Source organism: Epinephelus fuscoguttatus, linkage group LG24, assembly GCF_011397635.1.
Source record: "Epinephelus fuscoguttatus linkage group LG24, E.fuscoguttatus.final_Chr_v1".
NCBI lineage: Eukaryota > Metazoa > Chordata > Actinopteri > Perciformes > Serranidae > Epinephelus > Epinephelus fuscoguttatus.
The window spans coordinates 13,126,108-13,198,066 of NC_064775.1; the positions used below are offsets into that span (position 1 = coordinate 13,126,108).

The 71,959-nt window shown below is 40.8% G+C and overlaps 3 protein-coding genes across 6 annotated transcripts; 2 read left to right on the top strand and 1 right to left on the bottom strand.

The window, feature by feature from the left end:
* Positions 1 to 11,925: 11,925 nt before the first annotated feature.
* Positions 11,926 to 15,874, top strand: atp5f1b (ATP synthase F1 subunit beta). Its single transcript, XM_049570625.1, has 10 exons — positions 11,926 to 12,084; positions 12,960 to 13,133; positions 13,241 to 13,415; positions 13,617 to 13,738; positions 13,842 to 14,026; positions 14,131 to 14,289; positions 14,500 to 14,622; positions 14,791 to 15,003; positions 15,094 to 15,295; positions 15,399 to 15,874. Exons 1-10 carry the CDS (start codon positions 11,982 to 11,984, stop codon positions 15,494 to 15,496), a joined length of 1,554 nt encoding a protein of 517 aa, XP_049426582.1. The 5' UTR covers positions 11,926 to 11,981; the 3' UTR covers positions 15,497 to 15,874.
* A 3,422-nt stretch (positions 15,875 to 19,296) lies between these two features.
* Positions 19,297 to 23,090, bottom strand: LOC125885144 (retinol dehydrogenase 7-like). Its single transcript, XM_049570629.1, has 5 exons — positions 22,965 to 23,090; positions 21,137 to 21,451; positions 20,022 to 20,280; positions 19,768 to 19,931; positions 19,297 to 19,682 (listed from the first exon to the last, which is right to left on the bottom strand). Exons 2-5 carry the CDS (start codon positions 21,447 to 21,449, stop codon positions 19,459 to 19,461), a joined length of 960 nt encoding a protein of 319 aa, XP_049426586.1. The 5' UTR covers positions 21,450 to 21,451; positions 22,965 to 23,090; the 3' UTR covers positions 19,297 to 19,458.
* A 2,679-nt stretch (positions 23,091 to 25,769) lies between these two features.
* Positions 25,770 to 51,411, top strand: abcb11b (ATP-binding cassette, sub-family B (MDR/TAP), member 11b). 4 transcript variants are annotated; one of them, XM_049570620.1, is made up of 30 exons: positions 25,770 to 26,748; positions 26,829 to 29,148; positions 29,338 to 29,426; positions 29,595 to 29,613; positions 31,111 to 31,140; positions 31,226 to 31,277; positions 31,365 to 31,666; positions 31,819 to 31,906; positions 32,251 to 32,384; positions 32,474 to 32,645; positions 33,744 to 33,868; positions 33,954 to 34,128; positions 34,337 to 34,450; positions 34,569 to 34,679; positions 34,794 to 34,919; positions 36,719 to 36,922; positions 37,025 to 37,195; positions 38,323 to 38,524; positions 38,626 to 38,695; positions 39,106 to 39,226; positions 39,413 to 39,580; positions 40,489 to 40,593; positions 40,919 to 41,080; positions 41,276 to 41,479; positions 42,977 to 43,218; positions 43,552 to 43,708; positions 44,199 to 44,396; positions 46,299 to 46,505; positions 48,744 to 48,890; positions 49,334 to 51,411. In XM_049570620.1, the coding sequence occupies exons 3-30, from the start codon at positions 29,348 to 29,350 to the stop codon at positions 49,532 to 49,534; spliced, it is 4,086 nt and encodes a 1,361-aa protein (XP_049426577.1). In that variant the 5' UTR covers positions 25,770 to 26,748; positions 26,829 to 29,148; positions 29,338 to 29,347; the 3' UTR covers positions 49,535 to 51,411. The 4 variants fall into 4 exon arrangements, with proteins under 4 accessions (XP_049426577.1, XP_049426580.1, XP_049426581.1 ...); XM_049570623.1 differs by lacking the exon at positions 26,829 to 29,148 and having other exon boundaries at positions 25,770 to 26,357; positions 26,668 to 26,748; XM_049570624.1 differs by lacking the exon at positions 26,829 to 29,148 and having other exon boundaries at positions 25,791 to 25,806; positions 26,668 to 26,748.
* The last annotated feature ends 20,548 nt before the right edge of the window (positions 51,412 to 71,959 follow it).

The following is a 71,959-nucleotide window of genomic DNA, read 5'->3' on the forward strand; positions in this document are numbered from 1 at the left end:
TGGGAATAACAGCAATTTGTTTGAGACAGCTGGTTAAAATCAGAAAAGGGCTTTACTGGGTTTTTTTGCCAATGTGTTGTGGGGTAGCTACCACAAGCACATCAAGGTCATGTCCTTGGTAATATTTCTGCAAAGTTAGCAACCTTACATTACACGTTTTTCCTGAGGCTGACTCTAATGTTTCTAACCAAGTCTTCATTGGCAAAAAGCTCAGTAAATTAAAGCAGGATTGTCTTACTTCTGAAAAAGGAAACAACAGAATCATCCTTTTAGAAATGAAGAGTTGAATTCATAAGCCATAAAACACACATGCTCAATTCAGTGCACTCAGCTGCACTTGGCCTGGTATGACAAGTAGCTAATGGTGGCCAATGTCTGTGCATGTTAGCTAACTTTATTGCTTTTGAGTTCATAGTCATCAAAGTTGAACTCTACATGATGCAAAGATGCAAATTTGCTTTTATAAACCCTTTTGTTCTCATCAAATGGAAGTGAACAGAAGATTTAAGTTTGCCCATGTCTGACCATATCCCGATACTGTAATGGTCACTTAGGGCCACAGTGCACTGTTTAGCAAAGGTTACATAGTGTGCATTTATATACCCATACTACCATACCATTTCGTATGCCAGAAAAAGATTTAATGTGTGCCAAATCCATAGGACACAAAATGCCAAAAATACCAGGATGTCCTACTGCAGTGGTTCCCAATTGGTGGGTCGTGGTCCAAAAGTGGATTACGGGTCCATTCTGAATGGACCACAAGTGAAGCGTGAATGTTTTAAGTTTGTAATAACCATACTTTATTTTGAAGCAGAGCATATTCCCAATCAGAGCGACGTTTCCTGCTGTAGAGTGAAGTAAATAATGGACAGCTAATATGAATAGAGACAGCAAACTAGCTTGACAACAACGCCTCTGGAAATATTAAACTGTGAAATGTGGACACCATGGCTGGACCAGTTGGGAACCACTGTCCTACTGCATCTAGTTGCATTTAGCAGCACGCAAGCCAGCAAGCTGTTGATGCCTTGGTAAAAAAAAAAAACAGCTTTTTCATGACACTATCCCAGGTCATCTTATCCTCATACAATGGTATTTATGATGATAATGCATATTCAACACTTCATATGAAATCTAATGAATTAAAGCTCCACGACTGACATTACATACTCGCAAATTTACGCAGATTAGGTTTAGGGAAAGAACGTTTGTGACAATGTACCTTAAAATAAGTTTACTTGATTTCACACAGGACACAAACACCAGTCTGCTGGGGAAAAGCTATGTGTTTTTTGGCCCATCCACCACCTACCTACCCACAACCTATCTTCTTACACTGAGTTTTGGTCCTTTCTTTTTAACTCCTGTCAGCGCATTTGTCATGTGACCACAGCCTTCCAGATTATGTGGGTCATATACAAATTGTGGTGCATAACCTTGTGTAGGTATACCTACCAACAGGTCATGAGAACAGCCTGCCCTGCTCATATATTTCGTCACTTTAAAACATTAATATGATACCTAAAAAAAAATACATAACTATGGTTTGCAGAAAAGTACAATGCCAACATTTACTTCTGGGGACTGGGCTGCACTTCAAGCGACCCCTTTCACATTACACATAATCATATAATCCATTGTTGTTATAAAACAACATTTTTATAGCTGCTTTAAAGTCTGTATTATTCATGTTTGCTTTAATTGTGCCCCCAGAGGCCTGGAAAAGGTGGAAAAGTTTGGATAGGTGATTTATACCTTTAGGCAACACACCTTGCAAGAGCAATGCACCATGATTCATCTGTGACAACACCCAGTGCAGTGATTTGTTAGTCTTTCACTTGGCATGATTTAGTGTAAACACACTTTTCCAGGAGTCAGAAAGAAGTACATCTGTACGAAGGGTAGAGCCATTGTAGCATTTACAGCTAAATACGTATTTCATTCTTTTCTGACAGGACAGGTGTTTGTCTTTTTGTCTACAATCAGATCTTGTTCAGATGTCATCAAAATGGTCTGAGATCTACCCTTTATATACAACTCAAGTCTACATTCAAAGTCAGATTCTAGCACACGAACAAGTCTCTTTTCTGGCAGAGGTGTCTTCAAAGCCGGACGTGAAAGGTTATAATAGCGCACTTCCTCCTCAGAATCAGTCCAGTTTTTATTGAAACCTGGTGCGTGTCCTTTTCAGCACCAAAGAAAAGTCTCATAACTCCCTAATCTTATTATAATTCCTATGTAGTCCTAGATCAGAGGAGCCTTAACATCCCATGAGACTGTCTGCAGCCATAAAAGCTGGAACTGGAATCACATAACTCTGCAACAGGGATGACGTTGACGTGTGTTTTTATTGCCTACTGTATTACTGAAAGCAAGGAAAGGTGAGCTGTCACTCAAGAATGTTCCCGCTGAAAGATGGACCTCCTTAAATCTGGTGTTCAGCTCCTTTTGCTGCATGTGGAGAGCTGATGAAGCAAAGCAAAGCAAAGGGTTTATGGGAATTATTTCTGTCATCCTAATATTGTGTCTGCTTGGGACTAGTTTGCAGTGAGAAATAGGAAGACGCTGTCTGACCTTAGAGTTTTAAAATGCACTGCTTTGGCTACTTCACAGATATGAATAAAACTTTCATTGCTTCGACACTTGTTTTGTTGCATAATACACAATATATGGCAAATCTAGGACACAGCACAGCCCTGAATTTCAATATGACATGTCTTATACAAATGGAAAACCACAGACTATGAAGTGATGGTATGCTGAAATAGGGCAGCTGGAAATCCACGCGCCTGTTTTGACAATCTTTTTAAAAAGCATTTGGCTTCATAGTTAACTTCTCAGTTTCTTGATTTCGTTCACAGCAGGGATTCGGAAATAATGAGCCCACATGTTCACTATGCTGCATCTAAAGTGTGCCTTCTAAAAGCAGACCCCACAGTGTCTCTAAATCCAGCAATTAGGTGACATTCATTCAAGGAATATACAGGAATAGATGAATAAAGATGGTCCTATCTAAATGAGCACAGATGCAGACACCAATAAAGGGCATCAATAAGAAGCAGGACATGGCTTTTTTTAATTCAGTGCCACGCAGTTTAATTTGAAAGAGCAAATAGTTTCCTCAGAAAAGGTGTGTGGTATAAAAAGAGGAGGAAACACAAGACAAGAGTTTCTTTTATGATGCTGCTGAAGCCACCATTTAGCTCTTTGTTAGTCTATGCCCCTCGAGGTATCTTTCCTGTGACATTTAGTTTAACCACTGTTTTTACAAGATAATGCATGTTCCCTCAACGTATAGTTACAGCAACAAGGAAAATGACTTGTTGATTGTCAGCGGGTGAACGGCAAACTAAATGTAAGAGTACAGAGCTATGAAACTGATATGTATGTCCCAACAAGTTTTCATACCAGTCTTATGTAAAGTGGAGCTGACAGCTGCACCACAGACCCAGGTATAACTAAAAAGAGTCCTTATTGTGTAACTGTCATGGCGCACCAGGGGAATGTGTTTTGGGTTGCTGTACCACAAACATTCAGTTAGAGTTGTGTAAGTTGTCAAACACAGTTAAAATGCTTATATGAGTTTTTATCATGTTTTGTCTTGTACCTAACAGTCATTGTCTTTGTCACTGTCTCTTTAGTGCTTAAAGGGAATGTTTGCCACCTTTTATGTGTATGTCTGATAAGTGTTGATGGTAACTGTAGTCAGCTGAAGCAAAAACAATTCTCAGAGAGTCCTATATTGATCGAGAACGCGGAGTTTGCAGCTGCAAAATCTGTAGTTTTTCCTGCATCCCACGTCATCATTTGACACCTCACTTCACTTTATTGCAAGCTAGCTATGTTTCCAACACAATATATGTGTGCAGAGTGTTTTGGCTGACTCGGATACTCAGCTGTATATATACAGTACCAGTCAAAAGTTTGGACACACTTTTCCATTCAAGTAAATGGGAAATCGTGTCCAAACTTTTGACTGGTACTGTATGTCAAGCCAGAGCACACCTATTCATTGTTAGAAAATGTTGGTGTTATACATTTCTGCATACCAAAGATACATTACAGATTTATATTTCATACATATCATATCAGAACTTCTAAATTGTCACTACATACCCAGCGTCTTGTCAGACGCCAAATGTGGGTGTTTTTCATCACTTTTTTTCCCCACTGTGGATAGTGGCACGAAAAGCAGTTGTTTCCAACCAAGATTCTGCCACCAGCACAGGGTATTTTAAACAACAACATAATCTTTTCCAAACAATAATAAAGAGTTTTTTGTACCTAAACCTAAATACAGCATTGTTGAAACAAAAAGAAATGTATGTATGCTATATGATAATATACACATGTAATGCATCCCTGGTTTGCAGAAATGTACAATACCAAAATTTATAGTGGTGATTTGGTTGGTTTACGACCAAAGACATGCAGCGGAGAGAGGACATGTCCAGAGGGATCCTCCAGATCCCAAGATGCTGAGAAAAAAAACTGACTGGTGGTGCCTTTGCTTAAATTGCCCTCTGATGCTGACAGAAATGGAATGATTCTGCTGCAATTAATTTCCATGTTTTTGTTGGATGCTGTCAACCCTGAGAGAGCCTGTATGTGCAAAAAGGGCCGTCTACACCAATAACAATTAAAATAAATGTATTGTTTTAAAAATCATTCCAACTCAAATGGATGATGTATTCTACACAACTATAACACAAGAACCGCGGTGAACGATATGTAAGAGATCAATTTTAGAGTGATTTGATGAACGATAGAAACACTGACAGCCAATCAAAATCCATCCAAATTCACAGGCTGACACAGCACGTGCTTGGCGCCGCAGTTTCCAGAATATTACCGTTCATCAGTGTGGATGCTTACATCATTATCATTACAGTTGTCACTCTTGGTGTGGACGGCCCTATAGACAGATGGAAGTTTTCTCTATCGGTTCGACAGAGGTGTGCTGAGGACCCTCTTCAAGATCCTGAAGATAAACTGGAAAAAACAACCAAGACCAGCAGGGCCAAGAGGGCAGATGATCAACGAGCAATGCATCCTGGTACATACAGGCACAGCGGACACGGCTCCACAAGCAGGAGAACTCCGCCTTCTTGGTCAATATAGCACACACTGAGTAATTTATTGCTTCAACTGACGACATTTACCATCAACACTGTCAAAGGATCATGAATTCATAGGGATTCATCCACTGGGGACCATGAATGTCTGAACACAATTTCACAGCAATCCATCCAATAGTTGCTGAGATATTTCAGACTGGACCAAAGTGCTGGAATACTGCCTAGAGCCATGCCATGAGCAAGGCAGGGTAAAAAAAAGCATTTACGGCACATCACAGCACCGTGAGCTACCATCTGTTTCAATCTGCTATTATCATCACCTTTAAGGTCTTCAATCAAAAATCCTGAAAAGCAGAAAACTGTTTCCTCACCAGTGTTACATGGAACATGTCTGTGGAAGGTCAAAGGTCGCCTGCTGTCAAACAGTTCCAGGTAATGATGAAGGGGGCTTTGCAAAACCTGATTGAGACAATACAAAAGTGCAACATTTGTATTGGATGGGAAACGTTTGCAAGGATTTGAATGAAGGTTATTGTTGTGGGTTTAAATACAGATATTAGCTTCATATTATCAGTCATTATCAGACTTCCCTACCCGTTTAAAACGGTAACCTCACTGGCCTCTGCTGCATTGGCTCATGTAGAGGAACATGTCCATTCTTGCATCTCTCGCTGCTGTGAACTCATTCAGCCTGATCACTGTAGCTACAGTAACTGCAACACAATCACAATCTTTCAAAACACTGAGCAGTAATATATGGAAACCTTTTGGGAATGACTGCAGAGTGATCTCAACACTGCTCCCTTGACTATGTGCCAAACTTGTTGCACAAGAAATTTTTAAAATAGATTTTTGACTTTAAGTGACATTCAGAGAGTTCGCCTGCATGTACCTGCAATAATCCAACAACACAGACCGCAAAAGCCTAGCAACAAAAGTATTCTCAGCCGTCACTCATCAGACTTCACTTTGGGGCATGCACTGGATGCTTAATTCAAGTATGTGCTGTGTTTTCACAGACAAATACAGACTAGCAGAGATGCATCTGTGCCTGCAGATAGGAAGATAGTCATATGTGGAAAGGAGGAGCGATGCCAAGTCTTGTTTAGTCATTTACAGTAATATGCAAAACATCAGTAGGTGTGTTTGAAAAACACATTTATAGGGAGTCCAAAGGAACCCCCACGGCTGTATCTGGTATGTTGCAAATATTTAACTTGATATCATCTGACTGAACGTACTTACCATTTGTATAATACATTGTGACTCTGTTTATAGGAAGCCATTAAACATTTAAACAGCAGCCCTGACTACTTGCAATTAAGTTTTCACTTGTGGAAATGACGTTTAAACATGTCAAAATGCCATTTTGACATGTAAAATGTTAATGTGAGATATGTATAAAACAATTTTGACATGTTGACAGATGTGTCTTCGCATGTAGAAATTGCATTTCACTAATCAAAACTGATTCACAGATATATTCAACTTAATTACAGATATCAGTAAGTCCGTTTGCACTGGTAAGAATAACAATTACAGATATCTATAATTGAATTTTCACTTGTTGAAAAAGGATTGTTACCAGTGGAAATGTAATTACCCATTTCAGACATCAACAATTGCTTTTCAAATATGTCCAACATATCAACAAACCATTTCGGATATATGGGTGTCATATCATAAAAGAACCACAAAGCCTCTGGTTGACTGTTAAATTATCATATTCATTCAGTATATGTCGCCCAAATGACCACATTCATGTTGGATATGTCCCTTAAGTCACTGAAGGTATCTATAGTGATATTTGACAGGTGGAAATTTCTTCTTTATATCTAAAATTCCATTTTGACTAGTTTTTAAAAATCATAGACAGCTGTAATTGTGTTTGAATGGTAAAAGTTGACAAGTTAAAATTAAGATACGGATATCAAGAATGGAAATTTCCAGTGGTAAGAAATTAATTGTTGATGTCAAAAATCAACATTTTAACTTGTGAGAAATTAACCACATCTTTAGTAAGAACTACAACTAGTCAAAATTACATTATAGATACACCGACTTGGAATTAGAACAAGTCAAAATTTAATAGTAGACATCTGTAATTAAGTTTGAATAGAGATCAATGGTAAAAGTTGATGAGTTGTAATGAAGTTACAGATATCTACAATGAACATTTCCACTAGTAAGAAATTTAATTATTGATATCAAGGATTTATATTTTGACTAGTGAGAATTAAATCGGAGATATCTTTAATTAAAATTGCTACTCATTAAAATAACATTAAGGATGTGCTGGCTTAGAATCCAAACTAGTCAACAAGCGACTGCTGATATCCACAGTAGCTCCCACCGCTGCTGGTTCAGTGTTAAAATGGATTGCCACACTCTGCTCAACATACATTTCTACATGACTTCTCTGGCATTGTTAGATCAGAATCTTAATTTTACATTAAGCTTTAAACTAAGGGTAAGACAACTAGAAGATTTCAACCTTCTACAATAACTTGCGTCAATTACACACAATCAAACACAGACTCATGCATACACTTGCACAAAACCAACTGCTACACATTCTGTCTCTTGTAGTACTTTAGCACCCTCTAGTGTCAAAATGGTGGACTCTTTTCTGGGCTTACAATGCCCCCATGCTGTTAGTAAAATTACAAATTGCATACTGTTATTGCACACAGTATGCGCTAGATAAGGATTTCCATGGTATATATATATATTTTTTTCTAGTTAAAACACAAGAAATAAATTAACTTCAGAGTTTGTTATGGCAGGAAAAGATTATGTGACAGCACACTCCCTGTATGCATACTGACTTTTTTTAAATTTACCTCACTTACACTACAGACTCTGCTTAGAATTAGTATGTATGGTATGGATGTAGGACATAGCTTTGGACATTTCTCCATACTAAATATATTGTCCCACAGCTCAGCAAGATGAACAAAGCAGAGACTGAGTAAGGCCAACTCCTCACTCAAAATTATTTGTAGCCTGAGGCCTGAGAGGTGAAACCCAAGGTAAAATGAAGAACGCAGAGCAATCGTATTGCACATTTTACCACTTTATACTTCTTCTCCACTATAATTTATGAGCAAATAATGTGCTTTTCACTCCACTGCATATATTTCACAACCTTAGTTACAAGTTACTCTGCAAATTCAGGTTGAATAATATAATCAAAAAAAATTAGGCTTGGTAAAATCTTTTGAAGTGAGGTTGTATGAGGTACTTACCCATAGTCAGTGCATTACATAAGCTAGATGTCGGTTGGCACAAGCCCAGTTTGGAGAAGCAGGCTGGAGTCCAACACAGAAGCTCAGCAATGTACTGCTGTGGAGGGGTCAGCAAAAACAAATGTCATCAATTTCAATTTGACGTGTATGCTTTATTTAAAATATCTTCACTGCTTTACATTTCTGTCAGAGAGCAATTTCTGTGGGGAACTGAAGTTGTTATATGGCTATATTAAGTACATTTTTGACTGCAGAACTTTTATTTGTAAGAGAGTATCTCTACACTGTGGTTATACTACCTTTACTGCAGTAAAAGATATGAGTACTTTGCTCATCTCTGCAGGCTGTCCTACCTTATTGATGAATACTGTTGAGTATGCATGCAGCCTTAAAGGAAAGACTGCAGACACTACTTTGAAAAAAGGTACTGCCCAACATGTTCTTTGGGTTCAAAATGATTTCATGTGTAATTTTGTTTCACTTCTCCTACAAAATGAGATGTTGCCCTACCCTCCACTCAAACCATGCTGAAGAATGAAATCATGCAGCCTCACACAAACAGTGGTGGAATATTTACTCATATTTTTGAGTTACCTGTAGTTTACTTGAGTATTTCCATTTTTTGTTACTTAACACTTCTTTATTTCAGGAAATACTTTTTTACTCCATTACATAAATGTGAGAGCTAAACTACTGTTCTTACTTTGCAGGTTAAAATCTTACCATCTTAACATATATTTAATATGTTTTATAAAAATATAATTGCTATAAATTGAACTACCCAGTAATAATAACCCAAAAATATAATATTTTGAGGGAGCTATTCCGCAAAATTAATACTTACTTTTAACACTTTAGGTACATCTTACTAATAATATTTCTGTACGTCTTAGGTAAAAGTGATTTGAAGACTTTTACTTACAATAGAGTATATTTATAGCTTAGTATTCCTACTTTGTCTTTGTCTTCTAACAGTAATTAATATACATTTTTACTGTATACTCCGTCATTAGCCTAAATTACACTTTTAATAAATGCAGCCCACAGTTGATAATAGTTGCAAGTGTACTTGCATGTTCACACATCCTTCTTTTATTAAGAAAGCCTTAATGATTCATGACTGTGATAAAGTAGTCAGACCATGATATCAACATATTCTGATACAAGCAGGAATAGGAGTGAAAGTACAGAAGTAGATTATCAGTAAAGTTTACTTCTAAAAATATCAAAAGTAAGCAGAAATGGCCTTTGTGTGTTATGTCACTGTATATACAGTATTGTTGGATTAGTGTTATTGATACCTTAACAATGAAGCATCATATTAACATTGTAGCTGACCAAGGTGAAGTGAACTTGACTTTATATTGCAGTTGATTAGTTTAAATATTAACAATACATCATGTAATATCCTAATCTGCAAAGTAACTGCTGTCCAATAAATGAAGTGGAGTGAAAACTACAATATTTCCCTCTGAAGTACAGTGAAGTGGAGGCTTTAGTAACATACAATGAAAACACTCAAGTTGAGAACTAGATTGTATTTAAAGGGACAGTTCAACCCAAAATCAAAACTACATATTTTTCCTCTACCTGTAGTGCTAATTATCAATCCAAATAGTTTTGGTGTGAGTTGCTGAGTGTTGGAGATATCAGCTACAGAGATGTCTGACGTCACTCCAATATAATGGAACTAGATGGCACTCAGCTTGTGGTGCTCAAAGCACCAAAAAATACATTTGAAAAACTCAACATCAATGTCTCTTTCCAGAAATCATGACCTGGTTACTCAAGATAATCCACAGACCTTGTTGTGAGCAGTTTGATGTAGGAACTATTTTCTTTCTACTGAACTACACCTGCCGACCATATCACTGCACAAAAGGAAGCGCACATCTACTGCTAACACACCTAGCACCACTAAGCTAGCTAATGTTATAGCTCAGCTGAGGAGGACACCGTTGATGTTTACATCTGGCGCTGTCACAAGCACAAGTCTCTCATTCATGAGTAGATGCACGCTTCCTCCTGCACAGTTGGCAGGTGAGGTTCAGTAGAAAGCAGAGGTAGGCATTTTAAGTACCTTCCATATTTTAGTATTTGTATTAAGTCATTACAGAGTACTCACATGCTTCCAATTTCTTTTTTTTGCAAGAATAGGGATGTAAATTGGTCAACAACGAAAAACAAGTGCAATTTGAAATTCATTCATTGAACAACCACGTTTTAATCAGCCTATCAAACCAGAACCCAGAACGCTAACATGAGAAAAGTCGTCCATCTTTCTGTAGCTGCCATACATTTTAGACGCAGCACTGAAGGACTGTCTCTGAGCCGCTCTCCCCAGTGTTACACGAGCTAACACAGCAGCAGCTGCTAACGTCCGACACTGAAGAATTTAACACTCCCAACAAACTTGCACCAACACCAACACTGCTCAACTTTACTGTAAAACCTGTTAATAACCTTTAGGTAACATTAGCTAACAGTTAGCCCCGTTGCTGTGTATTTTAGTGCAGGCGGACTCTCACCAATAGTTGCCTGGTGCTGAGGTCACACTCCCACAGCAGTAGTCTTATGATAAACAGAAAAGCTGTGTTGACCAATACACTGCATGCAGCTATGCACTGAAATAAGATTTTACCCATTTTCAATAGTAATAAAAATATCATGTTCACAAAAGGACTGATGTCGAAACGAATACTCCAGTACTCATGCCCATACGCAGTAGAAAGAAAACAGTTTCTACACAAAACCACTCACATCAAGGTCGGTCTGTTATCTTTAGTATCCAGGTCATGATTTCTGGAGATAGAACATTACATTTTTCAAATGTATTTTTTTGCCGCTTTGAGCTCCACAGGGCAAGCGCCATCCAATTCTGTTATCTTTGAGAGAAGGCAGACATCTCTACTGCCAGTATCTCCAATGCTCTGCAGCTCACACCAACAAAATCTAGACTGATAAATAGCACTACAAGTGAGAGGTAAAATATGTATTTTTGTATTTGGGGGTGAACTGTCCCTTTATGTCACTGTCCACCATCACCAGCCAAGGTGGTACAGTGAGTGTTTTAACTCTATGCAATTGACATTGTTAGGTTAACTGACAAATTATGTTGAGGTAAAAAAGTAAAGATAGTGATGTCTTATAATTCATTTCAAGTTCTGCAGGATCCTCTAATTTTCAGAACGTGCTACTAACTGTGGACATTTTTGCAATTTTTCTGGCTTAGGTAATGAGAGCACTGTTAATGTCCTAAGCAAAAGAGGAACTCCAGACATAAACAGCAAAAGTTAGGGGTGCAGCTGAAAACTTCACTCCCAGTGAAATGGGACATTGTGTACAAATGTACAGCGACATCACTGGGATACCTAAACCACTCGTTCCCATGTCGATCTGCATTCATTGCTCACTTAATTTAAATAACAACCTAAATTACATGTAACCTTTAGTCTGGACGGTCATTCAGCAGTCACATTTACTGTCAGAAAGTCCAGCTCTGGAGGGCAGAATGTCAGCAGGATGCACTCAACCTCTACGCATGCTCAGTTTAGCCGTTCTTACGTTGCGCGCTTGCGCAGTTCGCCTCAGCGGCCATTCATTATAAAGCCGCAAGTTCCTCCGTCTCTTTCCACCTTCAGCCATTTTGACAATGTTGGGAGCTGTGGGACGCTGCTGCACCGGGGCATTACAGGCTCTCAAGCCTGGGGCCCAGCCCCTGAAGGCTCTCGTCGGATCCCCAGCCGTCCTTTCACGTGAGTCCTGCATGCTTGGTGCTTTTGAACGAAGTCGTAATAAGAAAAATAGTTATTAACGCGCCCGTCAGAGAAGGGCAGGGGCAATGCTAACATGCTAACTAGCAACACGCTGGCTGCCGTGCCGGCTGCGTAGCAGGCCTTGACATGAAAATGACATATTTGAAAAGTGTTTGAGTTATTCTCGAGGTTTCTACTGGTACACGCTTGCAGATATGCTCCTACTGACAGATGTCATGCATCAGGAAATGAGCAGACTGTGTTATTCTTGTGCTGGCTGCAATGACCTTTATGTAATGACATGAGGCGGCGTGAGACTGTGCAGAGCCTGCTACGTTAGCATTACAAGTTGCGTTTTAGCAAGGTCTAGCAACTGGATTAGCACTGACGTACAGTCCTCAACGACAATCCACAGACCCAGCATTAAATTAATCGATTAACATGACGAGTATGAAACTTCAAACTACACTTGCCATTGAATGCCCTGCGTTTGTCATTAGCAGTAGCAGCATTAGCAACGTTAGCTCCAAGTACATTTCATTCATCTACCTGTCTTTCCACGGAGACGTTATTGCGCCGGGAAAATGGCTTGCTCGTGTTTGTACACATTAAGACATACTCATATTTCCCACAAATATACATATTGATTAGTTAGGGGACGTCGCTCAATTATTGTAGTTGTGTCTTAAGGCTCAAAGTTTGACCGACAAGAATCCCTTGACATTGAGGCGGAGCAGACACGCAGTTGTCCGGTACTTTTCAGTGGAGACGGTGGCATGTTGGAGACTAATGCGTACCAGTGGCAATACAAGGTCATGACTGTAGCACACATGTACAACACACTAAATGCACACATTGTCTGCATGACTTTACAGGTAGAGACTATGTCGCACCTGCCGCTGCTGCCAGCGCCGCCGCTGGTAAGATTGTGGCTGTCATCGGTGCCGTCGTCGACGTCCAGTTCGATGAGGGCCTTCCTCCCATTCTCAACGCCCTGGAAGTCGCCGGCCGTGACTCCAGGCTAGTCCTGGAGGTGGCTCAGCATCTTGGTGAGCAACAACAGCAGTATGACCTTCCTTCAGTCCTGCAGGAGCAGACAGAAAATGCTTAATGTTTACAGTTGACAATAACTGAGAAATTTCCACCATGTGTTTAGGGGAGAACACAGTGCGTACCATTGCTATGGATGGTACTGAGGGTTTGGTCCGTGGACAGAAAGTTCTGGACACCGGTGCCCCCATCAGAATTCCAGTGGGTCCCGAGACTCTGGGCAGGATTATGAATGTCATTGGCGAGCCCATCGACGAGAGGGGTCCCATCTCCACCAAGCAGTGAGTTTACTTAGAAAAATAACACCATTATATTTGTGAAATGATAATAACATAATGTCTTGCAGAATAATGATATCAGAGTGAGGTTAGTAAAGCTAGCCACACCTAGCATGACATTGTTGTTTACATATGATGAGCTTTTAAAGGTCTATTGGCCTGCAAAAACTCAGTAGATTACTGAACTGTTTTTCCTCTCCACAGGACTGCACCTATTCACGCTGAGGCCCCTGAGTTCACTGACATGAGTGTGGAGCAGGAGATTCTGGTGACTGGCATTAAGGTGGTGGACCTGCTGGCTCCCTACGCCAAGGGAGGAAAGATTGGTATGTGCTCATAGGCAGTGTACATATTATGATGGCTAGCATACTGCAATTTTTGAAACCACTTGCTGATATCGTCAAACTAATCCCACACTTATGATCATAGGTCTGTTCGGTGGTGCTGGTGTGGGCAAGACTGTATTGATCATGGAGCTGATCAACAACGTGGCCAAGGCCCATGGTGGTTACTCTGTGTTTGCCGGTGTGGGAGAGCGTACCCGTGAGGGAAATGACTTGTACCATGAAATGATTGAGTCTGGTGTCATCAACCTGAAGGACACCACCTCCAAGGTAAGGATGTTGTCAAGCCTCTACCATTTAAACTTGAAGTTGTGGCGCATTTTGGAAATTATTTCCAGGAGCAAAGCACTTACCTTTAGTGTTGTCCTTTCTAGGTGGCACTGGTGTACGGACAGATGAATGAGCCCCCAGGTGCCCGTGCCAGAGTGGCTCTGACTGGACTGACTGTAGCAGAGTACTTCCGTGACCAGGAGGGTCAGGATGTGCTGCTCTTCATTGACAACATCTTCCGCTTCACACAGGCTGGCTCTGAGGTCTGTAAAGCTTCCATCATGTCTCCATCAAGTTGCAGTGGCAGGAAACATTTACCTAAAAATAAAATTAACAGGATTGTTGTAAGGTTGTAACTTAAATTTGTTATGCAGTCACAATTTACTGCTGTACAGCCACAGCCAGACTCCTGAGTGTGACTAAAAATGTAGAATGACATATTTGATACTGACAAAAGTTATCATCCTCCTCAGGTGTCTGCCCTGCTGGGTCGTATCCCCTCTGCTGTGGGTTACCAGCCCACTCTGGCCACTGACATGGGTACCATGCAGGAGAGAATCACCACCACCAAGAAGGGTTCAATCACATCTGTGCAGGTAAACATGACCACTGAGGATAGCTTAGTGGAGCTGCATGTTCACTCACTGTATTGCTAATATAAGCTTTTAAAAATATGTTGGTTATGGGGTCACTTGATTTCATGGTAACTAAAAGGGAAAACTGCAACTACTCAAGATTGACTGAGTTTTAATTTTCTCCACCAGGCCATCTATGTGCCCGCTGATGATTTGACTGACCCTGCCCCCGCCACCACCTTCGCTCACTTGGACGCCACCACTGTGTTGTCTCGCGCTATTGCTGAGCTGGGTATCTACCCCGCTGTCGACCCCCTGGATTCAACCTCCCGTATCATGGACCCCAACATCGTTGGCTCTGAGCACTATGAAATCGCCCGTGGTGTGCAGAAAATCCTTCAGGTTTGGGACATAATTGCAATATATTTAAATCTTTTTTTCTAAATTAACCAAACATTGATCAGGCTAAGAAGTTCACTTTCCCTCCTATAGGACTACAAATCCCTGCAGGATATCATTGCCATTCTGGGTATGGATGAGTTGTCTGAGGAGGACAAACTGACTGTGGCCCGTGCCCGCAAGATCCAGCGTTTCCTGTCCCAGCCCTTCCAGGTGGCCGAGGTCTTCACTGGCCATTTGGGCAAACTGGTGCCCCTCAAGGAAACCATCAAGGGCTTCCAGAGCATCCTTGCTGGTATGTATATTAGGGTCAAACAACATTTTTTGCTTGCATCCTTAAACTTATTCAAATCTATTTGTGGTACTAATTTTTTTCTGTTGTACCTGTTTCCCTGTAGGTGAGTATGATAATCTGCCCGAGCAGGCCTTCTACATGGTCGGCCCCATCGAGGAAGTGGTTCAGAAGGCAGAGAAGCTGGCTGAGGAGCACTCATAAACATCTAAACAAGCTAGCTGTTGTGGGGATAAGCGGAGAAAAACAAAGGAGAGGGGTTCTGTGGTTAGGAGCACTTGGTTTGTAAAACATGTCAAAAATGCAAATGTACCTGTCTCGTCATCCTGAAAGAAAAGTTCTATTTAATGTTTCCAGTGAAAGATGGAATAAAACACTGTCTTTACAAAAAAACAACTTGTCAACTGTATATTTCCTAGATGCTTTCATAGTTGTTGTGGAGAATCTTGTTCCCAATGAAGAATTTCCATGAAATGGCTGTCATCCACTCTGACCACAAGAAGGCAGTCACGAGCCATGTTAAGCTTTCTGAACTGTGTTGCAGCTTGTCAAGCGCTTAAATAAAACAGTGGACAAACAATGGATCAGTGTTTGTTTCAACTTTTAAGAGTGACAAACTTATGAGCTAATTTGTACTGCCATTTAGCTTTAATAATCAAAACGGTTGAGACTGCAAATATGTATTAGTTGAATTGCAGTGTGCATCAGAATGGTTGCTGATGGGACACAAAATATGGCAAACTGGTAGGGACATTAAGGACTTCATTTCACTTTATAAATCATATTTTTGTCAGTGCTTCCCAGCAGTATAAAACAATACGTCCTAATTATAAAATTAATTAAATGACTGTGACCTGGACCCTGCTAAGTGGCAAAAATGGATGATACAGGAAACTGTTTAAAAAAACTGACGGTTGGTCATTATGAGAAGATGAGCCTCCTAACTAGAGCAGACAAAACCGACAGTATTACAGGTCCCCTGGTGCTAAACAAAGCGCCACGAAGGACTGAATAGCCTCCTGCAGCACAGTTTACAGTGAAGCCTCTTTCAACACACGCCACACTTGAATTTTAGTGGCGCATATCAACGTCTCCCAGCCGGCAGCCCACAATCACGTAACCTCACAACACTAGGGTTAGCCTGTTAAAGTGTTAGGGACTTGTTTGAAAGCTTTAGCAGGATCAGAAATGGAATATAATGTTACTATCTATATTTTCATTGCTGTGTTATCACTTAAAACTGCGGACAATCATGTTTTTATTACCTTAAATTGAGTCGTTTGTGTCTAACCTTACATAAGAAGCCGGCCTTTTTCGTAGTCCGCCATGTTGTTTCTGCGGCAGCTCAGAACACAAAGTTTACAATGGAGTTGTGTCCAAAATTCCACACTATCATGCTATTTAGTAGGCTAAAATATTATGTGGGATTTTTTTTTGCATGTCCGACACCTTAATATAAATGAATTGTACACTATTTCCGGTAAAATATGACAGTATGCGAACCATAGACATATATACATATATATATATGTCTATGATGCAAACACTAGACAGTATGCTGGCGAAAATATCCCACAATGCAACGCGGTAGACAACGACCAACGGCTGTGTAATATAAATAACAATTTAATTTGGGTTCAAGTTTGTAAAAAGTGTAAGATTGCACTTTGCAAGGCATAATACAGTTTTCAAAATATTTTTAAATTACCATTAGAGCTAAGGTTGGCGGTGATTTATGGTTGACTTACCTGTATCCAACCAAACACGAGGCAGTCAGTATGTGACATGGTTAGTATGGCTCAGTGCGCCCATAAAGATACACACTACTGTTTATTTACACAAATGTATGTTGAATGATAGTACACATATTGGGTATGTAGTGCCTGATAGCAAGTGCCATTCGCGTTTTTGTGTCGGCCACCGTAGTTCTCACACACCAAATAAAAAATGCGCAAATTATATAAAAACTAACAGAGTAAGTAAATAAATAAATAAATAACAAATAAAAAAATAAATAAATGAATAAAAATAGATAGCAGGAGTAATATATTATCTGGCAGTATGGTCTACAATATCTTTCAGTAGGCTGGATGTCTTGAAAGCTTTTTTGTTTTTAGGTACTTTACATACAGAATCATCAAAAGTTTTAAGTTCAACATGAAACAAAATTTCATTTGGGATAAACCGAAGAAATCTGGCTTTATTAATATGATATTTATCCAACAGACACAGCAATTTTATCACATGATCAATTTTCTTATTGTTAGATTCGACACTCAAAAATAAGACCATACTTTCTGTAATGGTGACCAAGACCTTCAGAGACTCCCAAATTAATAAAGATATTTGAGTCCAAAAATTAGAAGAATGTGGACATACATAAAATAAATGAGAAAAAGACTCCACCTCTTCTTTGCAGAAGGAACATAAAGGTGACACATCAGGTCTAAACTTGTTAATGAATTCATTGCAAGGATATTATCTATGCAAGAGTTTAATATGAACTTCTTTAACTTTACTGAGGACAAGAAATTTGTTAAATTCAGTCCAGACATTCCTACTGATGTTAGGAGACATCACTCTCCACCGATGAAAGGAGCTGGGATATTGACTATGAAGAGAAGTAAAAACACTCCTAATATGAGCATTATTACAAGAAAGTTCCTCAAAAGTCCTTCCACCAAGCCACAGTACAGGAATCACTCCTGGGCATGGTTTATACAGACAAGATGCTTTAATTGGAGATAGCAAGTTAGTAGGTATACTTTTAAGTACTTTGGAATGCAAAGAGCGAGAAATTTCTAATCCTCTTTGTTGGGTGAATTCTTCATAGGTAGCTAGGTCCCCAGTATCATTTAGAATTTCAAAAGTAAACATAATACCTTGGTCATACCAGTCTTTCAAAAAATATGGTCTTATTTTTGTATACAACATGTTGATTATTCTATAATATAGGCTACATGTGTGTGGGGAGAAGTTGTGTTTAAAAGGGATTTTCCATGTGTCCAGGGCTTGTTTATGGAAATTGGCAAGCTTGACTGGCAGTTTACTTGAGATAAAATTACATGAAAGCAAAAACTTTAAACCACCACATTTATCAAACAGAAAGTTGGGGATAAAAAAAACAAGGAGCATTACATTTACCTTTATACCATCTACTAACAGTATGTCAGAATCATATAATCAGCCAGTGGCTTGTTGTTCAAAATGTTTTCTGTTCACCTCAAGATGGCAGGACTATCATACAGTTGGTAGACGTGCCACAAATAGGAACTATACAGGTGGACAGTTACCTAACAGACATGGACACAGCAAAGAAGTGTAACATCATCAGTGAGGGGAAGTTCAATACCTTTTCACTGAAATAGTTGTGTTTCTCTCATTTGTATGTTATTTTTAAATAAATAAATAAATATATATATATATATATATATACACATATATATCGCTTGAACAAGTGGCAACCTCTGAGGCCAACACAGAAGTGCCAAAAACACACTGATCTTTAAACAGTCGCTTGAGGTTGGCTCCAAAAGCCTGTCAGTCCACATCAAGCCCATGTTAAAATGTCCAACAACTAGGCGTCTGTGGTTTAGTGGTAGAGCAGGCGCCCCATGTACAAGGCTGTTGCGGCACTCCCTCGCTTCAAAGCCAGAGTCCACAAACCAATGGGTGACATCGTGGTCGCTACGTCCATTATTTTTAGTCCTTACACTTGTCACACAGAAGTTTCAATTGTATTTGACCTTTGTCTTCTTAATACAAAGCAAAATCACAGTCCTGTCTCTCAACATGGTCCTACTCCTTTCATACTTCAACACGTATGAATCAGGCTGCTACTCATCCCTAACCTTTGACACAGTCACCATTATCACAGCCAAGCATATTCGTGTGAACAAACTCCTATCTGCCTGAAGATAAAGTGACCTTGACTATGTACATAATCTAACTGCTTGTAATAAAAACAAGTTTATGGACAATAATCAGAGATGGGACACAATGTATTGCATTAAATTGTGTTGTTTATACCACCTGCCAAATGTTGGAAACACAAACGTAGATAGGAAGGAGACTTTAATCAGGAATGACAAAGACATCAGTGGACTGGTAGATTTATATTGTTAAATTGCGTAAAAAGTCCAGATGTGGATACAATAAAGCACGGTTTATTGCACTTGCTTGGCAATAGGAATGGCTTCTTTGTTCAGGATGTAATCAGAGACACAGGTTGGCATGTATGACAGTGGCAGCCAGAAAAACTTGGCGTCCCAGCCCGGAGAGTAGCGGGTGCGGGGCCGGACAGCAGATATGGCGTGCTCCATACAGCTGACCACCTTCATCAGATCTCCATCACTTATCTTGGCAACTCTGTCTGAAACTAACGCAAGTCCTAGGAGGGAAAAAAAAGTGGAATAGAAAAATAGATTAATTAAAAACAAAGACATAAATGAAGAAAAACAATGATCCAAACTTACCTTTTTGTAAATAATCAGGCCCATAGTCATCTCTGACGTCCTGGGGGAGTTTGTCCCACAGCACCTTCAGGTTATTGCTCAGGATAGCAGTGTCAGTCACGTTTGTTTTGAAGAAGCCTGGCTCGATGCAGAGGACTTTGACACCAAAAGGTGTCATATTTAACCTAGGCCGAACATTTTTATTTGATCAGTGCTTGCATATGTGTTGAACTGACATACTGACAAACCATTGACTGTGTGAGTTAATGTTTCACCTGAGGCTGTCATTGAACGCTTCCACACCGTACTTAGAGATAGTGTACGGGCCTCCTGTGGGACTGATCCTCCCGAACACACTGGCTACATTGACCACCCTTCCCCTGGCCTTCTTGATTAGCGGCAGGACGCTAATGGTCACTGCGATCACCCCATTCAGGTTGATGTCCAGCATGTACTTGAAGTCATCAATGGTCAGCCAGTCATTCGGGGCACTGGGGACGGACACGCCTGCGTTGTTCACCACAGCCCATAAGCCTAGGAGGATCATGCAGAGGATAGCAAGTCAATGAAATTTGTTGCTGCAAGATTTCTTCAAAACTAGCAGAGCTGCAACAGTAATCTTAAAGGAACAGTGTTTAAGACTGAGACTCAGTGGCATCTAGCAGTGACAACTGCAGGTTGCAACCAGCTCAAACTTCAACCAGTTAAGGCTCATTCATACTTCCTTTACATTTTGAAGCTTTAAATGGAGCGTCAAACAGTGGTGGTCTGTGCAGCCATTTAATACATGCTGACATGTGGACGGAGAGTTCTTTTCACTATAGTCAAACATTTTCAGGTAATTATACACTAAAACACTCTTATTATATTCCATTTCTGCCAATATTTCTCCCTAAATCTTTCACACTGAGAGCAGAAAAAAATCCAAGCATGTTAATACAAGCTCAGCACATTTCACATGGAGTCAGGTTTTGACTGGCATCGGTATGTGCCAGTTAAATGACTGTGCTTTAGGCAGTGTGAGCATCTAACAACAACATTTTACTGACCACTATGCAGAACACTGAGACACAATAAAAGCTTTGTGGAGGTGTAACCAGTACTGGACAAATTTAAATTTCTACCCGATGATGGCACTAGATGGAAACTCAGAGGACCACCAAAGTTGCTACAATTCATCCTGAGAGGAACGTGAACGTCTGAACCAAATTCATGGCAATCCATCCAGTAATTGCTAAGAAATGTTCCTTAAAACCACAGATGTCAACCTCATGTTGGCGCTAGAGGACAAGTCAGGGGTCCGTCATTGCCTGTACAAAATTTCACGGCAATCAAACCAACAGTTGTGGAGATATTACAGTCAGAGAGAGAGATAACACTCCACACTCACCTCGCTCCCCCACTTTGTCCTTGATCATTGCTGCAACTTTGGCGACGCTGTCCTTCGACCTAACATCCAGGTGTGTTGCGATCAGGTTGCTGGAGCAGGACTTCTTCAGATCCTCTTCTCCCTTCTCAGTGAAACACCCAGCAATCACTCTGAACCCCTTCTTGTCCAGATGGCGGGCCAGGAGGTTGCCAAAGCCAGAGTCGCAGCCTGTGATGTACACATACTTGTTGCCCTTATCAGGGACTCTGGGTAACTCCCTGATCCAGCGGTACAGGTAGTAGAACACCACCAGGCCCAGGAGATACAGGTACATGACTGTGAGAACACAGAGGGAAGACTGTTCAGTGCTGCATAATCATAATGACAGACTATTTAAATACAACTACAATAAAAAACAAAAAGATTATCATATCATTTTGTCCATCTGTCTGCTCATGCCAGGCTCTCTGCCTTGTTGACCAAAACTTCACGTCCCTGTCAGTACTCTGTGGATTGCTAAGATAAAAAACTGGAATTTGGGCTAAATGTTATCTTACAACCACAGAACGCAAGCAAGCCTGAACTGAACTATGTATTGTGTGCAATAGTCCACCCTCCACCTTCTCTCTCTCAAAGACACACCTTTGAGAGCGCCAAGTCCTGGTGTCTGTCGCTGTTCTAAGTTTCACTTATAAGCGGGAGATGCTGACATGAAACTGTGACTGGGTACATTCATTTTAATATCATTTTAATAATACTAATAATAATAATAATTAATAATTAATAATAATAATTAGTACAACTAATAATCAATTAATAGCCTACATTAATGGGAAAATGAGCCCACTCTTCATTCAACAGTAAAATGCTATGTAAACATAAATGCATTCATATTGACAATCCAGTAATATCAGTGAAAGGGTAGATTTTATTAGTACTGACATACTTTTAATCAACCACTGCCACACATGTCCAAATCAGAGCTCAAATGTTTCTGTTCCTTTGAACACTGAAGCTGGTAGTTGGCTCAGGCCAAAAGTTCATTTTTCAAAAATAACTGGAGGAAGCTATCTTTCTGACATCTTGCTTTTTAGGATGAACTTTAACATGGCAAATGAAATTACTCATAATTTAAATTCACTTGGTCATTCACTAGCTTCACAAACTTGGGTGATGCCACAATACTAGTGGTGGAATGTAACAAAGTCAGTTTACTCAATTACTGTACTTGAATACAAACTAGAGTTACATCGACTCTACTTGAGTACTTTAATATAATGCCACTTGCTGCTTCAAAGGATATGTTGTACTTTTTACTCCACTATAATATTTAATACCTTTAGTTACTAGAGACATCATAAATTAAGATTTTTGCATTCAAGTGGAGTTGAAACGATCTGATAATCGTCGGTCATTACTCATGCATGATTTCATTCTTTTAATACTTAAATACATTTTCTTGATTTTAGTTACATATTTTACCAGTAACAGTATTTGTGCAGTGTGATAGTATTACTTTTACCGAAGTACAGACTTGTGATTTCTCCTCTTCCACTGCTCATCGCACAACTTCACAGTGAGAACAAACAGAGAGATTAGGAAAGGTACGGACTTCAAAGTTCAAAGTTGACCCGTGACTTCTGTTGGACTAAAAAAGCGACTAAACATAGGCTAAATGATCATAAATGAATCTGATTCACAGGTCTCCTCTGTCTCACTTCGGCCCTAGCTACACTACTGTTGCGTAATACCACCGCAGTTAACATCTAATTATATCGTATAGTTTCCTCCTCATTTATGAGTTACCTCGCTATTCGTGTTAACAAGAGACAAAGACAAAGTTGCATACCTGCTGTGTAGAGGTCCTCCTGTACTGAGAGCTGCTGTTACTACAGCTATATAGCAGGAAAACAAGCTGGTCCACCAATGGCAGAGCTGCAGCACCGAGCCTCTCTGAACGAGGCAACAAGCGACACCTACCGGCGGGGGACGGTAACTGCTGCTGCACTGGGTGACCCAATGGAGTCTGTCTGCAGCCGCGCAGGAGGCTTTGCGCCTGGCTGCTTCCGCAATCTGACCCGTCTCAGGACGAGGAAAGTAAATGCATATATAAATAAACGATTAATGTATAATCTATCACTGTTAATAAGACCTGATCATCTGTGCTGTGACCCTTGTATGCAAGAGAGGCTCTAAATATCTTGGAGTGTTAAGTTTAACTAGGATGTGTGTGACAATGTCAGGGAGTCATGCCATCACTCACTGGTGTAGAAAAAAGTGAAAGAAGCAGGACTGTTATTTTGACACAAACAATAAAGATATTTACACGCGGGGTGTCAAATACACAGCCCAGGAGGTGCCAGGTTTCAGTTTAACAATGCCAACTTCATGTAAAATTCTGCTTCAGAGGCTTTTCAACCCTGACCTGAATACAGTTCTCTGATATAACAATGAATATTTACTGTGAACATGTTTAAAGACACTGAATATTGTGCAAAAGAATCTGTATCAGGAAATGTGTGGCTAAATGCACATGTAATGACTGTAAAAATGTGAAAAAAAAATTGAGATATACTCTTGAAACTACACTTGTTTTTCTTAAGACTGTTCATGTGTTTTGTAAAAATATGAATGTCTGTAGAATGTAGTTGCAATTCTTTACACAAAAAAAGGGGAAATATTGGAGCTGATGGTATGGGTTATTGTGTTATGGATTTAATGGTCCGGCCCATCTGAGATCAAACTGGGCTGTATGTTTGACACCCCTGATTTACACCATAAACTAGTGCAGAAAAGGCAAAATTCGATGCAAAGAAAATCACCAGAATGCAGGTAATTAAGTGTTTGATGCTCAAAGTTGTCTGGCAGAGGACTCCCAGCCCCACAGTTTCATATTCCATATGTGCACAGGGACATAGCATCAAATTCCAGACCCTATGCATAAGCAGTCTCTGTGAGCCGCCTGTCTTTCCTCTCTTGACCCATGTCCACTGTTTCCCACAGAATTAGAGTGTATGTGTTGCTGATAACGACCCATATCTACAGGTTTTTGTGGGAATGTGAATGCAGCGCAGGCGGAGCTCTCCATGAGGTCTGTTTTTTGCAGTGTCTCAGAGAGTGGATAACATCCGTTCAGAGGTGATCATATCAGGGAGGAGCAGCAGCTGCAGAGGCAAACTTTTGAACCCAGCACAATGGGCGGTGAAGTTCACTTTCAATGCACCTGACTTTCTGCTGCAGCGTCTCTGCCCGGAGTGCATTTTGTGCTCTGACAATGTGAGCCGATAAATAACCTTTTAAATTTTCTTTACCTTTCCTTTCTTTCTTTTCATTTTTGAAACCCTGATTTCCTTTTCTTGGGGAAAGACATGACAGTGTACATCGGTGCTTCAGCAACATTATCAGTCACTCACTCAGCTCTGTTTAGAGATGAATCCTAGTGCAGGGGTGGACTAAACCATTTTGCTCCTTTATGGGGTGAGAGGGGCCTCAGAGAGCTTACACTATTTTTTCTATACAAAGTTCAGTATTTCAACCGATTTATTTTGACAATCTAATTTAGTTATAGTGCTCAATTCCTGGCTTTTCAAGGGCCACCCTCCCATTGAGGCCCTGGGTAATCAGCCCCACCACACAAAACAAAACCTACGCTGCTGTGTGGGGTCTCTCTCCCTGTGCCATTTGCAATTAAACATTTATATGGACAATGGAGACTAACAGATGGTATTTTATTAATCACTCATTATTTCCATATTTATGTATCTGCTTCCTTATTTCTTTCTTTCCCCATTTATTGAATTATCCTGTATGACAATGATGGATGGTTGGAGTGGTTGGAGTTTATTGTTCCATAAATGATCTCCCCTGAGTTACTGTTATCTTATCTGGTTCATTGTTTGCATATGCTCATTCTGAGTGATTAGTCACTTACGCCTTGATTGGTTAGCAAATAGTGATGAGTGAACATGCAGCTGGAGTCAGCTGTCCTCACTGAAGTCATGCTTACCTGCACAGGTATGACTGAACCCTTCTTGGTGGTGGACTTGCACACTGAGGTGAATTTAGGTTGTTTTACTCTAACATTGACATAAACTGGGGCAACCTTGAGCTCACCTGGTAGAGTGTGCAGCCCATATAGGCTTGGTCCTTTTACGTTCAACTCTGACCCCGATCTTTTGCTGCATGTCGTCCCCCTTCTCTCTCCCACCATTCCTGTCAGTCGAGGCCGTCCTGTCAATAAAGGCAGGTCATCAAAGCACAGAAAGCTCCAGTTTATCACAGTGTGTTACAAATACAGAGGTGGGCACCTAATGAACGTTCTTCTCTGGAGTGCAGCTCTGGCACTAGTTACCACTTTGTATTAAATCACCCTCTTATATTGACAATAGGGTGGTAATACAGAACAAATAAACAGCCTAGACCTTTCATTGAGCTCCTTCATCCACAACATCCAGACAATAGAAGTCTCGCCCATCTTTTCCAGTTGACACAAGCGGTTTTCAGCAAACATTTGCAGTAATCATGTTATATCGACATGCCACCTTTCACTAAAGTTTCAATGTTCAAGCAATCTGACATACAATGCTATCAAGTTAATGGCCAACAAGGAGTTAGCTAACAACTGACTACTTACATAGCAGACAGGGCACAGCAACTGGGTCATGATGGAGTGTTTCTGGCCGCCTGATGAAGTTAAGTACAATATTCAATGACCTTGTAGCTTTTATTTGGTTTCCACTGAATTTGAAAAGATTATAGGTGTTTAGCTTGTTAGCTGCTGGACTTTCTGCTAGTGAAGCCAAATTAGCATTAAACAGCAGCAGTGCTAATTAGCAGAGGGAAAACCAGCTGCTTCTTATTTAATCTCGTTAGCTGACAGACATTGTTGAGGTCTTAATTCTTTGTTTGGTGACTGCTGTGTTTCCTGTTTTGTTAAATAGATTTATATAATAATACTTTTGCAATGTTGGTTTGTTTGTGAAATTTCATATCTCCACCACCACTAATGAAGGTTGCTGTGCCTTGTTTCCTTGTACATGTGAAATAAGTGCACTATACAACAGAAACACAGGTATTTATTTATTTACAGCCAACAACACTGAGTCCATGTTCAACTGAGTGTGCCGAAGGTCATCTGAAGCTTTTAACATTTCACCACCGGGTGGCAGCAGTGTTGCTTTGTAATTCATTTCCTGTTGAACTGTTGCTGCTGCCTTCAAGTGCTCCTATCTCCAATAATAAGGTTGCATTTACAAATTCCTGCACATGTAAATGCTTCAGTGCTGTGTTTGATATTGTGACAAAAAACAGATAATAGAAATATCCAATATGCTTGTTATTTTCACAGTGCTGCTGAAGGAAATCAATTTATAGTAAATTGTTAATGTGGCTTTCCAACCTCAACAGTAAAAAATGCAGCCTTTGATGTTGTGTTTAACATTATTTTGGCTTGTGTGCATTCAGATTATAGTTTCAATATTTCTGATGCTAATTAACTAATTAACAGGTGTGTTTTTTAATGATATTACAGTGTGTATTTTTTTCTCTTGCAGTTGCCCTGAATACAGTTATTATTCACCTCATCCTGGACTTTTCTGATGATGACGAACACTCAGCTGAAGGATACAACCAGGGTCCTACACAACATCACATATTAAATATTATCATCTTCCTTTGAAACTTTGCATACTTACAATCTTCCTCTTCCTGACAGCCCTTGAAGGCAGCAGTGAGTGACCGATAGTGTATTGCCCCCAGTGAGCAATCAGTTGTTTTCATGTTTAAGCGTGCAGCCCCAATCAGCCATTTTTCTGACAATATAAAGGACAAATATTATCACTTCCACAGTATCCCGCATGTCTAAAGAGCCTCATTGATGATGAAAATTAAGAATTTTGTGTGAGCTTCAAATGATTAAAATCTGAAATATGGGCCGTGTGGTTTTTTTTATTCTTATTTTAATGATGGAAACAAACCTTCAGCAGCACCTGAAAATGTTAATACAGCATAAATACTAGATTTAGCCTTCAACTGACAATTATCTGCATTCTCATCATTGTTGCATTCAGGCTGAAAAAAAGATGACAGACGTATGTGCAGCATGAAGCTGGCCAGGAATTTGAGCTGGAAGAGGGCAATAACCTAAATGTCACCCTGCAGCATCTATGCACAACTCATGCTCACATGTATGTTGTGGCTTTAACAGTGACAAGCATGGGGTATTGTTAAATGCGGAAACATAATGTAACAGTAGCAAAATATCTAAAAAATTACTAGCATTAACTTATATTAACCAACATAAGCTACTGGTCATACCTCACCAAGTGAGGCTGTAGCAGGAGACCCCTGAGTGAACTAAACTGAGCTTAAGTTTCTTTGCTTAAGAATTCAGCTTTTCATTTATAAGAAAAAGGATGTGTTATTTTTTCTTTCAAAAATAACATAGTCTCGCTTTGAGAGACGGTTAAAGGAAATGTAATTAGCTAATGAATTAACATAAAGGGCTAAAAGAGAAGATTAACCTGATTTGCAAATCCCTGTTATGACTTTTTTTTTTTTTTTAAATGGATTTATATTATTTGTTTAAAGACAGAGACTGCATCTACAACTTTTAATTAAGGGAGACAAAAACCCAAACCACACACTAACTACTACAACACCGGCAGAACACATATGGTTAACACACAAAGAGGGGTTGATTCTTTGTTTTAGACCTGACTAGACAGATACTCATAAAGATTTACTGAATATTGACAACTGGTGCCCAATTTGCCTGTTAAATAATACATAGGTGTAGATTTTGGGAGGACACAGGGACATGTCCCCCTCAGTATTAACAAGATGTGCATTTGTTCCCCCAAATCATAAGATTAAAGTAGCAGATTACTTTGATTTTTGACAAAACAATGACATTTCTTGCTTTCTGATGACCAATTTGTGCTTTTTCTGCATTAATTTAAGTGTTTGATAGTCCATATTTTCAGGTGGAGGACCCCCAAACACCCCAATGACTCGAAACCAACACCTTTGGAATAATAATTATAAAGTTTGGCTCTGATACTGGCAAGAAGAATCAAAACAGTGCAGAGTCGGAGAAGCTAAACCAGGGTTCATGTCTTAGACATGTCTATTACAGTGTTGGCTTTGGAGATTTCTTTTGTAACACAATTAAAACACTAAAGTAATCTCAACTGTAAGTGAGTGTATTGTGTCAATTGACCAGCTAAGTGACTCCATTGTTATTAGTCCACTGAAGCTGCCACAGCCTTGTTTGTAAAGGACATCACACCAGCTTTCAAAGTAATTGAGTAATTGTTCACTAAAGCCTCTGGTCCTCACTTAAATCCTGTTAATCCCTGCACTAATCAGCATCTTATGAAGTCTTGGAGAAATTATTTCCACAGACCAAACACCACTTAAGCTAATTGTCAGAGTGTTGAAACAGTTTGGTTTATGCCACTTCCAGTTTATTAGTATTATCTGCCTGGCTGACAGGGAAGCTGGCGTAATAATCCAGCGGACGGTTTCAGAGGAACAATTTTTCCTTTTTTTGTGGAAGCACATCAACATGTGATTCATTAACTAAATAATTAAAGAATATTGAATCTCCTCTTTGTTCAAAGGCTTACATAATTCTCATATAAATCCATCACCTGTGTGTACAGTACACATCAGTCACGTTCAGAAGATGCAGAAAAAGTGCAGGGCCTCCGCAGGTAAAATATTTGCCCGGTGGGTCACTGGCCTTCTTAACAGCAAAAATCAATAGGCCACTTCACCCCCTCCCAAAAAAACCCACACTCTGTCCCTGTGTGGCAGAGCACTGTTCAATAAGAGCATGTCAATCACTGCCATGACACACAGTCTGTCATGACGAGCTGCTACTACGAGCTAGGCATAACAACTCAGTGTCTGGGTATTAGAAGCATAGGAGTGCGGCTGCTGGTGTAATTTGACTCCTTTTGTTAGAACTTATGATAAGCTTCAGTCAAGGATAAGACAGAAAACTTTATCTTAAAAAAGGGAGTGTGTAGGTAAGTCTCATTTCCATGTGGATTCCTAATAATCTCATAATCAAAGGATTTTTTATTTTCCTCAAAAGACTGCCGATAAAACAAACAAAAAAGTACTCTCAAGTGGGGTTTACATTTTGACATGACTGTCACATACTAATTACTGTTGTTTTAGACATCTGAAATGTGCGTTCTTTTTCCCTTTTCTAGATGAGTCAACATGCCGACTGGATCAGTGAAACTGCAAAGCATTAAAAAACTGGGACAGGAAAACCACAGCTATGAGTTTTCAGATGAAGGTAATGCGCAATGACAGTGAAGACACTTTCTTAAACAGAAATGCTTTAAAAATGATCAAATAACAAGAAGATCTGTTATTTTATTTGAATAAAACATTATGGAAAGCGTTATAGCTACAGATGTAAATTGTAAAAAAGCTGAAAGCCTTGTCTGTTCTCGTGTTGCAGATCCAGCTGGCTCCAATATGTAAGTATTCTGGAATATTTTGTGTGTTTTGGAAATCTTGGATATTGAATTAAGATTTATAAATTACCGTTTTCAAAAGTATACTCATTATGTGTGATGTTCTCGTGAAGTCATCCTCTTCACAAGAAAAGTGGTAACTAGAAAGAGATATTATCTCGCCGGAGGTCAATGACCACACGTGCCTGCCTTCCTGTCGGCGGGTGCGTGTGTAGACAGGAGCTTATACGCTTTTGGTGATACTGAGTCAGGTGAGACCGGAGATAACATCTCTAGTTGTAGTGTGTCTTCAACAGCACTGCTACATCAGATAATAGGTAACACTTAATGATAAGAAACACATTGTTAAGTCATGCATACCTATGCACGAAACATGATATATTGCATGATAGGGCTGCAACTACTGATTATTTTCGTCATTAATTAATCAGGTGATTATTCTTTAGATTAATCATTTTGTGAAATATGCCAACCACAGTTTCTTAGAGCCTAAGGTGATGTCTTTACAAGTCTTATTCTGTCCAACAGACAGTCAAACAGGAAAGGATATTCAGTTTACAATGTTATAAAACAGTGGATGGAAGCAAACTCTCACACTGGAGAAGATGGAAACATCATGTTTTTGTCATTTTTGCTTAGAAAATGTCTTAAAAAATTATCATAATAGTTGATTAATTCTCTGTCAATCAACAAATTGATTAATCAAATAATCATTGTATCATGAATTATTAAGAATGATCAGGTTACTGCGTGAGTTAATGCCTAATTATGGCCCCGAAGGTTTATCACACTGAACCTTAAAGGAGCTCTATACGACATTCAGAGTATTAATAAAACAGTAAACAACTATTTGATATGTTAAAAGATATAGTGGAGTAATGGCGTCCTGAGCAGGGAATTATAGCTTATCGTAGAATTATAAATTTATAGAAATAAACATGAAAGTTCATTAAAGTTTTGTGTAGAAGTGTATCCGTTTGGTCGCCTAAAGAAGTCTTCAGTATATTATGTATATTTTGTTTTATTTTGATTAAAAGGCTGTTTTTCTATAGCAAAAATTAGCATTAGCATTATCACAGTTAACCATAGCTGTAAACTATGATGACTTGTAAACTCGACGGCATTAAAAATGAGGGTAACATCAATGTCTCTCGAGAATAAATAAAGGTTATATAAACGCATCTTGCTAATCAAGCTAACAGGTAGCATTAGGGTTATCTCCGCTCTCTTGTCCAGCTTGGTGTCTTCTGGCTCCAAAATTCCAAGATGGTAACAGCAAAAAATGTAGTCCACCATCCAATGGGTGACATCATCCCCACAAAATCTTTCTGTCTCTTATTATTTCTAAATATAGCACTTGAAGTAGATCTGCATGTTTGATGAGGTTGATGTCCTTGCTTGATTCTTGCTCTTTTGGGGTTGTACCCACGTGCACTTATTAAGTGTTACCCAGAGGATATGTTCAGCAGCTCACTGTATGTTCTGTCTGTTTCCATGCAGGAGCGCAACAACTTCCAAAGATGATGGGAAGTGAGTAAAAGAAAGCAACAGAGGCCCTGTATATTTTCACACATTCATCTTATACAAAAACTGATTGGTCTTCTATTCCAAACAGAGACAAGGGCAATGCAGAGCAACCAGCGATAAGGGTTGGCTTCTTTCAGCTGGTAAAATACTCTTTACTATGTCACTCTCTTCATCTCTGTTGAGATTCGTCCACCTAATGCAACTATTGTGCTTCTATGGCTGTCCAGTTCCGTTTTGCCACGTGCAACGAGATACTGATGATGGTGATAGGAGCTGTGTGCGCAGTGCTGCACGGCTCGGCTGCGCCCCTCATGCTGCTGGTGTTCGGCCTGCTCACCGACACCTTCATCGAATACGACATCGAGCTCAACGAGCTGCGCGATGACAGGAAAGAGTGTGTGAACAACACTATCCAGTGGAAGAGGAACTACACCGCAGGCCTGAACACATCGCTGAACCAGTCAGACTGGAGCGTCATGAACAATTCAACATGGGAGATGCTCATACCACTGAAGAACAGGTCGTGTGGGTAAGTAGGCTGTAAGAAATGCATGAGGTGGCTTTTTTCAACATCACATATATTGTAAGTCGGGATTTTAAAAGTTTTAGACTGTGTTTAAGTGTATGTGGTTTCGCTGTCTTCATATATAATTCATTTACTGTAGTTGTGCTCTGGTTTAGGATTCTCGACATTGAATATGAAATGACCAAATTTGCCCTCTATTATGTTGGAATTGGAGCAGCTGTCTTCGTGCTAGGATACTTTCAGGTTGGTCTTCAAATGTCACTGTTTTCATACAAAGCAACTTACTGTTTCTCCGCTTGCTTATATATCAAACAATTTACAAATCTGGGAATAACAACTCTTCTGGGGCGTTGGTAGCTTAGTGGATAGTGCTGGGGCTCCATGTATAGAGGTGATGCCTCGCTGCACCGGTCGTGAATTTGATTCCGGCTTGCAACCCTTTGCTGCATGTTGCCCCCCCCACTCTCTCTGTCTCCCCATTTCACACTGTCCTGTATATTAAAGGCAAAAAGCCCCCCAAAAAATCTTTAAAAAAAAAAAAAAATAAATAAATAAATAAAAAATAACAAGTCGTCTACAATCGATAGATTTCGCTGTGGGTGACGTCCGCTGCCAGGCAGATTCGGCTCATCAGGAAATTGTACTTTGGCAGAGTAATGAGGATGGAGATCGGCTGGTTCGACTGCACCTCTGTAGGGGAGCTCAACACCCGCATGTCAGAGTGAGTGGGATGCTGATGACGTGATTTCTGTCTCGAGTATTTTGGAGAATAGGTGCCTGCATGTTACAGTGATTATATCTGTATTACAGCGATATCAACAAGGTCAACGACGCCATTGCGGATCAAGTTTCCATTTTCCTCCAGCGCTTCACCACCTTTGTGTGTGGTTTCTGCGTTGGCTTTGTGAAAGGATGGAAGTTAACGCTTGTCATTCTCTCAGCAAGTCCGCTGATAGGTGCTGCAACGGGTCTTATGGCTATGGTGAGATCTGACTTCATTTGATTTGATTTAACTTGTGTTGACTTGATTTGTTGACTCGACTTACCTCTACTTGCTGATTATCTTCTTTTCACTTGTTTGTTGACCCCTTGACTTTCTGACGTGACTTCTCTTGACTCTTTGAATAGATTTCAACTTGTTGATTGACCTCTCTTGACCTGACTTGTTGACTTCTCTTGACTTGTTGACTTAATTTCTTTTGACTTGTTGACTGACTTCTCTTCTCTTGACTTGACTTGTTGATTGACATTTCTTCACTTGTTTGTTGACCCCCTTGAATTGTTGATTGACTTCTCTTGACATGTTGATTTGACTTCTCTTGACTTGTTGACTAGATTTTGACTTGATTGACCTCTCTTGACCTGACTTGACTTCTCTTGACTTGTTGACCTCATTTATTTTGACTTGTTGACTGACTTCTCGTCTCTTGACTTGCTGACTTGACTTCTCTTGACCTGTCTTCTCTTGACTTATTGACTTCTCTTCACTTGTTTATTGACCCTCTTGACTTTTTGACTTGACTTCTCTTGACTTTGACTTGACTTTTCTTGACTTGTTGACTAGATTTCAACTTGTTGATTGACCTCTCTTGACCTGACTTATTGGCTTCTCTTGATTTGTTGACTTCATTTCGTTTGACTTGCTGACCTCTCTGCTAGAACTCTCTTGACATGACTTGTTGATTGACTTCTCTTGACTTGTTTATTGACCCTCTTGACATTTTGACTTGACTTCCCTTGACTTTGTCTTGACTTCTCAACCTGTTGATCTAAATTCTCTTGACTTCTCTTGACTGGATTTACCAACTTATTGATTGACCTCTCTTGACCTGACTTGTTGACTTGACTTCTGTTGACTTGAAATTTTGACTTGACTTCTCTTGACCTGTTAACTTAATTTCTGTTGACTTGTTGACTGACTTCTCTTTTCTTGACCTTTCTTGACATGACTTGTTGAAATATTATTGACTTCTCTTCCCTTGACTTGTTATTGACTTTGACTTGTTGATGAGATGTCTCTTGACGTTGTGATTTCTTATCTCGCCTTCATCACCTTTGCTTCACTGTGTTTCTCCTCTAGTTTGTGGCTAAGCTCACAGGGTTGGAGCTGCGGGCATACGCCAAAGCTGGAGCTGTAGCTGACGAGGTCCTTTCCTCCATCAGGACTGTGGCTGCTTTTGGTGGTGAGAGAAAAGAAGTGCAAAGGTACAATTTACCAGAGGAAAGATTTACTTTTTACTCATATATATACACATATGCAGCTGAGGTGAGCTCCTCTCCTCCTCTACAGGTACGACAGAAACTTGGTCTCAGCACAGCGCTGGGGCATCAGGAAGGGTCTGATCATGGGCTTTTTCACCGGATATTTGTGGATGATCATCTTTCTGTGCTATGGTTTGGCCTTCTGGTATGGCTCAGGCCTGGTATTGGACACTGAGGAGTACTCACCAGGAACACTACTGCAGGTATCACACTCACTGGACTCACTGACTGGAAGTTTTTACAAGCCCTTTTTCTTTAATCAGTTTTCATCAGATTAAATGAACAAAGTGCATGACAAAAACAAAACAGAAAAAAAAAAAACCTAGAGAAAAACACACATATGGATTTTCACCATCACTGTGTAGCCAAGAGAGTCTTTGGAGCTTTAATATACTGACCTCTTCATTCCAGGTGTTCTTTGGTGTTTTGATAGCGGCCATGAATTTGGGGCAGGCCTCTCCATGTCTAGAGGCGTTTGCTGCAGGCCGTGGAGCTGCTACCACCATCTTTGAGACTATTGAGAGAGTAAGATTGCATCATGTTGTAATTCTGCAAGACATTAATCCTTACAAGGTACTGCATTTTCACAGGAAACCACTGCCTCTTGTTGACAAAACTAATTTTTGAAATATGTCACCATCAGGAGCCGGAGATTGATTGTCTATCTGAGGCTGGATATAAGCTCGACAGGGTCAAAGGAGATATTGAGTTTCACAATGTGACCTTCCACTATCCCTCCAGACCTGAAGTCAAGGTACTTGCATGCTTCGGCTTTCGCTATCATGTAAAACTGAAGGTAGAGTTTGATTTTTGGAAAGAAAAATTTTCAGTGTGACTTTCACCATGGTGTCACATGACCTTTGTTTAGATTTTGGACCAGCTCAGTGTTGCAGTGAAGTCAGGGGAGACCACAGCCTTTGTTGGTCCGAGTGGAGCCGGGAAGAGTACTGCTGTTCAGCTCATCCAGCGCTTCTATGACCCTAAGGAGGGCATGGTAGGTTTGACAGCTGAGACATATGCTCTTATGTGACACTTATGTCAAACTCATATGAATTGACATAATTCACATGCTCTCACGCCAGATGTCCATTTAATCATGCAAGTAAAATTTATAGCCCTAACTCTGCGGTGTGAAAAGAGGACACACACAGTGCACAGACAGATGAGACAGAGCAGCACAGTGCAACAGTAAAACACTGCTCTCAAGTAAGCTGTCCTTTGAAAACCCCGTCAAGCCAGTTGCTGCTTGTACGTCGATGCATGTCTATTAGTACTGGTACTCAGACACATTAAGAGGTAAAAGTGTCCTCATTTTTTAACCCCCCTAAATTAAATAAGTAAATGCTCTCCTTCAGAGGTTTGCTGAAATTTTCAGTGTGTCCTGTTCAGGGTAAAGTTGAGTTGAGTACACGTCTCGGAGCTGCAGACCTTCTTATTAATTTTGTAAGCTGAAACCATTTCCCTCAGTGGAAATGGGGCTTTAATTTTATTTCACAGATAAGAAACAATAAATTGTACTCATGTATCCTAGCTTCATATGAGTAGAGGAAAAGTCTGCTAGCCACTAGGCTAATTTATGCAATGTAAAATGTCATAGGCTTTTGTTAATAATGTTAGCATGTTGTTTTTGTATTGAAAACATGCCTAGCATTGCTTTGTCTGTGAACCTTGTGAATTTTCTGGAGCCAATTTTTTCTAACGCTACATTTGTTAAATGTTGCTTTGGTTCCTGGCTTCATATGAGAGCAGGAAAATTCTGCTAGTTGCTAGGCTAATTTATGCAATGAGAAATGTCATAGGCTTATGCTAATAATGTTAGCATGTTGTATTATTGAGGAAAACATGTCTAGCAAAAGAAAATTGTTCTGTCAGTGAATGTTCTGAGTTAAAAAAGAGCTGAATTTTGTGCTTTTGTTTAATATTGTTTCCATTAAGTCAAGTTTTATGTGTGTTTTTGGCATGTTGAAGCAATTAAACTATATTGCAGTTCATAGAAAATCAACATATCGGCACAGAAACTTCACCACCAACTAGAACTCTGGAGGTTTAATAGCAGAGCGACACAAACTCAGCACTTAGCTCAGCAAAGTACGGTACGAATGATCAAAAGGTGTCGGCCACCTGTGTAGTCCATGTAGGCTACATTTATAAATGAGCCTCAACCCTGGCTATGACCATGTAAAACCTGAAGTTATTTCACTGTACAGTCATAAAGAAAATTAGAGCAGGAAGTCACCTCACAATGCAATTTCCTTCAAAGATGTGCCGAAAGAATGACCCTGACTGTGGCTAAGATGTAAAACCTGAAGTCATTATTACCATCACACTCCAAACTACATTTAAAAGTTGGCAGCCCTCCTCATGCAATACACTGTGATTCTTCTATCTGTGGTCCCTTTTGTCAACTCCTGCCATTGAAGATTCCCTCGACACACTGTAGCTGCAGACTCCCTCCTTTTAAGCTTTATTCTAGTCGATTCAAAAATAACCATCCCCTGAGGCTGATAGAAGTACATGATAATCTGTTTCATTATTCAGCCAATGGGTCCTAACAGCCTCATTTTTCACTTTTACTGGAATTAGAGGTCTTTGCACACCTTACTCTCTTATTCCTTTCAGCTCCTAGAGAAGGGAATAGCCTGTTACAGCACAATGAAGGTTATGCACAAGACTAACAGCCTTACCATTTCAAACTAGCATTGTTGCAAAAAACACATTATAGCAGCAAAGTACTTTAATAGCATCATCCATCATTTTTAGTAAACCAGCTGCTCTCTGTGCCCTCCACCTCAGGTGACCCTGGACGGTCACGACATCAGAGGACTGAACATCCAATGGCTGCGCTCGCTTATTGGCATCGTGGAGCAGGAGCCTGTGCTGTTTGCCACCACCATTGCTGAGAATATACGCTATGGTCGAGCCGGCGTCTCCATGGAAGACATCATCAGCGCTGCAAAGCAAGCCAACGCCTACAGCTTCATCATGGACCTGCCGCAGGTGAAGTTTCAGTTTTAGGATTTATCAGTAAAAGCACAAATTCAAAGTGGCTTAACCACCAATAGTCCTGACGACTTTCCCTGTCATCTTTACATCTGACAGAAATTCGACACCTTGGTGGGGGAGGGTGGAGGTCAGATGAGCGGCGGTCAGAAGCAGCGTATTGCTATTGCTCGAGCGCTGGTCAGGAATCCTCGCATCCTGCTGCTGGACATGGCAACCTCTGCCCTCGACAACGAGAGCGAGGCTATAGTTCAGGAAGCTCTGGACAGTGTAAGTCTGACTGATCTATGTGCTCAATTAAATTCTGTTTTCATCTCAGGTTTGGATAATTTATGGTTTCATTGTTTAGCCTGGTGGTAAGACAATGAAAATGCCTCTGTGAGGGCAACGTTTTATAGTTATTTCAGTTTCTTTTTTATTATAGAGGAGAGGGTGAGCATGTACGTTCTGACAAGAGACATATATCATGAAAACAATACCTCTCAGGGTTCCAAAAATATTAAAATGCCCCAATAACCCAGCTTAACTCCAGTGATTCAACACTGCACTGCTGCCACATTGTCAGACTCACAATAAACAGCCATTTAAAAAAGTTGATGCAAGTAAGCGGAGCTATCGAACTGAGTACATACTATATGTAAGCTTTGATTAAATTGCTGTGAGGCAGGGGTGGATATAAAGACTGCATTGACGTGGGTTTTTGTCTGGGGCTTGGAGTGAGTGATTTCAACACCTTTTAAACTGGGTGTTTTTGTATGTTGCACTTGCATGACTGATCTGAAATTTGCAGTTTCAGAGACGCTGGTAGCTGCAGGCAATCAGGAGACACTCGTAAGCTCACGGAATATTTGGATTTAGTCAGGTTTAATCCATCCCTCACACAATCAAACACGAGTTTCTATTACTAAACAAAACATGCTGCGACAAAACAACCTGCCACTCTCCATCTGTGGTTGTTCTGGGGCCGGGAGGAAATGGAGCTGCTGTTTGCTGCAGGGACGGTTAGCAGCATCTGCGTGAAATTGGTGTGTTACAAAACCCTGGGTACTCTCACAGCTCCTGGCACCACACTGTGGCAAGGCTGCTCTTTTTTACAGGGATAAAATCTGTTCTTGACCTTCTGTCTGTCCCACATCTCCCTCCCGCTGTCACAACTTCTCACTTACAGTGTTAATTAGCTTACCTGCTACCTTGCTGTGTGCCCGCTGTCATCTCTCATTTAAATTTCTGAACGGCCACAACTTTTTATGTATATATAATTAGCCCAAAACTGGGGTGGCAAGGCATTTTTTAGGGGTGGGTATGGGCAGCTGCCACCCTATGCCATTCGGGTAGATCTGCCCCTGTTAGCATGAGAAAATCCTGCCACATTAAAACCAGACATGATTTCATCACAGGTACGCATGGGTCGCACCACCATCTCCATCGCTCACCGCCTGTCCACCATAAAGAACGCAGATGTGATTGTTGGCTTTGAGCACGGCCGAGCTGTGGAGAGGGGCAAACACAATGAGCTGCTGGAGAGGAAGGGAGTCTACTTCACTCTGGTCACCCTGCAGAGCCAAGGAGACAAGGCTCTGAACGAGAAGGCTCGGCAAAGTAGGTCCAACTATTGGTGGTTAATGTCTCAGAAATATATTTATCCACAGAGAAACTATGAGGATCCACTGATTGCGATCATCACCTTTCTCTTTCATTAGTGTCTAACAATGAAGAAGAGCCGGAGAGGCTGAATCTATCCAGAGCAGGCAGCTACCGTGCCAGTTTGAGGTATTACACAATCCCAATCGCCCCCTGCCCTTCATTGCTCGCTCATTTGCTTACTTGTGCATAATATTCATTCCGTGGCCCTGACTGTGCATCTAAATAGGGTTATTACAGTAGTCATTTTGTGGCTGAAACTGAGGCGTGCCATGGCAGAAACTGGCACCTTCATTTACTTAATTACCCTCTTACATTTACTTCGACATTTGGAGCATTTAGCTGACACTATCACCCAGAGCCACTTACAAGTGCAACAGCAGAGGAGGCTTGAGGTCCTCTATCACCGCCATTACAAGCACCTGGTAATGACTTCAAAAAGAACAACGGCAGCACCAATATATTCCTGTGTCCTCTGACTATTAATGTGCATGAAGTGATGCTGATATAAAAGAAGCTCTTTCTTTTTGACTTTGCAGAGCCTCTATCCGCCAGCGGTCCCGCTCTCAGCTGTCCAATCTGATCCCAGAGTCTTCTGTTCCCATCACCGGAGAGCTCGGCCCGAGAGCCTACTCTGTGTCACAGGCAGACAAATCCAAGGTGTGTGTGTGTGTGTGTGTGTTCAATTTTATACGTGGGTGTTTGAAGCAGGTCAACAATAATTACATAAAGTTGGCTTGTAATACCACTTTCTTTGTGATGTTTTTTCTATATTGATCCTCAGATATTACACAGTTAATATCTCTGACTGCCTGCTGATGCGTATTTGTCTGTGTGAATGCTCAGAATGCTTTCCCAGAGGACGAGGAGGAACCTGTGGAGCCCGCTCCAGTTACCAGGATCCTCAAGTACAACATACCTGAGTGGCCTTACATGATTTTCGGATCCCTCGGAGCTGCCATAAATGGAGGGGTCAACCCTGTCTACTCTCTACTGTTCAGTCAAATCCTGGCGGTGAGGTTCAAGTTGGAGTCTGAATTTCTGAAACACACAAACTGAGCTCATTTCAAAAGCCTTAAAGCCATGATGTGTAGAATATGAGCATTTCAATAACAGCCTACTGTTACAAATATAAATTACAAGACAGGACGACTGGAAGCTTGTTCATATTCTGCATGAAAAGGTCATCAGATATAAATAACTGGGCTTAGTGGTGCATTCAAAATAACTCGACTTGCTGGTGATGCAGCTTTCCAACGTGGAGACATGAGAAATGGAGCCTGTACAGAGGCCTCTTCCCTAAAGTGCCAGCAGACATTTTAATTCAGCATCTGTCCACGGACTGTTGTCTTCCATGTTTTCCTCCATGGCCCTCTGCTAGTAGCAACATGGATTCTGCTCAGCTCTTTCGTCACTCTGGATCTGAAGTGTCATAGTGATGCAAAAGCCACTTTGAAATCCAATTTGAGCAGCCAGGGCGTCCGGACTGAGATGCATCTGTAGATATCTGATTGGTATGTGATTGGTTATGATCTGATTTTTGCTGTCCACACGTTCTAAAAATCAATCTGGACACAATTTGGATATGCAAACAGACAGATTTGGGGTTGCAGGCTGAACAAAGCCTAAGTTCACTCAGTTTATTCATTATGTACCACTGACGTCTGTCTCATAACTGACCACAGTTGTGTTTTTTGGGAGCAGATTATAGTCCTGCAGATGAGGTTAAATAAAAGTGGATGGTATGACACAGCTAATAAGTTATTTGTGTGTTGAGGTCCGTGCTGAATAAACCAAAGAGCACTCTTGATCTCTAAGAATGCTCAATAATACATTTATACATATGCACATTATGTATGTACGTATATTAACATGCGTTTATCCTTGCACATATGTCTTTGTGTGTGTGTGTGTGTGTGTAGACATTCTCAGTAACAGATCCTGTGGCTCAGAGGAAGGAGATTGATAGTATCTGCCTGTTCTTTGTCATGGTCGGCGTGGTCTCTTTCTTCACCCAGATGCTGCAGGTAGAGTAGCAGTCTGCTTCAGTGAGACTGATTGCTTTAGTGCGTCTCTACTGCCTTCACCCCCTGCTCATCTTCAAGGTTGGAGGAAAGTCACTAGAGATCTTCTTTATTCTGCCAAATTAATACCTCCTTTGGATGAAAAAAGATCTTCCAACATCCTGCAGAGGTGCTGTTCAGTGATTGATCCATGAGTTCTGACACCAGCGGAGTGGAGGGATGGCAAAGACACTATTTTCTCAGATTAGTTATATATTACATTATGTTGAAGATCTCTGTGGTATTTGGGATTTAATAAAAAAAACACTCCCTGTGTGTGTGTCTCCAGGGTTACGCTTTCTCCAAGTCTGGAGAGCTGCTGACCCGCAGGTTGCGGCGGCTCGGCTTCCACGCCATGCTGGGCCAAGAGATCGGCTGGTTTGATGATCACAGGAACAGCCCCGGAGCTCTGACCACGCGTCTGGCGACTGATGCCTCGCAAGTTCAAGGAGTGAGTTACAGCCTCAGTGTGAAAAGATTTTGAAAGTCATGGAGTGTCATATTCAGAAATAAAATTGTAGTTTTAGATAATGTGACTTAACCAAGTTATTCTCACTTGATAAATTCTGCTTGGAGTTAAATCCATGAAGAGAATCAGCACAGTGCAACAGCAGCATGATCCCTCTTTTCCTCGTCTTCTTTCAAGGCCACTGGCTCACAGATCGGCATGATAGTCAACTCGCTGACCAACATCGGCGTGGCCATCTTGATGTCCTTCTACTTCAGCTGGAAGCTCACGATGCTCATCCTGTGCTTCCTGCCATTCCTCGCCATGTCAGGAGGCTTCCAGGCTAAGATGCTAACAGGGTTCGCGAAGCAGGACAAGCAGGCGATGGAGGCCGCCGGACGGGTCAGACATTGTTGTTTACACTGTACAACTTCACCACAATTCTATTTAGGTAGAGAGTTACATCCAGTGACTTATCTGACAGTAGATAAGAGAGAGCTTAACAACAGTGTCTATTTTAGGCTTGGAGACCCAGTTGTTCTAAGGTAATCTGATCGGATTTGGGTTTTTAGATTGGATTTAAAAAAAAAGGACTCTAAAATCTGATTTAGATCATGTTGTCCAGTTTAGTATTGATCTGGATCAAACCTTCACTATGTGTTGTTTAAAACTTGACCTTTGATCCAACCAATTGTTAACATGTCGTTAGGTTTGGACACAAACTATTTGGTTATAATAAGGAAAAGATCATGTTTTGGCTTATATTACCCAGTTTTCTTGGCACTATCCTGCCTGGAAACACAGTGATGTCTCCTTAAAAAACAACCAGTCAGGGCGTTGGTAGCGTAGTGGATAGAAAGGGCAGTGTCTTTATGTGCCAATATAGCTACCCCCCCAGCTTTTCGTGGCATTATCGCCAGTGGAAACACAGCAACACGTCGTGAAGAAACACCCATGTATGATGACTAAAAATCTGCTGTAAACACAGCAATGACTAAAAAGCAGCTTGGCAGGCATCTTGCCTAGGCAACATGCCATTCACCTTTCTGCCACTTTAGACATGTTGATGTGATACGTATGATATGTGCAAATGTAACATATCCATGGTTTGCAGAAAGTTTCTTTTGGTGATTAGGCTGTCTTCACATAACTAGTAGCCTACATTGTGATGTGTTGTCTTATTTAGAGCACTGGTTATCTTGATTTTGTTGTCCTGAAAAGTCTGCACCAGGATCAGAGTGATCCAATCCAATGTTGCTCTAAAAAACCGGCTCTAAAGTCAATGAGTTAGTTGATAAGCAAAACATGGGATTTCCAAATCCAGATCATTCTGATCCAAAATAAATATTTTGAACAACTGGGTCTAGGTTTAAAATTTTTCTCAAGCTCTGCAGCTGATTCAGATCTTGGTACAATGACATTTTATTAGCTGCTCCTCTAATTGAGCGGTAAGTTATGCATGGAGCTAACACCGTCAGGCTCCGTTCCTACGGGGGCCACCCAGGCTTTGAATGCTGTCATGGTACAGACAACACACAGTGGATAAAACCTCAGGACAATACACTGAGAGCCAGAAAGTTCATAATCAAAGAAAAGTTAATTTACTATGAACTTCCTTTCCACTATCTCAATTATCTCAATGCAGTAAACCCCACCCATCCCAATGAAGTGGATTAGATGAAAGTTTAATGATCCCTGTGGGTGAAAATGGCTTACTGCAGCAGCATAAAATAGGATATAGATAAGAACAGAGAAAATGCTTTATCTATACTGTATTCTCCTTAAAAGCACATACGAATAAGGATTAACTTCTAGTCAGCTATCTCCCTTTTTTGCCTGTTTTTTTACTGTGCCATTTAATCTGGTTTTTGAATTATAACCTGAGTCCTTTATGTGCAGATTGCTGGCGAGGCGCTTAACAACATCCGCACCATTGCAGGCCTGGGGAAAGAGAGGGTGTTTGTGGAGATGTTTGAGGCCCAGCTTGATGCTCCGTACCAAGCAGCCCTGAAGAAGGCAAAAGTGTATGGAGCCTGTTACGGTTTCACTCAGTGCATCGTCTTCTTAACCAACTCCGCCTCCTACAGGTTTGGAGGTTACTTGGTGCGACAGGAGGGGCTCCATTTCAGTTTGGTGTTCAGGTGAGAGGAGACGGCTTTCAAGTCTGATGCCATTCTGTTAACACGCACAATTAATATCAGGCTACATCGCCTTCTATCAGTCTTATTTGTTGGCTGTTGTTTTTTAATGGCGGACCCCGCCACTACCAATGAAAACTACTGTATATAGAGATATATTTACAGAATCATAACCATAAATAGTGTCAAGCTGGGTTTGATTTCACAAATATGATAAAATACATTTAGAAAAAAACATTGTTCCACGAGACGGAGAAAGGATCCAACCCTGTGGTGAGCCAGTGGATGTAAAAAAGGTTGACTAATGACTTACACTGGTGTTGGTTTCTCCGGTAGAGTCATCTCAGCCATCATCACCAGTGGCACAGCCCTTGGCAAAGCCTCCTCTTACACACCAGACTACGCCAAGGCCAAGATTTCAGCTGCACGTTTCTTCCAGCTGCTGGACCGTGTGCCTCAGATCAGCGTCTACAGCGATAAGGGAGACAAATGGGTATGAGGGCATATGTTATGCTACGTTTTATGTGCTATTCTGCCACACTGCATGCCGAGTGTGTAATAAAATGAGCACTGCTTGCTTTTTCTGTGATACATTCAGAGAGGAATCCAGATGAAAAGGCTAATTTATGAGTCCTTTATTGCTTTGCTTATTAATTTTAAATAAGTCATGAAAGAGAGATGTGTAAATGGAGAGAGGAGACAAGGAAGGATTGTTAGCCCTTTTATCACATATTGAACATACAAAAGAAAAAAAATCCTGAGAATACAAGTACAAAGAGCCCTTTAAAAGATGTGAGGCAATTTGAATTAAAAAAAAAAAAACCTTCATAAGACAATTAAATGTGATGAAACTTTTACTTCCTGTGTAACTGAAGCTGCCGTTTGTGGACAGAAGGTGGCAGCCTAACATACCAAGAAGCCCACACTAACCTTTGTTCTCTTTCATTTTTTGTTCCCTCCCCCTCCCTCTGCTGTGTTTTTAGGATAACTTCCAAGGGAACATTGAGTTCATTGACTGTAAGTTCACCTACCCCACCAGGCCTGACATCCAGGTCCTGAATGGGCTGAATGTATCGGTGAAGCCCGGCCAAACGCTGGCCTTTGTGGGCAGCAGCGGCTGTGGGAAGAGCACCAGCGTGCAGCTGCTGGAGAGGTTTTATGATCCTGACCACGGCAGAGTGGTGAGAACACACAGCGAAATACTGCACACAGACACTGGATGGAAATGTACTAGTGTCATAGTCTATTCTGTAAATGGTTCAATTTTGACATACTTGTTCTTGAGAATTTCAGTTTTCTGCTACTTAATAATCCTACTTCACAGCATTTAGAGGGAAATATTATACTTTATACTCCACTACATGTATTTGACAGCTTATAATTACTTGTTACTTGACTTTCACATGCTGAGACATTTCTCAGTCAAACAAAGTTAGCAGTTAGCTGGTGAACACCAGCTGAACATACAGATATTTTTCTCAGTAAGAGCCAGTGGTGCTGCAAAGAGGTGGGCAAGGGGGGCCATGGCCATGCTGATACAGTCACTGCCAGCTCCCTCCCCTCGTGAAAATAATTGGAGGCCGCTGTGAGCCGTTTTTAAACTTGAGAAGGCTTGTTCCCAGTCGCTGTTTGGTTCTTTACAATTAATGCACTCCTTCAAATTAAAACTTTAAATGTCTTTATAAGAAAAAGGACAACCAGCCTATTTGAAGAACAATGAATCACCTAACGTTTACAGACACATAACACAAGATATTAACTGTATTGTTTTTGTCTATGCACATCAGACAATTAGTAATATTAACAGCAAAAAAAGAAATTAAAGTATATCAGTATGTGATTCCTTAACTTCCCACACTGACCTAGTTTTCAGTGAGTCCATATTTTACAACAACATAAAAGAAACCCTGTTAGATGTGTAAATCCTGGACTCTACATAAAAACAGACGTGTCTCCCATCCTCCATCTGTACAGAAATGAAGTCGGTGCTGCCATCTTGCACTAATAGCATCATTTAGAGGCAGAGTTTGTGCATTAGCGATTGTGAGGTGGAGCTGCGATATTCAGTTCCTGCCCATACACCTGTCTGAGCACACTGATTGCCACAAACAGCCGTCAGTCATGAAGTCACACCCCCTTTTTACGGCATCAAATAACTAATTAAAACGAAACTTATCAGAAAAATGAACACTTGAACGTACATCAGCGTGATAAGAACTACCTGAAATGAAATGAAATGTCCCATCTGCTCACAGGAGTGGGTAACTTGTACTGCAGCCAGCCAACAGGGGGTGATCAACATGTTTTGGCTTCACATTTGCAGAGCCGTCATGCCTTCCATCTCTGTGTTCGGCCATTTGTGTAAACAGGCAACAGTTTGCTCACATGTTAGGCATATTAACTTTAAAAGGTGTCTGTTACATTCATAGTTTGTTCAGTTATTGCAGATATAAGTCAACGATATGAACATTTCACCAGTGATTTTGTTACATATATATGGTGTAGAAAAATATGAGCCCGCATAAGAAGTGTCTGGTGAATTCCTTCAGCAAGGATACCCGCAAATAAGAGGTCTGAGCATTATATTGTTACAGCAGATGCTGACCTTTATCAAAATGTCAGATATCTCATTGTGAAATGAATAAGTCGTACAGTATGTATCGTCTGCCTACAACATACACTCATATGAGGCATGTAAAAGTCAAAGAATAAGTGCCAGACATCAAGAGATTTAAGTATTTCTGACTCTCATATCACCTCAATTCATTCATCAATCAGACATTTATGCTGATTGTGTGCTTTAGCTTAAAAAGGGGGGCACCACCCAGGATGGAGGTTTGCCTTTGTGCCAGTAAGGGATCCCTGCCAAGATTCAAATGGCCTTAATTGAGTTGGAAGTGGTTTGGAAACGTGTCGTCCTGATTCTCTGTTTGAGATTGTGAAAGGACAGTATCACCTCTGCATAGTTAGGACAGAAATCATAGTGGAGATGGTGTTATGATAGCTCATCAAGTGGATTGTATTTCCAGTCTTTAGTTATTATATTGCTTTGTCCTAATGGTTAAATCAATTGCCTCTTGCAGCTGATTGATGGCCGCGAGTCGACTCGTGTCAACGTGCCCTTCCTGCGCTCCAAGATTGGCATCGTGTCCCAGGAGCCCATCTTGTTTGACTGCAGCATCGGAGAGAACATCAAGTACGGCGACAACTTGCGGGAAATCACCATGAATGAGGTCATCTCCGCCGCCAAGAAAGCGCAGCTCCACGACTTTGTCATGTCACTTCCTGAGGTACTGGGGACATTTTGTGTGCAATGTTTGTGGCAGGGGCTCAAAAGCTGAACAGGTTGAAATTACTTTGTTCATGTTCAGAAAACTGGCTGGCAACAGTCAGGGAAAGCAAAGCAAAAAGGGAGCAGGAAAACACAGACAGAGATTATGAAGAGAACAAAGACACAACAAATGATACGACAAATGGCAGTGGGAGAGAGGCTGGTATATATACACACCAGGGTTGACGAGGGACAGGTCTGGCTCGATATCTGAATGAGGAGTAGGTGTGCATATGTATGTGTGTCCTTTTATACCACTAGGTGCCACTAAATGTTCCAGCCAATAATTCCCTCTAAAGATTTTCACAAAGTTCCTGAGAGCAACTTTTACTGAAAATGCAGCAATGGTGGCTTGTTTACTTCTGCTTACAATCCAGATTTGTCTATACGCTACAGGATCTACAAAGCAGTGTTAATGTTGGCAGCTATTTCTTATTTAGCCTTAGTTTTAGTCATTTTATACATCATAGTTTTAGATGATGAATAGTCATTACATTTTAGTTAAATGTCATTCCTCTTTAAAGTAATTCAGCTAGGCTAATACAGATATTGGAAATCGAAATGAAGGTGACAGATGTTTAAATTTAATTCAAGCACATTTTTTCTACAACTACAAATAATTTCTACCCACTCACAAACTTTCATTTCTCCAGTAAAGGTTTTGACAGGTCTAAAGAATGATTTGCTAATTCTAACACTTGCTAATGATCATTTGAAAAGCTCAAAATCTCAAACTCTTTTTAAAATCTGCAGCATGTCAGTCTGGAGGTTTAATCTCATGTCCTCTCACAAAGACAGTAATTAAAACTGGACTTTGGCTGACGGCCTGCAGCTGCCGCTCTGTTGTAGCACGCCGAAAACAAGCAAAGCTAGCTGCTTGAAGCCACCGCTAAATCCATTGCACAGCTCAGCCATTAACAGTCAGACACACAGCTGCTTATTTACTTCCTAAATACAGCCCACAACTCGCATTAAAAGCTGACGCTGCTGTGGCGTAACTATTTTGCAGGCTAGCAGTGCATTCTGGCACTGACTATTCACTGGTGTTTAAGTCGTTGGCGCCCCAAGCTCATATTGGTAAAAAATAATAATAATAATAATAATAATAAGCACGGCCATTCTGGACTTCCTAGTTTAAAAAAAATCTCCACTAACATTTTAGTCCTGTCCCTTCTTCTCAACGAATATAAAACATACATTTCATCATAGTTTTCATTAACAAAATGAACACTGCTACAAACACTTGTTGCACTGAAATTCTTATGTAGTTGGCACACACATGCAAACTTGTGTCACATCTACAGCATAAACTACAAAGAGTAGTCTGGAAAATTCACCGCAGGCAGGTGAGAAAAGGTTTGCTTCACAAATTCAATGCAACATGAGCTAAGTAATTGATATACAAATGGTCATCTGGGGAGTTCCAATAATGAGTTAAGCAAACATTGATTTCAAGTGCAATACTTACTTTTACTTATCCACGTTGATCCGTGCTGATCATTTGGCAGCTCCATTGCAATAGCGTTATTTCAATTTGCTGTTAAAGTGACTGCATTCCTACTAACGCCAATGCAATCACAGCAACTGATCAAAAGCCTGTTTATAGTTTATAATTGTGTTTTCCCAGAATGCTGATGCAACGTACGAGGCTCATTACCATCAGCAGCTGACTGATTGTTAGCACTTCAGAGGAGAAGTCGACTGATACTGGATTTTCAAGGCCGATATACATTAACACATAAACAATTTTGATAGCAATCCCTTAATGTTTTTTTTAAGATACACCTTCAGTGGGTCATTTTACAATGTAAAACCCAACTTATCAGTGCTCTCTTGTGGACAAACTCCTTTTTTTTTTTAGGAGTTTTTCTTAACTCAGCCTGTTAGGAGCTCCGTTTAGCCTTAGGATGTTTTGTGCATACTGTTCCTGATGATGGTGAAAGGTGAGAAAGGGGAAGGGAAAGTTCCATTAATACAGAGCCTAGAGGGAGAGAAAAGTCTGACGCTGAGAGACAGAGTGTGTCCTCATGAGATTTTGTTATTGCTGCTCATTGTTTCTACAAAGCACGCTGAATCCAGGAAAAAGTCACCTTCATCTGTTTTTATGACCTGGCATAGATCTTTTAGCTTCAAGACAATAAAGATGTGAATGTCCAAATGGGGATATGACTCACCATAATGTTCCTTCCTGCCTCAGAAATACGACACAAACGTCGGTGCCCAGGGGTCCCAGTTGTCTCGTGGTCAGAAGCAGCGCATCGCTATCGCCAGGGCGATCATCCGTGACCCCAAGATCCTGCTCCTGGACGAGGCCACCTCCGCCCTGGACACTGAGAGTGAGAAGGTATGCTTCAATAAATCGAGCAGCGCCGTCATCATATGATGAATTCACAGACGTCGCATCACAGCACAGTGCAGCTGCTTGATTTTCTTCGGGCACAGAGAGCAAGGAAGACCAGCAGTTAATTATTATTACCATTAACATCATTATCATTCATCATCTCTATTATTATCACCAGCAGCAGCTCACAGTTCGTACCAGCCTTCCAGTAGAGTCTCTTTAAGATGTGGGGCTATGCTGCAGCTTTTCCAGCTCAATGGCTGAACCACGCTGGGGAGCAAAGAGGCCTCTGCAGCGCACTGATACACTGGAACATTCTAATGATAGTAATCAACGCGTGATTGTGAAATTACTATAATTGTGAGGCTTGTGTGTGTGCCGTGTGGGAGAACTGATGATGGTTTCTGTGGCAGCTTCATGTGTGTTTGTTGTTATGCCCGTGACAGACCGTGCAAGCCGCCCTGGACAAAGCCAGAGAGGGTCGGACCTGCATCGTCATCGCCCATCGCCTGTCTACCATTCAGAACTCTGACATTATCGCCGTCATGTCCAGAGGCTATTTGATAGAGAAAGGAACGCACGACCAGCTCATGGGCCTGAAGGGAGCGTACTACAAGCTGGTTACCACGGGAGCACCAATCAGCTAACTGCTCGGGGAAACAGTAGCCAATTAGCAAGGCAGCCAACAGAAACGAATGTAAAGAGCAGTGTTATTGCTGTACATCGAGAGAGACCACGATTAAAAGTATGCCATAACATGAAGACAGGAAGATACACCTATTCGCTCTTACAGTATTTATTATGGGTTAGGATCCTCTTATGAAGAGAAGGGTCCTGCGATTCGCACGCCCTATTTTGGGGTATTTTAAGGTAGTTGTCTGTCTGTCTGTCCTTTACCTACAGAAATGTATCCCACAATTCACCATAGTCTGCTGCACCAAAGTGCCCATAAGCTGGCTTTACAACCAACAATAATCAGCAGACATGAAGCTGAACTTCACAGTTATGGCAGAACCTCAACAGATGTTTTTTTTTTATTGTACTCTTACTGTAATATAAAAAAATGATTCTTGTTGGTGAGAATTATCAGAATATATTGTATTTATAGTTAATGTCATATAATTTTATCAATGGTTTTGACAAAATACAGGAGTTCAACATTGCCAAAAATGTCCCTATTTGATTTCTTGCCAAGAGTTAGATGGAACGACTGCTACCACTCTCATGTCTGCATGCTAACGCAGCAATTAGCTTAGCTCTGCTTATTGACTGAAAGCAGGTTGAAACAACGAGCCTGGCTCCGTCAAGAGATGAAGTTGCCCACCAGACCCTCTACAGCACATTTCAGTATAGCCACGTTGTCTTTACAGGATTTTTTTTAGGTGTTAACTTTGGAGGGGCCAAACTAGCTTGCAAGTCTTTTGGCTAAGCTAATCTAGGATAAGCTAAGCTAATCACCTGCTGGCTCTAGCCTTGAAATATGCCTTCAAATTGAGTTGTGTTTCAGTGTTCATGAACAGAGTCCATATGAATGCCGCCCTCAAGGTATTTACAACCTCACAAGTGGAAATTTTTGACAAGCTCTGAGTTCATGAGTTGTTTTTGCTGACATTTTCAGAAAAGGCAGAGGTCATGGAAGTTCTTTATTTTGGTTGATGGTGAATTAACAAGCCCCAAGGAAGAGTGCCAGGCATTGAAGCCCATTGTACATAGTGGGCAAAAGTGGAACTACACTATCTGGGTCCATCAGATGCTGCCAGGGGGTCTAAAAAGCCTTTCCCCATAGATTTACATTGGGAAAGAGCATCACAGCCCCCCCCCCCCAAAAAACCGACTCCTTTCACAAGACTTGATCTATTTGGTTTGATAACATTTTGAAAGTCTAGAAGAGCTGTGCAGTATTTCATCATTATTCAAGTTACAATTGGCCCCGCTTGGTATGCTGTGTATATATGCCGTGTGTGTATATATATATATTGTACATATATACATATACATATACATTGTAATGTCAGCCAGTTTCATTCAGAAATTGTTGATATTCACAATGGCCTCATCTTTTTCCTCTTTCCTCTTGCTAAATTGTTAGCTATGGTGGCTTCTAGACGCTGACAATGGCCTCCATGTTGCCGTTGCCTGGCAGCGGTGTTCTCACAACTTAACCACTTGAAAGTGAAGGATATTGTGTATACAAAGGCAGCACTATTTATTGTGCAGAAGTGAGGGTTGTATCTTCCAATCTAGCTCCCAGCAAGAAAGTCAACAAGTATATTTCCTCAAATGTCAGATGAGCCTTTTAAACATTTTATAAGACAGAAACCATTCAAATCAATACCTTGGTATGTATCTTATGTAGTTTGAGCTTCTAGATAATTCAGTTTAATTGCTTCCTCAGATGTTTTTCCCATCCGTGTTCCTGAATGTGCTTTTGTTTTACACAGTCATCTGATGTAACTTAATTCTGTGTGGATGGTCCTATTTTTTTATGCTTTATGTGGAAATTAAATAAAACCATCAAAGTGTCTAAACTTGACTGAGCTGTTTACAGTATTTGTGTGAAGATGAGGAATGGCCTCATTAATCAAACATGCCCCAGTGAGCTCTGATAAACTTGCAGTCTTAACAAGCACCTGGCCACTGTTGGCAGCTACAGATACACAAGTGGGCACTGCTAGTCCAACAGGAGCTGTGTATTTCACCTTCCTTGCAGTAAAGCTGTTTTGAAACATTTAATTATGTCATGGAGTGATTTAACACCTAATAAACAGTATAAAGTGAGATCAAATATCAACAGTAACGTTTACAGCTTTCATGTTGTGGTCATGTCAGTCAAATATCAGAGGATTGCACTACAAAGGGGGATTATTGGATTAGCGAGGTATCCTGAGTCTTAAGACAGAGTCTGTTCAGAAGGTAGCTCTGTTTTCACCTGGCTACATCGCCATGGTAACTTCTGGACCAGTTTCTGTCCAGAGTTTCAGACTGAAATAGTGTTAAAGTTGCCTTTCTCTGATCACCTACACTCTGAGGTCAACAGTCAATATATGAGAGATACAGATTCTCAACTGTGGAAATATAACACCTGGAACATTACATTATGTGACTGAACGAAGCTGTGCAGCTACAGAACCCTGTTCTTTTCCAACAGTGAATTATGTAAGTGATTCAGAAAATCTCAGCAAGCTCATGGGTTTATTTCACTTACAATCTCCTTTCTTTGAACTACTGAATGTGTTTACAGTGTTCTCTGGTCCATTTGCCCACGCTGCTTCTAAAAGAAGCCTTCTATTAAACCACAGGTAGCATGAAGCATTAACAGTTCACTATATTGTCAAACGGGATGACGTTTTCTTGCAAATAAAATGCCACCATAACATTACAAGGGTGTTTACACGTATCAGCCTGTTCAATGTAATGCTTTTTAAGACCCTTTCAACACATCTTTTGACCAAATTTAAGACTGATTTTTGGACAAATCATGTTTTACTTATTTATGCATCACAGCATTGCAGGTAATGGTATATGTGATCTTGTGCAGAGGTAGGTGTTACGTAGGGATATGGTTATTAGAGTGAGATAAGTTGATCTATATTGGCCTTATTGTTATACATTTGAATTTAAGACAGTTTAAGACTTTTTAAGGATCTGCAGACACCCTGATGACCACTTCAGATTATGTCTTCCTGCTTGGTCATAATTTGCTGACGCCTGTTTTACACTGCTCTATATAGCGATTAGAAAATTGATTTGTCTGTCGGTATTTATAACAGATGATATCCAATTAATTAAATTCACTTCACTGTGATTTAGCCAAAAACTAAAGTGATTTCCACACAACCTTTGGGACAATGTCCAACGTAAATGGAATTCCTGAGTATGACGTTTAAATCTGCTGAGTCAGGTTAAAGTATAACAGCTTTTCAAAATGCAGTTGTGATTTTAGAATTAAACGATCGGCACAATTAGTCATTTTCTATCATTATTCCTCTTGGTCCTTACTTGTAGAAACAGTGTTGCTTTTGGCTGTAATAATTTTTCATATTCCTCATATGCAGAAGTAGTAACTGCAAAACACTCAGCATTAGCCTTATTAGCTAGCTGCCTTGCTGAAGCTAACTTTCTCATATATCACCAGTGTATGTTAGTTGCTTTTGTTAGCATGAGCTTGTTAGCTAAAATGCATCTGTTTTTCAATTTTTTTTTGGAATGAGGTTTTTTTTTTTTTTTTTGAGCTTTCACACGGTTAATAAAGGCATCAACCAATCACTTCACGCCAATACTTATGAGGGTTATAAAACCATAACATGGAGGCTCTGTAGTCCAAACCAACAGGGCATCCCCATTACGCCTTTCAACCTTAACAAAGGCAGCGCATACCAGATCCACTCTCTCCATCCTTGCCTTTCACAATAAAAGCCCTGGACAGATACGCCATGTAATTGTTTACCAGAGGGAACTCAGATTCAATCAGAGCATTTCGCTGAAAGTAAAGTCAGTAAAACAGCTTACAGTACTTACACTACAACACCTGACCTCAGACAGACAGATGCTGCTGTGGGTCAGTAGGGTCCAGGTAGTTGTAGCTAATTGGCATCACTGCCGGTATGAACAACTCATGTTTGAAACATTTGTTTCAACAGCAGAACATAGGGTTTGGCGTCTAGACTCTGGCCCCATCACTCCCCGCAGATATGTTTATATAAGATAGTGGGGAGTGATGATTAAATATCTCCCCCACAGCCAGAGCCTGCAGGTGGACACTGGGGTGGAGGTGGGGCCGAGAGAGCAAGCAGTAATACTGATGCAGGGCAGCGGCTACGTTGACGAGGCAGAGGGAGAGCTGGGAAATTTCTGCTGCTTAAACAGACCGCCAACTTTAGACGGTGTGTTTTGTAGATGATATATGGAGAGTGACGTATGACGTGTGTGTATGGATCAGTGCAGCTTGAGCTGACTGCTTGAACTAGCTTGCAGGTGTCCCTCTAGATTTGATGCAAAATATTCGCAGGCGAGTATTTTGCATTTTTGCGTCATTTATTCATCGCGCCCCTCATGGGTAAAGGCCTTTAGAGTTTCTATAATGATGATGACAGCAGTGTTTGGATGATTTATTTTACCTGAACTGGCTGCTGTAGTTTTATGATACAAGTTGGTTGGAGATAGACAGTTAGCTTAAAAGCCTGCTGCTCTGTGTTTTCAGGGAAGCTACCTGAAAGATTTTAAATGTAATTGGAAGTTAATGAACATATAAAGCTTTGGATTTCCTTTATATTTCATTTTAATTGTGAGTTAACAGTATTACACTCATTAGCATATCTATTGATTAATTTAACCGTACTGCCTTTTGTCAGCTTTGTGGCTCCATAGACTGAATCACCAAATGGCTCTTGCTTTCAAGTGCATTACCACATAATGATAGAATAACTGACGGGAAAAACAAGGGCAAGGAAGCAGACATTTTGATGGATTACATATCTCAAGCGAGCCTCAGTCTCAGCACCCAGCAGAAATTAATACAAATCACATGATGCCTGGAGGGAACTGAAGGAAATCCACCTAAAAATGAATGAATGGTATGCTTTGAAACACCCTGTAAAGAAAATGTGATTTGTATTTAATAGGCTAAAACATGCTAAATCACTGGTATGGCCATTTAATTTGAAAACAAAAAAAAATGTTTCTGGAGCTGTCAGTCAGCTGTTTAAATGACAAGATGATATGCTTGTAATAAACACAGAGAAGTGCTGTCAGTGTACCAGCATAGCAAAGCACAGCCGCATTAAAACCTGCTGCTCCAAAATGCCTTCCACAGAGACACATGTTGGGATAATACATGGCAGGGCTTCCTGCTACGTGAAGATAATGCTGGATGGCAGCATTTCAGGGCTTAGCCGTTTATAGCTGAGAGCTGCTGTAGGCCGCTCCCTCTACTTTTTCACTTACATAAACCAAACCATGAATAAGCAGTTTGAAAGCATAACACAGCTACTTAAGGACTCAGTGACTGAATGAATTCTTGACTCTGAATGATTCCCTATTTAATGTTAACCGGTGTTGACGCCACCGCTTGTGACAGCTGTACCGTCAGAGTGCAGATGTCAGAGACACTCCATCAGTTAGTGGTAATATGTGATCACACCACACTGACCTCTGGGAAATTGAGTCTTTAATCACGACATCTCCAGACCCAGACTCCTGGTGAATTAGCATTCCTTAGATGCCATCTAATCTTGCAGCTTCTCATGCCAATTCATTCGGCGAGAGGACACTGTTTGACTTTGTGCCATGTAGTGTCAATGCAATTCTGATTGATGAAAACAGGCGCCTGAGGCTGAGGGATGTGTCTCTGCTGGGTGTGAGAGTGATAAGCAAGCTCCGCTCTGTTTCGTATGATCTCAGTCCACATAAACAAGCGCAGCACAGACAAACAGAGAGTATCATATTGCTTCTTTTCTGAGTCCAAATGTTGCTGGGTGTTAATAAGTAAGATTTATTTTAGAGTTGCATGGCATCCAGTTTTAAAAACAGCTCTAATAATTCATTAACCTCAAAAGGAATGTTGATGGTTAGATCAAAAAGTAAACTCAGAAAGCTCACTTTATTTGGTGCAGATGCATTCACGTCGATTATTGTGTGCGCCTTTCATAATTACATCTCCCTTTAATTTCCCACAAGGATAATTTGTTTTACTGTCTTTCTGCCCTGGTTTCACCTGCTGCGTGCCGGACAGCAGGCCTCTGAAGGATTTAAAGCGCTGACAGTCAAGAAGCCATTACAGCTCACTGAGAGGATGGCCAGCAAATTGGTTGGCTAGCAGCAGCAGTAAATAAGATGGAGGAGACCCTTGTTTTTCGGCTTGTCAATAGCTGGCCTTAGGGCGGTGGTGTCTCGAGTCAGAATTTAAATGTGGGAGAGAAGAGAAGAAATTAAAATGAGACCTGGCTTCAGGCTAGAGAGCGCATAAAGAGAAAGTTCCATGTTTGATCTAAGGTAGCAGCTGGAGGTTATATTCCTGCTGTGAGTGACTTTAAGAGTGTGTTGCTGTTTGAGGCTTCATGAAGAAGCTCAATCATGGTAAAAGGCTTTTTTTGTTCAGCAGGCCTGTTGAAGTGTCCTCTTAACTCAGAGTATTATTCAGTTCTGAAAATAGTTCTCATGCACTGTTAGAACATATTAAAGTAATACACCACAATTCATATATTACCTACGTAATCATGAGCCAGTATGTCATGTATAACCCACGTAATCAGGAAAATTAGGATCATGTGATCAACGCCCTGACGGAAGTAAAGAAGGATCTTATAGAAAGACCTAATCACCCTGTAAGGAGTCAGGTTGGGGTGGTGGATGGGTCAACCAACACAGGACTTTCCCCACAGGAGACCAGAGTTCAAGACCGTGTGAACTTTAAGTTATTTTAAGTACGTCATCGCCATCTTTCTTTTCTAAACCCAACCTAGGTAACTTCACTTGGCTAAACCTAAAGATGCCTAACCATGTTTCTTTTCCTGAACCTAACCAAAGTAACTTTACTTTTCTAAACCCAATCTACATAACTTATTTTTGCCTAACCCTAGCCTATGTAACTTTACTTTCCTAAACCTATCCTGCATAACTTTACTTGCCTAAAGTTAAAATATATATATATATATAATTGGTTTTTATTTTTATTTTGTATGACTGATTACCTTATTGATCACCTACATTTTATTCTATTTTTATTTATGTTTGAAATAAAGATTCTAATAAATAATCCTACCTACCTAACTTAATTCGCCTAAACCCAGCACACGTAAAATTATCTGTCTAAACCTAACCCACATAACTTAACATGCATAAACCTAGCCTCCCTTAATCAGCCTAAACCTAAGATATGTAACGGTTCTTGCTTAGACCCAACCTATGTAAAATTTCCCCTAAACTCAGCCTACGTAACTTTACTCCCTAAACCTAACCTACATAACTTTACTCTAACCCTAACCCATGTAGCTTAAGTCACCTAAACCTAAGCTACGTAACTTTACTTGCCTAAACCGAGCCAACCTAACTTAACCCGCCTACATCTAACCTATGTACCTTAAGTTGCCTAAACCTAATTTACGTAACTTTACTTGCCTTAACCTAACCTACATAACTTTATTCTAAACCCAGCCTACGTAACTTTACCCACCTAAACCTAATCCATGTAACTTTACTTGGCTAAACCTAGCCTACTTAACTTTATTTGGTAAAACCTGGCCTACTTACCTTAGCCTAAACCTAACCGACGTCACTTAAATCGCCTCAACCTAAGTTGTGTGGCCGTTCTTGCCGAGACCAAACCTACATTAATTAACCCTAAACTCAGCCTACGTAACTTTACCCACCCAACCCTAACCTACATAACTTTACTCTAAACCCAGCCTACGTAACGTTATCCACCTAAATGTAACCCACGTAACTTTCCTTGCCTAAACCTAGCCTACATAACTTGACCCTGCTAAACCTTACCTACGTAACTTAGGTCCCCAAAACCTAAGCTCCATAACTTTTATCGGCGAGACCCAACCTATGTAAATTTACCCTTAACTCAGACTATGTAACTTTACTACCTTAACCCACCTGCGTAACTTTACTCTAAACCTAACCCATGTAACTTAAGTTGCCTAAGCTACGTAACTTTTCTCACCTAAACCCAACCAATGTAACTTTGCTCTGAACTCAACCTATGTAACTCTACCACTTAAACCTGACCTACATAATTCTATGTTAAACATGTAACTTTATTTTAAGCATGTATCGTCAGTCTTGGGGTGCTAATTTGTTAGATATCATATGAACCATTGTATGTGCATTTTCATGAGACACCATAAGAACCATTGTATGTGGTTATGTTGGATATGTTGCCTGAGCTTTAATTGAAACAAAACAACCAGTGTGGTGATGGCAAATACTGCCAGAATTTAACATCGCCACATAAGCAAATGGATTTTGTTTGGTCCCAGATTTGTTTTCTATCATGAATCTGCCATTAGGTTATGAGTTTTGTGTCTGGGCTTGATTGGATTCTTCCCGCTCTAGCACATGAAGGCAGGGCCAACACTAAAAAGCTGCTGAGCTTTCATGTCTTTTTTCCTGTCAGGCTCAAACATGGTCAGTCCCATAAAAGTGAAATTACAGCGCTCATTGTAAAATAAATCCATACTTGAAGATGTATCATTAACCCAAGGGGAAGTGAAAAGGAGCTACAATATAACATGAGCCTAATTTCATCATTACTGATGACAGTCATTACCATTAAAGCTTTTCATTATCATAATCATTATTACAGCACCAATAACAGAGTGACTGTGGCCACAGGGAGGGCAAGGGGCTGAATGAGAAGAGGATCCTGTCACCAGTTTGTTGTTAGTCATTAATATAAGAGTGGAAGGATTCAGTAAAACAGTATCAGGGACTGAGTGTACAATATAGATGTTCCCCAGGATCTGTGTGCACCAGGTAATAGCATAATATCTTATATATGGACATTTTCTGTATTCAGAAATGGAGAGACTCACTGGGGACGGGACCACCACAGTGCAGAAATTATGGAAGATGTATTTTCATCAGGATCCAGGGAGATGACGCTGAGGAGGAAAGCTGCAAGAAATTCAGATGAGATTAGTACAAGTGTCATGGTGATGTCACTAACACCGAAGACAAATAAAACTGTCACAGAAACAACCAACCAGCGGCCCACTCACCCACAAGCTGAACATCCTGGAGGAGGATCTCTCTTCACCCCCCCTGAGGAGCCTTTCTGTGTGAAAATTGAATGTTCCCCCCCTGCCTGTGTGGGGTTCCCTGGGCTGCTCAGATCTCCTCCCACAGTCTGAGGATATGCAGGTCAGGCCGATGCTGCCCATAGATGTGACCAGCACCTGAAATTCTAAAATAAATGTTTGAAGACGGTCACTCAACTTTTTGACTCATTATTTCCTAAAATCTTCCAAGAACATTACTTGAAATTGGCTTCGCTATTGATTTACCCCATCAAATCACTGCATTGGCACCCTAAGACAGATCTTTTTTTCAATCACCACCCAATAAGGAGGTAGCAATCACACAATATAAAACCCCAGCACACCCGCTGTTCATCTCATTTTTTCAATTGGCCACCTAGAGTGGTAGAGCTCAGTTACAGTCACAGCAAGCTATGCAACTTGTGCTCTTTGGCTCTGTCAGCCTTCAACAGCCACAAGACCTGCATTTGCCACGGCTGGCGTCACCAAGCTGAAGCCAGGGGATGTCTTGTGCTCAAACAGCGGCAGCAATTCAAGGAGTCTGTCTGCTTCCACTGCACCAGCCTGGCGCCAACAGGGGGGGAGGCAGCAGCAGCTCCGTGATGAAGCCCTACAATGGTGTCGAGGAGGACCACGACTGGGTGTATGAGGAGGAAGACCCGGCCACCCGTTTTGGAGACGAGCCGTTCTGCCTGGCTTCTTGCTTCTGAGCACATGGACACTCCTCTACCTCCACATCTGCTCTCCAAAAGCCCTGTGAAGTATTTCATCCACATCCTCACTGCTCAGTCACGTGCTGAGCAGAGGCCACGTGTCAACTGCCCACCCATGGCGCCCAGCGGGTGGCTAGCCCTCATTTCCATCCAAGAGCGACAGAGCAACGCAGTGCTATGCCCTTGCCATCCTGGGGGTGGCACTGTTGACCAACATGGCCTTTGTAGTGGGCTCGCTAAACCAAATTCCCAACAGGCAGACTAAACTTGCCACTGAAGACATTTTTGAGATCCAGCTGACAGCGTTTCCAGGCCTAACAAGAGTTTAAGTGTGTGTCTTATCTCAAACTAAGACTGCTAGTTGTGCTAACTTACAGTTACTATATAGTAAATTTAAGTTAACTTGTGTTGCTGATATAACCGGTGGTGATGGGGTCTTAAAAGATATTAAATTAAACTCCAAGATTCGTGCATATACCCTGTATTCATGTTTTTAATTTCAAAGATAAAACCTTACACTCACTTTACACCTTTTTTTAGATATACTCTATTGTAAAGGAGACAATTCTGCACATGGATCACAGCAGGGGAACATGAATGAATGACATTATGCCTTACTTAAAGACAGAACCCAATTTCCTCTTAATCTTGACTGATACATTTTTAGTCACAGTGAATCCACCTGATAAAAATCACAATTATAAGATATATAAATTGCTAATTATAACCTGTGAGTATTGTTAAGTTCTGAGCACCGCAGTCGGCCACCCATCTATTACTGAAGCATTCAAGTGGTAATTTGGGTTTCTGCAGGCAAGTTGTGGAGGCTTTTTATAAGGCTGTGTAAGCAGCTCAGCTTGCATTAAGTGTAGACCTCTGTCGCCCTGAATTCACAGTTTCTAAATAACACGGACAGGCGAATCTTTAAATCAAGGTGATTATTTCGTATAATAGCTTTCCTGCTGTATTTTTTTTCATTTCAGAGCAAAGAAGCGAACCTCGCTAATGTGCCATTCAGTATTTATGAATAAAACTTGCACAGCCTGCTTAAGTCACTCAGAGTTGTTATTTTTAATCAAACATACCTAAGTGAGCCAGTGGAAGTGATCTGAACATCAGGCTGAGGATGAAAGCGGAGCATTCTGTAAACAAGCAGTCCAGTCTGGATGCACTTCAGCTCTGATACACATCTCATGCTGCGCTACATCTGTGTGCACTGCAGCTCTTTGACCTTGGATGTGGCTCAGTGGAAGAGCATGTTTCACACATATGAGGTCCACGATTAATCTCCTGATTCATTAGGAGAGTACGGTGATACTGAATCTCACTCTGTCGTCTTTAAACCAGAGGTGCCAGGGTACAGGCTCTTTAGATCTTTGCTCTGTTGACCCCAGTGATAAGAAAATGTCCCCACCGGGATGAATAAAACTGGTGTGTGGACAGCCATATTAAACTATATCATGGCTTGGCATTCATTGTTGATGCAGCTGCTACTCCTGGGAACCAGAGCAACCACCTCCCTGTAACCTCTCGTGATTTGCTGCACCTCCTACCCAACCCATATTTCTCATTTCAGCTCGAATTCACAAGAAAGCCCCTTGTTCAATTCCCTTGAAAGAACCCAAGATAACATTAATGCGCAGCTGTCTAAATAGTATGCTGTCTGAGAGCAAATTCTCAATCAGATACAGTCTCTGAACAGGGCCATTAACGGGATTAGCAAATAGCTTTTCAGCAAACGAGGCAATGATTGACCTTGCAGTGATACTCGGATGAACAACCTGTGAGCTCGGCTGATGCGCACCCAGCTCATTGAGTCTTGTTGCACTACACGGTTCTGACATCCCACTAAGTGAGCTGTGAACGACTGACTTAAAAGAATAACTTAACCAAGACATCAGTCTTTAGCAGGCCTTTGATAACGGAACGTGCAATTTGCAGAAACAGAATCTCTGCAGAAGCAGCGGCACTTTCCTGCTGCTTACCACCTGTGTTCATGAACTAAGAGAAGAAGATGGTTCTCATTATTTCTGTCTCAATAATATTCTACCCGACACAGGCAGACCGTTCGCGAATATTAGAGACATATAACATACAACTAGTACATCACTGAGATTGTGTAGAGCCATGCACGCACCCACACACTCACGACAAGCACCCTGAAATTAAAGGGAGTCAGTCAGTTGAAGTGACCAATATTGTTTGGCTTGTTTAAAGTGAAAGTTTTGAGGAAAAGCACATACCATGCAGGCTTTTATTCATAAAAACATTTTTATCCAGGCTACAGCCCCCTGCTTCCACAGCCTGTGGCAGAATCAATCAATCAAGCATATAAATGTATTTTAGATGGCTGTGGTAAAATGTATTTATGATTAATATGTATGTGTATGTATTTTACCTGCATCAGCTTGGAGGCCCAGGGGATCCAGGCCTGGGAGAGAGCAGCTCTTCTGTTTCAGAACCAGTCTGCTGTCAATTTTCTGCCACAAAGAAAACACAGTTGTAAATATGTTTGTGTTTTAAATGGGAATTTACCTGTGACTGATCCAGTAATGTGATGTTGTAGAAAATGGATGCTTGCCGTTAATAAATGAGAATCGTCTCCTCCCTGCGAACATCAGAGTATTGTGGGAAAATGATTCTTGCTAAAACACAGCTTTTGTTTTTTCCACACTTGAGTCATAAACTGAATTTAATAATGAACACAGTTTGCAAAGCTTTGAAAATTATTTGTTGAGCAAAAACTGCATAGCATAACATTAAAAACATCATCATTCTAAAGCTAACACAAAGGTAAACATCAGCCCCAGTTTGAGATCGTCTCTTTAGATGAACTATTTTGTTCCGTCAATCAACAATCCCACAGGAGGAAATCCATCACAGCAGAGGCAGAGATACCAATTTGTCATCCGGCAGTGGTCTCAGCGGACCAGAATGCAATGCAGCCACAAAACATATTGTGTTTTGACTAACAGTCGATTCGCTTCCCACCTACATGTTTAACCCCTTGGCTGAAAGCAACAAGTTCACACCCGTTCTCTCCCTCCTCTCAGCCAGATGGTTGGAAGTCTTTCTGAAAAAATGAAAGTGTGTCCTGTGTCCATTTTGGGCCCAAATAGCATGGACATGAGGTTAATGAGAGTGGAACCGAAGAGTTAAGTTGGGGGCAGGGCAGGAATTTCATGAGCGCCACAAGGGCCATGGCTCGAGACTTGGTATCCACTCACCTATGGCCCCGCCCAGGTCTGACCTCTGCGGCCTGGATGGATGCTCAAGTGTGGGTGAGGGGAGCGAAGAGGATCGCGGAGGTCAGGCCGTTACAACAGTAAATTAAGCAGAGTGACGGACCCAAAGCCTTCAATCTGGCAAAAAGACAGCTGAAATGCTAAACAAAAAAAAATACAGTGGTGAAGTTGGGATTTGTTTCTTGAAGTTATGTACTCATTGCCTTTTCTGTCTCTTGCAGGCTGCCAGGAGAGGCGGACTGGCCATCAGATATTGTTTGTGGAAATTTGAAAATAAAGTTTGTCAAATTGACTTTTGTCTCTTCATTGTGCATAAAGGTCGCAGTTAACGAAGCATATGAATATTAATATAGAAGGAGCGCCCACTGAGTGCAGCTTCTTTTATTGATCGTTTGAACGTCGCGTGGTGGTCAAAAACAAACAACAAAAAATGAAGTTGACTTGTATGACTAAATAAAGGTAAAATAAATGGACAATTCATCAATTCATAGATGCTATGTTAAGCAGTTTTACTTAAAAATGTTGTTAAAAAAAGAGAAAAGTCACTTCCGTCATGCCAGGGGCACTTCCTGCAAGCCAGAGGATTGTGTCACGTCAGGGGCTTCTGCTCCGGGGCTGCAGCTGGAGCCTGCAGACAGTGAGTGTCCTCAGTAGAGGAGGGACAGAGAACAGGATGACTGACTGATACTGATGTTTGTCTTCATGCTGAGATAACGTGCCTTTCTTCACTCAGTGTTGTGACGTCAGGAGGAATATTTATATTCCAGGGTTTTAAATAGTGACTTTGTTGTTGTAAACATGACTGTTGCTGCCATGGACTGTATAAAACTATATCCTGTGTAACTGACCTACAAGGAAAGCATCAGGAGGTGAGGTGTGTGCATGTGTGTGTGTGGAGGAGAGGAGAGAGGGAGATGCTGGTAGAGAGATAGTGTGTGTTGTTAGATACTGTTATTGTCACTTATTATGCTTCTGTGCAGTGATAGCTCTTTTTTATTCTGTTTCTGCATCATGGTGAGGAGGGCCATGCCTGTAAATGTATGCAAAAAAAAAAAAAAGAAAAAAAAAAGTCTTGTTCAGTGAATCAGTTTATCATGTACACTCAAAAAATATTTAGGCCTAATATTTAAGATTGTTTGCTTATAAATACATGAATCAGATTGTTCTATATTAAAAATACATTAGTGCTATTAAATAAATCACATTATTACTTATTATACTCATTATTATTACTTGAGCTTGTTTTATTTGTTCATTTCACAGATAGTTATACATCGTTAGTCCTTTAATTCATTATGAACGTGGACTTAAAATCATTGTTTTACTGTATGGCCTTGCTGCCCTGGCTTTTGGCCTTTGTGCCCTCAAAAAATTGACAACACGAAAGGCCAAGTGGCCTCACCCCTAAAATGACGAAATTCCAGGCCTGGTTGGGGGGCATAAAATTGTGCAAAAAAAAATCATGTCAAACTTCCCTCAGCGCAAAATGAGGCATGCAGTATGAGTCACCCTATATGTGGGTTCTCCAAGGTGCACCTCGTCAGTCATCAGGGCTTGATTGAACACACATGAAACCAACTGCCAGCGGGTGAAGTCATCACAGACATATCAGAACAATCCAACTCCACAGCACTGACACAGTCTCATACATATATCTACCCACAAAAAGAGTGACTCATCATGTACGCCTCATTTAGCACTGAGGAAAGTCCAACATGGACTGAAATGTTTTTCACTGTCCGTACAGCCACTTGATGTCAACAGAAGCATTTAAAAATCCAGACTCTTCTCTGAATCCCTTTGTTCTCTGTATGTAAATCCTCCCTTACTGCATCATACCCCACAGGTCCCGTGCGGTCACAGTCTATCAACACAGGTTACCAGGCCGACTGGCCCAAGTAATGCTCACATAGCAAATGCAAAGTTATCAGCTACCATTAGCTAGCCTAGTTAGTAAGGTGCATCCATAATTCACGTTGACTGTGATATTAAGTGTGTGCTAATTTTGGGAACTCTATGGTTATACATAAAAACTGACCTGTTGTTATTGTGACTCCTGTCCCACCCGGTCATGTGCCTAGTGAAACAGATTGCTGCAGGAATGAAAGTTTTTTTGTAGGCCAGTGTGAAAGTTAGCTTCGCTCTAGTCCCCTCGTCAAAAAGCTGATGGGATTTTCCACTGGATTATTACAGAAAATAATCTCTGTGGCAAACAAACGTTAATGATACTTACACGTTTTGTTCAGTAAGATAATCTTCACAAATAAACTCAGCTTTTCTGATTTTTGACGCCTCAATGCAATCGCCAGATATAAAAAGCTAACGTTAGGCTATCAATGAACTATACAAAGGTCACATGACTTCAGCGTCACCACCCACAACGAGCCAGTGAAGCCATGTTCGGCACGATGACCTTCTGCAGTCTCATTAAGCCCCTTGTTAGCATCCGTTTTTTTAAGACACTAAAAGCTTTAAAATCCATGAGTTAGGTATTTACTGATGTATTTATTTTAGGCATCTAACCAAAAACCCTTTCAAATAACCCACTGACTTCAAGATGGGGGAACTGGGAGTACTAAATGCTAACTTATTTCTGGGTTTTTGGACTCATCCTTGCAGCATTCTATTGATTCCCATCCTCTAGGAAATTCCCCCCAAAAATGTCAGCCTCTACTCTTAAAGAGAATCTATTTTGAAAAAGGCTTTCAATTGAGATCATAAACTCATTAGGAAAATGTTCACTCTGGTAATACATCAAGTGAGAAGTAGGGTCATTTTCTACAACCTTTTTGCAGCTGGTGGAGTGGAGGAATGCAGATTTAAGGCACCTCCATGCTGACTTTTAAGACCTGGAGTCTCATTTGAAAACTCTGCGCTCGTAAAAACAGACTTAACTTTGACCAGTGCTTATGAACATTTTGGAGATGGGACGTTGACAGATGGTGAGGTAGTAGCCTGATTGTAGAAATTGTAAAATATGTTTGGCTTTTTTACGGTACGTACATTTTTAGTATGGATTCTACACTTTGTTTTATAAATGAGACCCCTGGAGATCATATCCACAAATGCTTATAACTAGGTACGGTTATGTGTAAAACAGAGCAGTGTTACAGTGTGTATAACTGTACTATGATAGTTTTGATGACATGCTGGTTTACTTTCCCAGGATGGACTTCACAATGGTTACAACATGTGCATGTGTTTGTACTGTCGGCAGGGTGTAATCACTGTGTTGTGCCTATTTGCATAAGTAATTAGCTCTGACAGACACAGGTCTTTTACAGTGTTTAGTCAGCCAGCTGAATGCAAACAAGAGGAAGGACTTACTGAAAATGCTCAAAGTGAGTGTTGGCTGTTATCCTAATTTGTTATTAACATGCAAGAAAAAAAAGCAATACATATCAAAACACTGAATCTCAGTGTCACACATATCGTGAGATTAAACCGCATCAGCTTGCCAGCTGTTCGGCTGCCTCACCCAACAAGAAAAAAAAAAAAAAAAAGATCAACTGAGATGAAAACCAGCAAGATTAAAGCCATTTCTGAGGAACTTTGTTCGGCTGCAATCTCTGCGACAAACCCTCAAAGAGCGTAATGAAATAAAGCAGGCCGATAACATGAAAGTAAAAGTGGTCGTCAGGTTCAATGATTGCATGTCGGTGAGTCGCCTCTTTCCTCATCTGTGCTGACACTGTTGTTACAACCCCCTTAAGGTGGGACAGCCAGTGGAAAGGGTGATTTGTCATGATTGTGTACACTCCTTCCAAGTGTGTGCGCATGTGTGTGTGTGTTGAAGTCGATATTGCTCTGGGGGGAGAGTTTGAGCTGACAGTGACATAATTCACACGAGCTCCTGTCTAGTGCGTGAGAGAAGGGTGTTAGTGAGCTTATGTGTTTGCCAGAGTGTGTATCCGTGAGCTTTTTATGCATGTGTGTCCACGTAACAAAATGTTTGTGCCAAAGCATTTGACTTACCTTACAGTGGCAGACAAGGTTACGCTTATTATGACCATAAAGAAGCCCGGAACAATTCTCTTGGCAGTGGTTATTGTGTCCTGTGATTATCTCCCATCAGCCCTGAGCCGTCACATCCTCCACAATCCCCCACTGACACGGGCCCACTGCCACTTAATTTCATTGTCGATTATCTTGCAGAGCGCAGAGAAGAACAGTGCTCCTGTATTAAGTAAATTGGAAGTGATAGGAGTGAGGAAGAAGCCTCTGATATAATGTAACGGTTCACCTTGTGTTTCTCCCTCCAACCCATCTGACCTCAGCCTGCTGGGTAATTGAGTTTCACCCTCCTCCTTCTGAGCAGCAGCACTTTGCTGAATCGATTTTTGGTGTTTGATTATTGCTAAAAACTTTTATCAGCTGCACCGTCTCTGCAGAGGTAATATACTCTATGCCTCCTCTCCCCTGTTTCCACACAGACACATTCATACACTCACCTAAACAACACGCTCAGAGCACCTGGAGTCGAATATGAATAATGGCGGCTATTAATCTCCTGGACACTTGATTGAATTTTCCACAAAGCTAGCCTTGACACCGGGCAGGATTTTTCATCTATCCAGGCTTCACATTGTCAGTCATTTTTTAGCTGTATACCCGCATTCAGCCTGGATTTGTGTGATAGATGGGAAGGCCTGCAAACAGAGCAAGCTTATCAATCCGGAGATGGTAGAGAGAGAAATTGACAAGGGAGATGAGATGATTACACGAGGTCAGGCAGAGCGGGAGTGGCACAACATTATGTCGCCAAAGGGAATTACGTAAAAACTAATCGCATCATGTCCAGATTTTGTTGCTGTGCATGTTTGACCCCAGTTTTGTAATGTTGGCCTCTCACCAAATGAATTTATGAGATCTTTGAATGCAGCAGCAGCATCACTGAGGAGAGTCAGGCAGGGCAGGAAACACAAACATCAGGTTTATACGAGCCCCCAGATTTATTTGGAAGAGAAACCAAAGGTTCAAAGTGATATTGTTCCCCAAAGTGTGGGCTTATAGACAGACTTTCTTACTAAACTTTGACCAACCTGTTCTCATTCCCAGTGCATCAAATAAAGCAGCCTAGTCAGTGACCCTCGGCTTCTGCTACCAATGCACAAAGACGCTCCGAGCTTTCAACTAACTCCAATATAATTCCATCCATGGCAATAACATAGCAGAAAGAGTGAGAAACTCCAGGTTGGGCAGGCGAATATCACGTGACATGAACGTCACTTCGGAGCCAAGTAACATACTGGTTAAGTTACTGAAAAACTGTGGTTATTTTAACTAAAAAAACTACGGGAGTAAGAACATGTTGCTTAACACCTAAACTTAACACCTGGTTAAATTTAAGGGAAATCATTGTCATGGTAAATAAAAGAGCAAAGGTCTGTGATGGGACACAAAGTCTGGTCTACTGCTGCATTGCCCAGTATGGGTGTTATTCCAAAGATTCCAATTCAATTCTTATATAGATGATGGCCAAAATCAAGAAAATACAAAAATTCTGCCTTTAAGTAATAAATATGTCTCAAAATGTCCACCTTAAACGTCAGACCTCATTGGGATTCATGGTGGTTTTCTGCCTGATCGAATCATCTCTGACTCTGTGTTATCTTGCCTAAAGTAATTTTGGTTAAGAAAATAGCATATTAAAATTGCATTGGCAGTGACTTGAATATTAACCTGGATGTTCTCTTCACCTTGCCACATTTAACAACTAGTAGCAAATGCTGTGAGCTAGAGGCAATTAGCAAATGTGAAATGGCTGCTGTGAATTCCAGATCAATAAGAACTTATTTTTCGATGCGTATCCATGTGCAGTGTGTGTAACGTCTCAGGATAAAAGCCCTCACCGTGACAGGCACAAAATGTTTGCATTTTTCCTCCATGCTGTTCTTACAAAGCATTTTGTGTTGACAAGTTTGGAGAAAAATGTCAAACAAGTGCGAAGAAAACATCTGCGAGGCTCTCCCCTCACACACACACACACACACACACACACACACACACACACACACACACACACACTCTGTCTATAAATTCATGCATTCAATCTCTGCAAAGCCTGCTCGAAATAGCCTTGTTTTCACATTTAAAGCTGTGTTGTCTGTCAACTGCATGCAGCCCGCCAGTCTCTCAGGCGTCTGCTCAGGATTTCTCTGGGCCTCGCAGTAAGAACAGAATCAGACAGGGGGAAACTGCGACAGAAGGAGGCAGATAGAGTAGATGGAGGCTTAAACTCGGCTTACATTATTACAGACAGAGATGGGAAAAGCAGTGGGAGACAGTAAAATGGGGCCAAGGCAAAAAAACAAATGAAGAAAGAGACACAAGGCAGACAGGTATGCAGTTAAAGAGAAAACACAGCCTGCCATTATTCTTGTGAAACACCTTTACATGTCACAAGTGGGATTATAAATCGTTTTCAGTCATCTATCTCCACTCTGAACATTTCTTTTTCTGTCTTTAAACTCTTCCCTCATGGAAAGCAGTAATCTTCTCCTCCTTTTCCTCACCGTCTCTTCAGGCGTGCTCCCAGCGGTTTGTGTTCTGAAGCGCAAAATTGCGTGTGAGATGTGGGTCAGGTAAGGAGTGAGATGGATGTGTTTTTAATTGAGATTAATTACATCACAAATGAGGCAATGAACTCCCCATGGGTCCCCGGCAGAATGGTTTGGACCACTGTTAACGACTGAAAATGTCCACATGTAGTCTACAAGCACATTACAACAGCAGCTTTGACCAAATGCATGGAAAGTAAATTAATTCTTTATTGCAGAGGTGATGAATGAGATGTAATTTTTTTAGTTTTTCATCCAACTGTACCACAAATTTTTAACAAAATTTTAAGAATACTGGCAAAGGAAAATGCAAATCTATTGCTACTGCAGAAGAAGTGGGCACAACTAAACAAGAGAATTTTTCAAATTTTTGGTGTGTCCACTTTGTTTTGTTTTAATTGCATAAAAAGAAATGTTTAAAGTCTTGTTCAGTGGGTCGTTGGGACTTAATTTAATTTACAAAATCCCAACAATTCCCCCACAAGCACACCTTTGGCTCTCTGAATCTAGCAGAAGCTAACAAAAAGGCTTTGTTATTTTGTTACCAGAATATACAGAAATAGCACAAAAGTGATTAGAAAACATCAATAAAATGCTGGCAAAATCTCTGTCATAGTCCCAGAAAACATTTTAAAAATGACATAAGAACTTGTCTCAAGATCTCAGGGTAATTATTTTGTGATAAAAGGAAAATAAGGCTTAATATGCTGAGATCACGAAGTACTTGAGTAATCATGAGGCCACTTCAGGCCTTCCATTAAAGTCCATTGATCTCACATTAGAGAATTGGCCAACAATGATAAAACGTGACGTGGAACAAAGAAGCTGTCTATCTTGGGATGAAGTTAAAAATCCTTAATTGCGACTGTAAAAACAGATCATGTTTTGAAGACATTCTGATTCTGTTCTTTGACTTCATGCAACAATATAACTAATTAACCATTTTCCCAAAAGTGTCTTGTAATGTAGCTCCAGGCCTCTGCAGCTTCATTTCACTAAGCTCTAATTAAGACAACAAGGATTTAGTAGCTATCCTCCTTTCACATTAACAGGAAGTTGAATTCAAAGTGGCCAAATTCTGTATCTCGAGAGATTGGGAATATATGAAAGACTTGCAATTACTAGATTTTGAATCATCAGCTTGTGTTATGCTCAATAACGTTTCCAAACCTCGGTGTAATGAGCTCATGAGCTGTAGTTGTACACCAGTCTGTCAAAATGGGCCTACATGATTTAAAGACAATGTGACAGAACACAGTGTAATACATTATATTAGTAATGCCCCACTAGAGTGACTTGCATCCCATCCCAGAGAGTACCCACTTCTGCAGAGGATAGGCTATGTGGAAAGACTGTGGAGTAGCACAGCTATAAATTGTTAATTGAATTTGACAGCCCTAAGATATATCTGATAGGACCACCATTCTCTGCAATTTCTGTAGTACGGAATTTTTGTACCATCGGTGGACGTAAAGCCTGAAATATCATCATTTAGCAGTGAACCCAAAGTCTGAGCTAGCACAGCCTCTGATGCTAACGCTAGCAGCCAGCCTTGTCAAGCCACACTTGACCAGGCGTTCAAACTGAGTAAGTCCACCTGTGAACGACTAACTACATCCCTTGCAAAATGGATTGCAATGGACTGCAGACCGGTTCCTGTGGTAGAGGACAGGGGGACAATTGCGTCCAAAATCCAGCAGCTTAAAGCAAGCAGCAAAAATCGATTTATACGTTAAGTTAAATGAATCAATCACAGAGCATGTAATTAATCAGATTCGTTTTTTAAATCTCTTCACAGCCCTAATATATTCATATAGAAGCAGGGGTCTACCACACCAGACAGGACCCCAGGTGCAGGCTGTGCAAAGATGCTCCCAAGACAGTAGAAGGGTGTAAGATGCAGGCAGGAAGAGCGTACATGGAACACATAACCAAGTGGCTGGCATAATGTACAGGAACATCTGCACTGAGTATGGGCTGGAAATCCCGAGGTCAGGATGGAAGACACCTCCTAAGGTGGTTAAGAATGACCGAGCTAAGATCCTGCAGGACTTCCAGATCCAGACTTGACATCATGTTGATTGACAAACAACAGAAGGCAGTGGTGAGAGATATAGCAATCCAGAGCGACGGCAACATCAGGAAGAAGGAACATGAGAATCTATCTATCTATCTATCTATCTATCTATCTATCTATCTATCTCGTGGCCCTAATTGACCGTGACAATAACTAGTAAGCTGCCAGCTATGCGGACTGCCTAGGAGCCTACACACCTTAAAGTATCACCTTCAGGTCATGTTTTGCCAGACACTGTTTCACAAGCTCACAGAGAGGTTAAAGTAGTTAGCCAAAAGTACGCTAACGGATAACCATTTGAAATAATTAGCCAAAAGTAATTGATATAATTAACTAAAAGTAATGGATAATCAGTTTTCACAAGCTAAACCTAACTAATCATGATCACAAAGCTTGTTTTGGCAAGTCCCACCATTTTGTGCCGTGATTGGTTAGTAGGCCTACTTGTCACATTGCACTAGAGACTTCCACCAGCTGAGTTGGCTGCTTCTGAGTTAGTGCCCTGCTAAATTGAATGGGGACAAAATAATTAAATCGTGTGGCTCTACTGGACTTTCTTAATGTTATCCCCATAGTGAAAGGAGCCATTTTGCAGGGGTTGTGATGCTCAAAAAACATGTATTCATTAATTTACATAGTCTCTTTCACAGTGTAAGTCTATGGGGAAAATCTTTTTGGGCTTCTGGGAATCACGTGATGCACAAGGAAACTGT

What these genes read in the sequence shown, in the direction of transcription:
- atp5f1b (XM_049570625.1), top strand. Translation starts at nt 11,982, where the DNA reads ATGTTGGGAGCTGTGGGACGCTGCTGCACCGGGGCATTACAGGCTCTC. An exon ending in GTTCAATCACATCTGTGCAG is followed by an intron (nt 14,623 to 14,790) that starts GTAAACATGACC and finishes TTTCTCCACCAG; the next exon opens with GCCATCTATGTGCCCGCTGA. An exon ending in CTTCCAGAGCATCCTTGCTG is followed by an intron (nt 15,296 to 15,398) that starts GTATGTATATTA and finishes GTTTCCCTGTAG; the next exon opens with GTGAGTATGATAATCTGCCC.
- LOC125885144 (XM_049570629.1), bottom strand. Translation starts at nt 21,449, where the DNA reads ATGTACCTGTATCTCCTGGGCCTGGTGGTGTTCTACTACCTGTACCGC. An exon ending in GCGTTCAATGACAGCCTCAG is followed by an intron (nt 19,932 to 20,021) that starts GTGAAACATTAA and finishes TGTTCGGCCTAG; the next exon opens with GTTAAATATGACACCTTTTG. An exon ending in GCCTGATTATTTACAAAAAG is followed by an intron (nt 19,683 to 19,767) that starts GTAAGTTTGGAT and finishes TTTCCCTCCTAG; the next exon opens with GACTTGCGTTAGTTTCAGAC.
- abcb11b (XM_049570620.1), top strand. Translation starts at nt 29,348, where the DNA reads ATGCCGACTGGATCAGTGAAACTGCAAAGCATTAAAAAACTGGGACAG. An exon ending in CTGAAGAACAGGTCGTGTGG is followed by an intron (nt 31,667 to 31,818) that starts GTAAGTAGGCTG and finishes GCTCTGGTTTAG; the next exon opens with GATTCTCGACATTGAATATG. An exon ending in TTGTCATGTCACTTCCTGAG is followed by an intron (nt 46,506 to 48,743) that starts GTACTGGGGACA and finishes TTCCTGCCTCAG; the next exon opens with AAATACGACACAAACGTCGG.